At 47.0% G+C, this 72,089-nt stretch overlaps 1 long non-coding RNA gene across 1 annotated transcript; it reads right to left on the minus strand.

The window, feature by feature from the left end:
- Nucleotides 1–6,669: 6,669 nt before the first annotated feature.
- Nucleotides 6,670–34,949, minus strand: LOC146811776 (uncharacterized). The gene is made up of 3 exons (XR_014966777.1): nucleotides 34,847–34,949; nucleotides 18,875–19,014; nucleotides 6,670–7,660 (listed from the first exon to the last, which is right to left on the minus strand). It is a non-coding gene; the product is annotated as an uncharacterized LOC146811776 (long non-coding RNA).
- Nucleotides 34,950–72,089: the final 37,140 nt, after the last annotated feature.

The following is a 72,089-nucleotide window of genomic DNA, read 5'->3' on the forward strand; positions in this document are numbered from 1 at the left end:
CAGTACTTCTTCCCGGCACTCCATTGAAAACGACGGACGTTTCCGACACCACTTGACTCCTATGCACCCGGCTCATCTGGGATAGGTAACTCGGGTACCTTGGTATCCACAGGTGGGTGGCCTTAGAACCTCTTAAGTTCCAAAGGGTTTTATTGAAGTCCTCCTAGAAGTGTCTTCAAACATTATCTCTGCAACTGCGACTTTCTCATAGAGTTGTACGGAACACGCGGTCGTGTTTCCTCACTGCACCTGTCCTCCGTGGGCTCCCTGTGTCACTACCTTGGGTGGTTCCTTGGGGTACCAGCAATTCTACGTTCTTTAGGCACTGTGTATATTCAAGTTGTGATTGTTATACCATTTTTTTAGCATATGGTTCAGTCTCCCCCGGGAGCCCGCTGTGTATTGTGCTACTTACAACTGTTCTATTGACTCAGTATTGTGTGCTTTGTGTTCTATCCTCGTGTAGAGGATAGTAGAGAGTGTTATATTAATAAATAAATATTTTTATATAACTACTGTGTGGTTCTCCTTTTATTTAGTCATTCAGGAGGTGATATTCTGCTTAAACAAGCTGCTTTACATTCCTTCAAGACTAAGCCTGAAGGCTGATCTCCACAGCTACCATTAGGAAAGCTTTCTAAAGGATATCTTTGGTCTTGAACATCATAATGGTTATTTGGACTGGTGCACGGTGCCCACTTTAATTAGTGGACAGCATATACCAGGCCAACTTCTCACAGTGTGCGGTAACCAAGGTTGTTGGCGTTAATAATAATATTGTGCTCCGGACGAAGATGCTGCCACTTTCGGCCAAGCTTAGGGTCTTTCGTTTGTTGTACTCGTCTTCCCTCCTTTGGAGGCGGTGCGGGGTCTTGAGGGGGTACTCTTTCCTCCTCTAGGGGGTCTAACTAGTTCCAATTATATAGGGGCGACAGGCACACTGCAAGTTGGGGGGGCTGTCTGGGCTCATGCAGGGGTGCAGGGAGGGGGGAGTTTTGTTGGGGCGGTTGGGTTGGGGTGGGGTATTGTTCATTTGTACCACAAGGCAAAAGTATCGTTGTGCTATCCCTAAAGTGCTCTCGGGGGGACGATTGATTGCTTTCGGCTATGATGGGGGGTAGGGGACTGAGTCTTTTGTCCTGGAATGTTAATGGACTGGGGGACAGGATAAAACGGGGTGTGGTCCTGCAGTTCCTGAAACGAATTTCACCTGACATAGTTTTTCTGCAGAAGACACACCTCATTGGCAACTCCTTTCGTGCTATGAATCGACGGGGCTACCGCCTTCTGGCCCATTCGGGCTTCACATCTGGTTCAAGGGGTGTGGGCATCATGGCCAAGACCTCGCTCCCGTTGGAAGTTGATGAGGTGCTTCATGATGACAGGGGACGTTACACGGTTCTGGTGGGTAGAATGGAGGGCAGAGTGATTGTTTTTGTTTCTGTCTATGTCCCGCCAGGGTTGCAGACGACCACCTTTGCGGATCTGGGGCGCCTCCTCCTTGGCCTTCCGGAGGGGCTTCTAGTGGTTGGGGGGGATTTTAACGCTGTGGTTTCCGGAACTGAGGACCGTCACCCCCCTAGGGATCTCCCCCGTGCCCAAGCGTGGTTGTCTGGCCTCTTGGATACCTTGGGGCTGGTGGATTGTTGGCGTTTGAAACATCCTACGCAGATACAGTACACCTTTCATTCCGGGGCCCATGGCAGTCTCTCAAGGCTAGATTATGTCCTGGTGCTGGCGGCGCATGCGGGGAGGATCGGGGAGGTGCGCCATTTGGCGCGGGGTATTTCAGACCACTCCCCGCTCTTGTTGCACTTCGACATTCTCCCGAGGGGAGAGGGTAGGGTGGTCCCGATTAATCCCTGGTACCTGCGTGACCCCACCATTCGCGCAGAGTTGGTTAAGTCCCTTAAGCGATATTTTGACGATAATGTGGGGTCTGTGTCATCGGCGGTCTTTCTGTGGGAGGCGTTTAAGACGGTACTTCGGGGGGAGGCCCTGTCCCTTATTTCCCATTCCCGGAGGCGCGAGCGGGAGGAGGTGACCCGTGTTGAAACTGAGATAACCGAGTTGGAGGGTGACCTGGAATGTGGGGTGACGGACGACAAATTACATGTTCTCCGACTCAAGCATGCGGCCTATAAGGCCCTCGTCACGGAGGCGGCCAGGGGCCTCAGTAGAGAGCAACAGGGGAGACTGTATGATGTGGGTGATAAGGCTGGGAAATTGATTGCGTGGCTGGATAAAAAGGAGAGAGCGAGTCGAGTTGTCCCATCGATTGAGAAACTGGATGGTGTGTGTGTCACTGAACCGGAAGAAATTGTTGATTGCTTCGCAGAATATTTCCGTGGGGTGTATTCCCCGTGTCCTCCCGCTCGGAAGAGGATTCCCATGCCCTGCTTAGGGATATCGCGCTGCCTTCCCTTTCGGAGGAGGACAGAGTGTCGTTGGACGCCGCCCCAACCTCTGAGGAAATTGCCCTCGCCATACGTTCGGTCGCTTCCGGCAAGGCCATGGGTCCTAATGGTCTTCCCATCGAATTGTACAAGCTGCGACCGGATACGCTGGCGCCGCATCTCCGTGCTATGTTCCTCGCGGCCCGTTCGGCGGGTTCCCTCCCGCTAGACCAGCGTCTGGCTACTATCGTGGTTATTCATAAGGAGGGGAGGCCGCGGGACCGGGTCACGTCCTACCGGCCTATTTCGCTGCTGAATGCGGAACCCAAAATTCTCGCCAAGGTGTTGGCCAATCGGCTGGTTGGCGTGGTGTGCGATCTGATTCACCAGGATCAGTCCGGCTTTATCCCTCATCGCAACACTGCGCTTAACCTGCGGCGCTTGCATGGGGTGCTCGCGCGTGTCCCGTTCATACGGGAGCCGGCCATTTTGGCGTCCCTGGACGCCACTATGGCGTTTGACACACTTGAGTGGCCATATATTTGGGCGACGCTGGCGAAGTTTGGGTTTGGCCCGGGATTCATCGGTTGGGTGAAATTGTTGTATTCTGGACCGCTGGCGCAGGTGGCTGTGAACGGTAGAGTGTCGGCTCCGTTTGAGCTGGGCAGGGGCACGCGGCAGGGCTGTCCGTTATCACCGCTCCTCTTCGCGCTTGCCTTGGAGCCCCTGGCGGAGTGGCTGCGGTGGCATCCTTCTATCCGTGGTCTCCGATGGACCCCCGAGTATGAGGACCGCGTATCTCTTTACGCTGATGATATTCTTCTGTACCTGGCTTCCCCACGTAAATCACTGATAGTACTGGTTGATGTATTGCACTCATTTGGCCTCAACTCCGGCCTTGTCATCAATTGGGCTAAATCGTGTGTGTATGTCCTCTCTGGGGAGGTTCCTATCCTTCCGCGGGGTTGTCCTATCCAGATCGCCCCGCGGGGATTTAAGTACCTGGGTGTCTTCATTACCCTGGACGCGGAGGCCCGATATAAACAGAACTTGCGCCCCCCCCTCCAGCGCCTGAAGGAGGACATCGCGCGTTGGAGGCGCTTGCCGCTCTCGCCGCTCGGCCGGGCGGCATTGTTTAAGATGATGTCGCTGCCACGTTTCCTGTACGCTTTACAGAATACAATGGACGTTGTCCCGGCGCGCTACTTTCGCGAGGTGGAGAGTTTGCAGCGCCGCCTGTTCTGGGAGGGTAGACCGCGTATCGCCCTGGCGAAGCTGACGCTCCCGTGGTACGACGGGGGGGTTGCCCTCCCAGATATCAAGTGATATTACTGGGCCTCCCAGCTGGCTGCGATAAATCACGGCCTTTACGGGCCCGCTCTAAACCCGGCCTTTGAGATGGATAAAATGTTACTGCCGGGTGGTGACTATAATCGGGCGCTTTATTCTAGCTCGCATGACGCACGTCTGACGGGCCCCACGCGGGTCATGGTACGAGTGTGGCACGCGGCTAACGTGGCGATGGGGTGGAAGGATCGTTTGACCCGGGCGACGCCACTATACGCATCTGAGCGGCTGGGCTCCCTGTGGACCTCGAAGGGCTTTGAGAAGTGGGACATGATAGGCATCAGCAGGGTGGGCGATCTCTGGACGAGGGGGGGATTCAAAACGTTCGATGTGCTGCAGACGGAATTCCAGTTGCAGGACAGGGAGTACTTTCGATATATGCAGATCCGTCATGCGTTGTGCTCCGTATTTCCGGACGTTGCCTCCATCCCGGAGTACTCCCCTCTGGAGGATAGAGTGCTAGATGGGCATGTACCGGACGGCACGATTTCATTAATTTACAAAAAACTCATCAATGATCGCTCGGGACTGCTGACTAGCCTTCGTGAGGCGTGGGGGGCTGATGGATTGGAGCTGGATGACGAGGACTGGGTGTCTGCGGTGGCCTCCCCGAAAGAGGTGGCCATACCAGCTCGCCTTCGCTTCGTCCAGCTCAAGATACTCCATAGGGTCTATGTTACGGGGCCGAGTCTGATGCGTATGGGCTATGCTGTGGACGGGTTGTGTAAGCGTGGGTGTGGTTCTTTGGGGACCTTTCTCCATATTTTGTGGGAATGCCCGGAGGTGGCGCGATTCTGGCGTGGGGTGCATGAGGTTTTGCAGGCAGTTACGCATGTGCCGCTGCTGCCCGAGGCGAGGAGATGTCTTCTGAATGTGTGGGAGCCAACCGACTACTCAGTGCCGCAGACGTGGTGGGTGACTCTGGGATATATGGTGGCCAAACGTGACATTGCGCAACTGTGGGGTTCCCAGAGGTCACCGACTGTCTCGGCGTGGAAGGACAACATGGATTGGTGTATGTTTCGGGAAAAGGTGGTGTATGTTGTGAGAGGTAAGCCTGGGAAATGGGTGAAAGTGTGGGGCCCCTGGAACGCCTACCGTGGGGGAATCTGTACCCCGCCGCTGATGCCTGATCCGTCACCGGCCCCGTCTCCTTAGCCTGCTTGTCTTCCTGGTTCTGGGCACTGAGTCCACTTTGTCCCCGTCCCGGCCTATCCCCCCCCTCGATATTCCTATGGATCGGTAGCGTCCCCCCCCTAGGGGAGCACATGCTGTTGTTTCCGATTGTGGGTTGCCTTGTGGACTTGTTTTTTGTCGTTATTTATATAAAAATGAAACCGTTGTGTGGGGTCCGGATGGTGTGGCTGCCAACGCTTCTTTCAACTCCTGTGATCTCTCTCCTGCCGCAGCGTGTGTTCTACTGTTTGTATTATATGCTCCTTCTGTTTGCTAGCGGCCGGCCTGAAGGTTGTAGGCCCATCTTTGTATATCTTTTGGATTCTGTAATAAACGGTTTCAAAAAAAAAATAATAATAATAATAATAATAATATTGTGCTCTGCATGGTCGCCTGAACGTTGCGAGATGATACATTGAGCTTTATGTACTGGACCCACTGCTTGTTGTCAAATTAGTGTTTTTGCTGGAGGGCAGTTGTTCTCCTGGCCCCTTTCATGATCTACTATCCCATGTGGTGCTGTGCGCCCTCTCACCTGAAGCCACTGTTCTGCACTAGAACTCTTTCAGGGCTACAATTTCTTGGTCTGCAGAGGGCGCAGGTCCCTACTGCATAGACAAGTCAAGTACTCGTCCTGTAATTGTGCTCATTGAGTACTAACCAGTGAATAGGTGAAAAGTTGTGCATGTTAGCAAATCACACTTGGGTGTGCTGCCAATGGGGTCAGCCAGGGGCGTCTTCTGTTACATTGTGTTGGCATCTGGATGGAAGCAGCTCAGCTTTCTGTAGCCAAACAGTGCCCCTCTCCTTTACCGCTCTGCACTTGGATATCCAGTATATCTATCCATCTTGCAGATGAGCTCACACTGATCTATTCATGATGATTATCCTAACTCAACTGTGATAACTTTGTGACTCACTTCATGGGTGTACTCTATGCCAGCCTGTGTTGTCACATTGCATCTCAATTCACATGCACCACTACCCTTTTTAGGCCAAGCCTGGGCAACGCATCCGCTGCTGCGAGGCATGGAGTAGTGGAGTATGGCTTTGAAGCCCCGCCCACTTTCTGCCCATATTTGTCATCGACTTGTGTCATTATCCTTCTTAAACGCTGGCTTGTGAGTCGTTTTCAGGCTCGTAGTTCCTCCTTGGTATGGCTCTGTCTGCATTTGTAACCTCCCATGAGGACTGGCCCTTTTACTTCTGTTGCGACACAGTACGTCTTTTTTAGTCTGTAAGCACTCTTTTTTTTATGGGTTTCTCCTACTGCAGGCACGACGTGCTTTCCTTGCCATGCACGCTTTCACTTTCAAGCAGCCACGGACAACGAGGCAGCCGCTTCTTTGAAGTGAAATAGGTCTCGCATTTACAAGAGTATGAGCTAGTGGCATTGTAAATGACAACAGCTTAAACTCCCCTAAATGTGAGACCTATTGCATTGCAAATGCTTGTTTTGTTTGAGAGTGGCAGTGCTCCTGTGGACCACTGCCTACCCCCCAAAACCTTATTTCAATATTCACAAAGGGGAATGGGTTCCTTCCCATTTGCACCTCCTTTGAGGTATTGTGAAGTTTCAGTGTTTTGTGATCAGATGTGGGTGGCAGAACATTGATACATACCTTAACAAATTGCTATTTGGGAGGAATGCATTAAACACACCCCTTCTAAAATAGTGGTTTACATCAAGTCCCCTACTCATTTATTCATTCACTGTAGCCAAGGACAAACACAGTAACACCCAATGCAATGACTCTTACCCTCAGGCACATAAGACTTTAAACAATATTTAGGTGAAACTTCTGTGGCCTCACCAGAAACAACATTTGTTTTGAAGACGACCGAAACAAGGTTTATTCAAAATTTAAATTAGACTAGAAATCTACATAGTTAAAGAAGGGATACAAGCGAATTCATTGTGTGTGCGTGATCTAGGTTTTGCTTTGGGCATGGACATTGAGAGCAAAGGCCGCCCTGTGTAGGCTTGTGTAAGAACACCCGATTGAACCTGTGCCAGCCTTGTATATAGTACAATAGGTTGCCCGAATATGACTCTGTTTGGTTCATACACTGGGTATGTTTTTTGGTATAGGTGGTTGAGGGGCGACTGTTTTATTCTTTTATCTGTTTTCATTATTTGTATTTGTAACTTTACATTAGACTCATTTATTGTTTTGTGGATGAATTTGAAGTGGATGATTTATAGAAGTATTGATTATTATGTGCGAGATGTAGTTCTATGGCATTTTTTGCCGAAATAAAAATATTATGATAAAGAAGGAATATTAGGGGCTTAGCCAGGCCAGCTGAAGTAAAATGCAAGGACAGCACTCAGCATAACAAGGAGGGGGGCTTTATGGCCGACTGCCTCATTTGTTGTTTTCGTTGTCACAGTTGTCACAGTTGTCACAGTTGTCTTTGTTGTGGTTGAAGTGGTAGTTCCAGTGGATGACGTGCTGTTTGTACTGCCGTTAGTGGTTGTGGTGGAATTTACTGAAGCGATGGAGTTTGTTGAAGCGGGGATTGTTGAGGCGGTGGGGTTTGTTGAGGCGGTGGGGTTTGTTGAAGCGGTGGGGCTTGTTGAGGCGATGAGGCTTGTTGAGGCGATGGGGCTTGTTGAGGCGATGGAGTCTGTTAAAGCGGTAGTGTCAGTGGTGTTACTGTCCACGACTCTGACAAATGAGCCCAACAGCATCACAAGCACCGCACAGCACAACATCCTGCTGGACATCATGTGGTTCCTGAAAAAAACAAAAGGTAGATTTTGTTTCCCTTTTTTCCTGCAGGGTCTCGCAGCCAGAGTAGGCTCATGCTAAACAGTCATGTAAATTGATGTTGTACCAAGCATTCCCAAAAATATAACGGTTTTGTTTATTATGTCATTTATAGGGTGCACACAGCAAATTGTGAAATCACATTAAAATGCCGATGGTGCATTTAAACGGTCTCCCACAAGTACCTGCACCTGACATGCCTGTAGAACAGAGCTGAGGCGTTCACCCTGCTGCGTTTCCTGAGTGATCAATTTAGTGTTAGGGCGCCACCCACAGGCTTACAGTTGAATTAGTGACGGACAGCTTACATTAATGTAGCAGTGCTGTGTTGCCTAACCCAGAGTACTAGATTTCTGTAAACTAACCCCAGGCAGGGAACTCCGCTCCACCTGCGGAGTTTGCGGAGTTGTGCCAACTCTGCGCGCCGCTGAGAACGCTGAGTTTAGGCAAAACGTAGGCTCCGCAAAGGAGCGGAGTTAACCGGCCCCTGACCACACTCAAAGCAGTAAAAAAGGCATTTACCTGCTGTGGCGTCTCTGGGCTGCCCTCGTCCTCGCCGTAGTCTCTCTCTCCTTGTCCTCGCCTTCCTCGTCCCAGCAAACCTGTACGATGTACGTCTTTGGGCATGCGCAGTTCTCGCAAGACATACAACTAGGGGGTTTGCGAGGACGGCGAGGATGAAGAGGAGGAAGAGACCACGGCGAGGAGGAGGGCAGCCCGGAGACGCCACAGCATTTAAGAGATTTTTTTATTGCTTTTAATTTAAATTAGGGAGGGTGCGGGGAGCGAAGCAGAGCGGAGTCCCACTGAGTTTCCCCCCAACTCCGTGGAACTCCGCGTAGTGGCACTCTACCAACTCCGCCCGGGCTTACGAAGTGTAAATGTAATCTGTGGGGCATTAAGCAGTGTACTCTAAAGCCAGTTATTCTCTGTTGTGGTACAAGTAACAGCTATGAGCCACAGTGATAAATGTGGAAATTTGTTTTAAAAGTACTCTTGTTTAGAAGTAGCCACTGAAAGTTGGAGTAAGGCTTGAGACATATGTCTGTCTGGCTGTGGTTCTGCTGAAGGTCCTCTTGGATCCCCAACCACAAAAAGACCAGAGCTGTCATGTGGCTTCTTCCTGCCACCCACAATCTCACTTCATGCGCCTAGAATTCAATAAAACCGCATTGACATTTGAGGTAAAAAGGAGAGAAATCTATCTAGTGGCTGACTTGTACAACGAAAACCTGGAATCAACCCTATCTTCTCCCACTTGACCACATTGTGTGATCTTAAGCAAGTAAGTCACCGAGCCTCTTTTTTTCACGTTGTGCACTGCACAAAAATGCCTTGTGGTTAATAGTATATAATGTTGCTTCATTTATAATAAGAACCCAGGACATAATTTGGGCACACATACTGACTTGCTGCTTAGTTCATGGTCAAAATCTATCACCTGATAAATGCCTCTTGATAGAGCGAGATAATCTGATTTAAAAAAAAAAAACTTTTATTGAATTTTTCAGGTTCAGACAGAGTATCATCATTTGCGATTTTTTATCTTCTGGAACATTACATTGCCAGAATAAAGTACAGTTAAGTTGGATGAGTGTCTGGACGTGCATTGTCCGGCGCACTTAGCGTGCGTGTTTAAGAGTGGTCTGGGTCTTATAGTAAACTATTTGGTTTTTGATCTTCATTAGTGTATCTCTGCTGTTGCTGTGGCTCATCTGTAAATGTCTGTTTAATAAATAAACTAAGGGTGTAACTTGGGGGATGGAGTTAGGGGTCGCGTTTCTTTCAGGGCATATGGCACCAGGTATTTGTTGCTGGTCTGAGTATCACCAGGTATATCTCTACCACCAAGGCGCATGTGAAACTCAAGAAGGGGTGGGGGGGGGGGCAGGTCCAAATCGGGTGGCTGTTTGTGAGTTGTGAGACGCTGTGGGGTTTGGTGCCATCTGAGTGGCTGCCGGGGAGTCCATGAGGGTCATCTGTGTCTGTGTAAATCCGTGAAGGAACATCGTCCACTCCATGGATATAGGGTGACGCCGCGTTCCGCTTGCCTCCTCTAGTCTGATTGCGTCTTCTTCTGGGGCTCCCCATTTTGTGACTGCCCCCTCAATGCTTCTATTGGAGGACCTGTAGGTGAGCGCCAATGTAAGATGATGCTTTGTTTTGCTAGGAGCAGGGCCAGTACCCTGAATCGGGTCTCTATCTGTTTATTTTTCTGGCGTTTGAATATCCCAAGGGCCCTAGCCTCCCATGTATCGAGGCCCATCAGACCTGTGATTGTCTGTATCATGGTGTATGCTTCTGACTAGTAGGTCTGCAATGTGGGACAAGTCCATAGCAAATGCACATAAGTGGCATCGGGTAGATGACAGCGTGGACATTCAAACTGTGTTGTGGGATAAAAATGTTTGAGGCGTGCCGGTGTATGATACGCTCAATGTAGAATGTTGAACTGAATATTTTTGAAACGCTGGTTGCGTGAAACTTTCTTATGGTGCTCTAGGGCTGTTAGTCATTCTTTATCGCGCAGTTCCTCCTCCCATTTTGATCGGAGCCGTGTTAGCAGTGTGTTCATGAGGTCTATGATGGATCTATAGATCCATGTAATAAGGTGGCATTGTGCGCCCAGGTTCAGTATTGCGTGCAGTGTGGGGTACATTTTGGTTCTCTGTTCGTCAAGTCCCACATTTTCCTACAGTCGGATATGAGCTGTCTTTACAGGAGGAACTGACCAGTGGGGAGCCTGCTTCCTTCAGTCAGGCTTTCGAAGGAGGTCAGCTGTCCTTCCGTGAACAGAGATTCCACCTCCTTGAGTGCGTATTCTGTCCAGGTTTGCAAGTCCCTGGATGTATAATGATCGCGCCCCTTGGGGAGGCCCGACAGTGGCAGTAGTGGAGAGTATAGCGGTGTAGCAGGAGAGAGACGATGGAGTCTTAGCATTCAGGATCTGGCCACCTTCATCTGAATGGGATGGGTTGGATTCGGTTTGGTACCCGGGAGGAGGATTCGATGTATCGCTGGGATCGTCAGAGGCCCTGATTGTGTATCCGTTTCCTCCAGGTGTCGTCCGGCTGTCCAGCATGAGAGCCATTGCAGCTGCGCTGCAAGAAAGTTGGCTTCAAAGTAAGGGGTGCCTAGACTGCCCCGGTCCTGTGGGAGTTGCAGTGTCGCTAGAGCCACTCTTTTGTGTCCTCTCCCCCATATCAGCAATATGAGTATAACTCTCAGAAGAAGGCTTGTGGAGGGATCACTGGGACATTTACGAAGTAGTAGCGGAGACGGGGTACCACCACCATTTTTGATAGGGCCACCATCACTATGGGGGCTAAGGGTAACGTATGCCAGAAGTTAATCTGGGTTTTAATGCCTCCCAGGGCTCTGTAGTGGTTGCCCTCGAGGAGATTCTCAGGGTGTTGTATAGCCTAATTCCCAAGTATCTTGGGGCATCCCCGTTCCACGCCACTCAGGCCTCCCCCGCATTTATTTCCCGTAGGGGTGCATCCGGTTGAAGGGGTAGATAGTAAATTTTCCCCAATTTGCTTTCAGTCCTGCCTCCCTCCCAGAGTCATCCAGTGTGGCCCAGAGAAGAGTGAGGTCCATGGTGTCATCCCTAATATAGATTAGGAGGTCTATGGCATATAAAGATACGCTATGGGTAAGGCTCTTTAGTGGAATGCCCCAAAGTTTGTCACCCTACCGGAGCCTAATTGCTAGTGGCTCCATTGCAAGGGCGTATAGGAGAGGGGATAATGGGCACCCCTGATGTCTACTGAGGGTCAACCGGAGAGGAGGCGGGATGTGTCAGCCTATGCAGACCCGGGAAGCGAGGTCAGTATATAGCAGTTTGATGTACGCCATAAGGTGAGGGCCGAACCCCACCTGCCGCAAAACCGCAAATATGTACTGCCACGCCTGGGTTTTGAAGGCCTTCTCGAGGTTCAGCACTAGGCACGCAGTGTGTGGGAACCGGCCCGCACCCCTTCCTGGACATGGAAGAGACGGCGGATGTTCTGGGAGGTGCTTTCCCCAGGCACAAACCTGCATTGGTCGGGGTGTACTAGGTGGGGAAGCAGCCCCGTGAGTCTGTACGCCAAGATCCTACCCAATATTTTGCAGTCTGCTGTGACCAAAGTGATCGGCCAGTATGATGACTTGAGCAAGGGGTCTCGATCTGGTTTAGGGAATGTCACCAGTATAGATTCACGCATGGATTTAGGGAGCATCCCCATTTCTAAGGCAGCTTAATAGACTATGTCTAACTTCGAGGCTGGTTGGCTGGAGAATGTATTGTAATGGGAAGCCGTCATGGCCGGGGGCTTTGTTTTTGGCTACGTGATGGATCGAGCTTTTAATTTCTGTCAGCGTGAGGTGTGCATCTAGGGAGGATAAGTCGTCGTCTGTCACCTGTGTCATGGTGATGTATTGTAAAACTTTATGGATGTGTTCCTCCCTGTCAGGCATCGTCTCTCCATACAAGTGTTTGTACTACTCGTGGAAGGTTAGCATAATCTCCGCCTGCGTGTAGGTGACGGTGCCTGCCGCGTTTCTGATGCTGGTAATAGGTCGTGTGTCTAGGTTCTGCTGGATAAGCCAGGCTAGCCGGGTCCCAGCTCGGTTCCCCTCTTTGTGGGCTCTAGTGGCATTGGCGCGAAAGTTGTATCTTCGGAGGACTGCGGAGGCTTCTGCGTACTTGGTTTTGGCTTCTGCTATTTGTGTAGGAGGGATTGCGTGTTTGTCTGCATCTTTGGATAGTTGCGCTAAATGCTGCTCAGCTGTTTGTATCATCTGTTCTAGTGTTTTGCGCACTCCTGTGATTTGCCCTATGCAGGCCCCTCTCATGACCTCCTTGAAGGTGTCCCAATCTAGTGCCCTGGAGTCTGTGGTGTTTTCATTGTCAGAGAAATAGTTCTGTATGTTTTCCCTATGTTCGTGTTGGAACACCATGTCTTCAAGGCAGTCCCGTGGGAGCTGCCAGGTGGGGATTGGTGGCAATGGCGGGTGCCAGTTGAGGGTAATAATGTGTGCAACGTGGTCCAAAAGCACTCTGCCTAGGTAGTCAAAGTGTTGGATCATGGGGAGAATTGTGTGAGTACACAAGTACCAGTCCAACAGTACTCACAGGTCGTGGGAATGGAGTGGAAAGAATAGAGTTTAGTTGTCAGGTGCGCGTGCTGCCATGCATCTGTCAGCCACCAGTGGTTCGACCATGTTCGAAAGTAGGCCGTTTGCACGTGGGCTTGTGAGGTGGGGCCGGGAGGGTGGGTTCTGTCTAGATTGAGATCTAATGTGCAATTGTAGTCCCCTCCCAAGATCCACTGTGAGTTGGTAAATTGGGCCAAGCAGTTCGATAAGGTCTTCCAGAATACTGTTTGCTCTGTGTTTGGAGCAAAGATGCTGTCTATTAATATTGGTTGGCCATCCAATAGACCCTCTATCAGGGCGTATCTCCCTTTGGTGTCTATCTTCCTGCCGGTCTCTAAAACGAGAATCCCCGGCCTGAGCCAAATAAGGGCTGCCCGCGTGAAAGCTGAGTAGGTTGTGGTGCAGGATGTGCCCTCCATCACTTTTTGAGCTTTCTGGGTTCCCCCTTTGTAAGGTGTGTTTCCTGTAAACGTATGACCTGCGCTTGCTTTCATTTGATGTACGCATGGATAGTGTATTGCTTCCAAGCTGTGTGTATACCCCATGCGTTTAGAGTGAGAAATTAAATGTCTGTCAGGGGGGTCATGGAGGCATGTGAATTGCAAAATTGCAGGGGTGGGTCCAGGGGGCCCTGATTGGTGTTCCTTGGGTGGGGTCGGATTCACCTGGTGTGAGGCCTGGGTGTGCGGTAGCCCTTCATGTTGGGGTAGGTGTGGGGTCAGGGTGTGCCAAGGGGTTGAACCATAACTATTTAAGGTTGAAGACCCAATACTTGGGATCTGCTGCAACGGACAGCACATCCAAACTGGTACTAAAGTGTACCCTCTAGTGTTTCCTGGGGGGGTGGGCACGTCTGACTCGTGTGCACCTCCGAGAACTCCGCGTTGAGAGGATAATGGGTCCCATAGGTCTGCGTGTGTGGTTAGTAGGGGCCGTAGGTGCAAGTGGATTTGTGATGCAGCCGTCCCTGATGTGCACTATGTGTCAGTGGGCTAGGTGGTGTAGCCTTACTAGTGTGGAGGTTCAATGTGGGTATTGTTAGAAGTGGACTCTATATGAGTGTGTCCGCTCTTTGCAGGGTGACTGTTGGCAAAGTCCCTGAGTTCCCATTGGAATTGTTGGATTTGTTGGGTCTTCTTCGGGTGTGAAGATGAGCGGACTGTCTTCATTGTCAGGGGCAGCGAAGTTCGCCGCAAGCTCCGCACTGCATGGATAGCCTTTTGGCGCTTCAGATCCGGTCATTTCAGTGTCTTATTCTGCAGCTGCGGTCCTGGTTGACTTCGGACATTCTTTGCTCTGCTCTGCGCCTTGGGGGCCTGGACGCTTTTTGCTTAAGTGTTCGGGTGTTCCTTTGGTTTATGTTAATTTGTAGGTTCAGTTCCATCCAGTCCATAGCATCCTGCGGGTCCATAAAGAAGATTGTGACGTCATTATGAATAATTTTGAGCTGCGCCAGGAACAGTAGGGAGTATTGGACATTTTGGTTTCTCAGCAGCTTCTTCACTTCAAGGAATGACGGCCGTCTCCATTGCACTGCTTTGGAGTAGTCGGGGAAGAGCATGACTTGCTTGTCCTCCACTGTAATAGGGCTGTTCTGTCTGGCAGCTTGGAGTATGGCATCTCTGTCCTGAAAATGGAGGAGCTTTACTAGCATGGGTCGCAGGAGTGAGCCCGGGGGTGGACATCTTGCCAGCACACGGTGCTCCCTATCAACCATGAAGAAAGCGGTGAGTTCCTAATCTGGTGTGAAGGATCGGAGCCAGGTTTCTGCGTATTCGAAGGGATCTCTCCCTTCCACTCCCTTCGGCAGATTTAAAATGCGCAGGTTGCTTCGCCTGGAGCGCCCTTCCAGGTCATTTGTTTTTTCCTCTAATACCGCTACTCGGGCTTGCAAATCTTTCATGGAGTCCTGCTGTGCTTTGGCCTGGGGTTGCAGTGAGGATAAGGTTTTTTCACTGTCTGCTACCTTGTCTGCTAGTCTGCGAAGGTCATGCCGCAACATGTTGAGATTCATGGCTAAGGTGCCAAATCCCTCCTCCATGGTGATGCACAAGTGCTCTAAGGCCGCTAGAACCCTGTCAAGCTTGTCTGACATGGCCGCATTGGAGTCTGGGTTTGTGTCCTGGGCTTCTTGGGTTGGGGACTTCGATCTTGTCTGTTTGTGGCGCTGGGGTCCCCTGGTTGTTTTCTGTGGGCTGGTTATGTGGCCGCCGTTCCCCCCTTTGTTCTGCGGTCTTGGGGCACCTGTAGCCCTACTCAGGCGAAAGTGGGCTACTGAGATTCTCCAGTCAATTTTCTGGTTGGCTTGTGACCCCCAGGCTGCTCGTTCCAGCAACTGTGGGTGGGAAGGGCCTTCCTTCTCTGGCTCTTCCGTGGGCGCTCAGCCGAGCTACCTTTGTGTCTTCACTTGCCCTACTTGTGTTCTTCCCTCCGTCTAGTGCAAGTGTAAATTGTTCCCCTTCTTAGTGTGGGCACTGTTATTTTTGAGGAGGGGAGGGAGGCGAGAGGGAGGAAAGGTTTAGTGCCTGTTCTGAGCCCCCTTCAGTTTGTGCCCCATTCAAGGGCTCTGTGCGTCTGGGCCGGCTCAATTCTGTGGCTGGGCACTTTGATCATGATCGGTTGGTTGAAGACTCTTGCTACTCGCCCTATTGGCCTGTTCCCAGCAGCACCACATTCGGGTCTTCCCCCAACTCGGCACCTGTTGTTGTGTGGTCCTTGCCAGGGGGGTTCTGTTGGCTCTAGTGTGGCCCAGCGCTTAAGGTTGAGAACTCTGGTTGTGGTCTTATGTCTGAGGGCACATTCCTTTTGTTGCACCAATCGACCTCGATGCTCGTAGCTACCCGGTGTTTCCAGAGTATATGGCTCCCATCCCTTTCACACTTTCCAAGTGCTGGTGGTTGTGGTCCTGCCTCCCGGGGCAGATTGTGGGTGCCAGAAATGAAGAGCCGGGGGCTTGCTCTCCGCCTCTTACTTCACCCCATCCACGTGTCCATGGCCCGCCCCTGAGGCTCCCCCATATCTATTCATTTCTGGGCTTCAAGTCCTTCCGACGTCCAGAGTTGTGAGGAGGGTTAGGGGGGGTTGTTGCAGGGCCCACCGGAGAGGTGGCTGGAGAAGTGTTGGGGCTCCCCAGCAGCTTGCTGGTTGAGCAGTTCTGCCGCTCCCTTGTCCTGGAGCCCCCATTTGCCAGGTTCAGTGTCCATTCAGGACCACCAAGCTACTTGGAGCCATGAGAGGCCTCCCCTCCGCAGCCTACTCCTCCGTGCCCCTCTCGGCGAGCAGCGTGGTCTATTCTGGCCGGTGCACGGTATCAGGGGTGTGTTACCGCTAGTAGTCTTTTATTGGCGCATTGCTCGCCCTTCAAAGTGGTTCCTCGGCGGCCGCACCCCTCCCCCTTGAAGTCTCCCACCTGTCTATTTATTACTGGGTCTCAAGTCCAGGGGGGATGTTGATGTAGGGCCCATCGGAGGGTCGACTGGAGGAGTGTTGTGGCTCTCCGGCAGCTTGCTAGTTGAGTCGTCTCGCCGCACCCTTGACCCGGATAACGGAGGAACCCCTCTTTGCCTGGTACAGTGACTGTTCGGGGCCTCCAGGCTGCTCAGCACTACTGGGGTGCTCCCCCTTCACTACCTGTACTCCCGGGTCCCTCTCAGCGAGCAGTGCAACATATTCTGGCCGGTGCGCAGGATCTGGGGAGTGTTGCCACTAAAGTCTGTTCGCGCATTGCTCTTGCTTACCGGTACCTCAGCGGCAGAGTCTCTGTCTTCTGGCCCTCCCCTCCTCTCCTGGGGGTCGTACGAACACTGCCTGCTCCCTGCTATTGACAGGCCATGTCTGTTGGGCGGCCGCCATTTTGGGGTCAGGCGCTTCGACCTCGCGGTTGCCCGAGTGTGCTTTACCACCTTGCTTCTTCACTTCACTACTGCACCGTTCAGCGCCCACTCGATTCAGGGACTCTGCGTGAGCCCCCTGGTCCTTTTCAAGACACCCACAGCTGCGGATGGATGATGCTTGTCGGGCCCATGAGCGGATCCTCAGAGAAACGTGTCCGCCATCGTGGCTCGTTGAGCCACGCCCCCAGAACAAAATAATCTGATGTAGGTGAAAAACTTCTGCATGCTAAAAAAATACACTTTTTGAAGCACTTCTGAATGTTAAAGAAATACACTTATTCGAATTTTCGAAGAGTCTGTTTGTCATGTTATGTGCATGACTTTCCTGCCACATATTTATCGAGTTGGCTCGTGTATGCCTTTAAAGCCAACCCAGACCCCTGAATCAGCTCTGGCTCAGCTCTCCCTGTTAATCTTCTCACTCACCCGCAGTTACTCTTGTTTCATTATTTAGCTCCTATTTTTATATATTACAAAGCCACTTAGTAATATATTCATATCACATTATCATATCACACGCACCTAGGGTCAGTGTGGGGAAAGCCCACAACCTGGCGGACCATAATCATGTGTCTCCCACAACATACAACACAATACCCAGACATGTAGTGCCTCATTGACCACTTTTGTAATGAAGGGGAACATCAACCATTTTGTACACATACAAGGCAGGGGCGGGTGAAGCCCAGGCCATGGCTGGCCTTAACTACATGTGATGTACAACCTCTTACCTGGAAGAAAAGTGTTCCACATAGCAACATTATAATTAATTTCACAATAAGCATGTACCCCATACTCGAGGTCAGTGTGTACAAATCTGGCGCTCTCGCAGTCCCTAATCAAATACCCCACAAGACAGCCAATGCTTTCCCTGGACAAGACAGCCAATGCTTTCCCTGGACATGCAGCAACATTTGATTGATTGTACATATCAAACATATCACATGCATCCAAAGGGGTCATTAGACACCAATGAAGTGAGACCTGCTTCGGTTTGGCTCTGCTGCTGACTGTCCTTTGAATTTCAATTCTCCTGTTTTAATGCTGATGTCAGGGCTGGCTTTAGGGTAGTGCGACTGGTGCGGCCGCACTGGGCGCTGACCTGTGGAGGGGGAGCTGACCTCAGGTGGGCGTGCTGTGTTTAGCAATATCTTATGATTGGAGAGATGAGGGGTACTTTTGCCCGGTGGTAGTGAGAGACTCAAGGGAGGCGGTCATGAGGTGTGGGCGCCAAAAATGATTGTCGCACTGGGTGCCACAAGCACTAAAGCCGGCCCTGGCTCAGTCCTTACACATGAAGCCACCCTCAGTGACCTGGGTGCCTACAGAAGCAGGTGGGAACCAAAGGCAGTGTGCGACATACAGTGACAGGCAAGGAGGAGAAGCTGAGCCTGGATCCACATGATGGAACCTAGTCAGACAAGTAAGCATGATCTGAGGAGATGGAGAACAGTGGAAAAGGTGAGCATCATGTCATTGCAGTGGTCAGACCCTCAGCCCTCGGTGTACCTACTGATGGAGCATGCCCTTGGGGGGTGAGCTCCGCAGGGGGTCTCTGCACCTGTTTAGGGAGGGAAGTTTGGATAAGGAAGTATTTTTTAACAAATGTGCATCTAATGTTATAAAAGTCCACAGGTTTTTAAAAAAAAATATGTGCACAAAATTGTACACATTAATGTACTGAATTAGTATTCATAAATTGTAAAGTTTGTACATGTTAATGACAAACAATGCCCAGTAAAACATTTGAAAGGTTAATTTGCATAGCCAGATGATCTGCATAACAGCTAAGTACACACAAACACAAACACTAAAATCGAACTCACAGCAGACCCCTCACATTAACGTGCACAAACTAACACCATACATAACAAGTTACATTCAGAAATGCACACACGGCACATGCCACACACCACTTCACACAATACACATTAATAAACACAAGGACACCACTCACTCACATAAACACAGATCACACACACAGTCAGACACATACACATTTCACCACAAAACAGTGTATTGCTCTCTCTCTCACCCTCACGCTCTCTCTCACACACAACAAAGACACACACTGCACTGCCCAGACCACACACACACACACACACACACACATACTCTGAACCACACATCCAGGCTTTGCTTTTACCTGTTGATCTTCACCTGTGATGAACTTGTGCCCTCCTGTATTCATAAAACCCAAATTGGCCAAGTTAAATTTTCATGGGTTGAAAGATTTGACCTCGTGAGAGGGACTCTGTCTCCAGCATTGAATTCCCAAGGTGTGTACTGTACAGAAGAGAGAGGAATGTGTATTTAAATTCCAGCAAGCATGTCATTAGGCCTGGCATTAAAAGAATGTTGTATGGTAATATAAAGCATTACAATTACATAGCATGGACATGAATATGTATTTCTGTGGAAGCAAAGAAATGTATAATTATATTGGTGTAGGTTAAAATTCAAGCTGACAGTTGCACTGCCAAGCCGGACCCAAAAAGTCATCCAGATAAATGCCTGCCCACCTCCCACCCGTGCTGCTGCCAGAGAAAAACAACACAAATTATCTAGTTATAGAAGACACTTTAATAACATTCCAATGCCATGTGTGCTCCTGCATAATAAAGCTGATGCAGCTGGATAAATAAACAAAATGGTCATAGCTGTGTGGAGGGCAAAGCTCTCTTCTTGTGGAAGCACACCATTTCTGATCAATTAAAACATGTACCCTGCTCCCAATATGTAGGCAGAGTAGAAGCCCCTCTTTAGTAATGCTCTCATAATTGTCTAGTAACAGCTGCACTGTCAAGCCAGATTTATAAAAGTCACATTTTTGACTGGCAAACATTCACAACATTCTGTTTCCTGGTAAGCTATGAAGGGTTGACCTGTGTCTACACAGTATGGTCCTCTTTCACTCACATAAAACAGAGCAATCACAGATCATGTCTATCACCCAGTACTATACCATTCCACAGCAACAAATCACCTATCATCATTCGAACAGTCATGAAAAAAAAAAGTGAAGAGATATGCAACACTGGCCACTAGAGGACTCTAACTTGCTCAACACTGCAGATCCTGGCTAACTACATGCTATGACTGCTTTTTTACATCTCATAGTAATGCCCATGTGTTAGATGATCATCTCTCCTTCTAGCCTATGCCTGCTCGTGACTATAAACATAAAGACACATTTCAGGATAGACAACCCTGTGCAGTAACCAGCTTAGTGGGCTGTGATCATAAGAAATACCATGAAGGGACCTGCATAGCTGATCAAAGTTGCAAGCTTACTTAAATACTGTAACTTTTGAGCCTCTCCCTCTCACTTCTTCACCAACCACACTGCTATGTACTGCATTTCACAACACGATAACTGCACCTCGTGGTCAACAGGTAAAATATGGAAGCACTTCACATATAGAATAAAAACACAGACAACACTCTTCCAACAACACCCGACACAGTGTAGCATGCTACCCATGCAGGCAAGCATTTCAACGTCCGATTTAAGAATGGTAAGCACTAAATTAATGCTAAAATATATTACAATTCTATTTTATTACTCAACAAGTATAGGGAAACATCTTTTCAAGTTTCTACATAGACAAATATTTGGAGATTTTTCTTTGTGTGGTATACCTGCACACAAATAAGAAACAAAATGCCCCGGGTCATTTCAAAGGTATCTTTTTTTCAGCTCGGATCCAATTAACAATGAGGATTTCTGGAAAGTTCCCCTTTTTTAATGTTACCCCCCACATTTTGCCTGACATCTGATGCAACCTGACTTGATGTGCCCTGGGTCCCTGCCAATCAGGTTCCCAGGGCCTATGTTCTTTCCCAACTGTACCTTTGTAACCAGAATTGGAACATCTCTGACCACAGATAAGCCCAGTGCAAAAGGTACCATGGGCACCAAGGGAACTGTGACCAGGGAAGTTCTCTAAGGGCTGCAGCACCTATTTTTCCACCCTTAGTGGCCCTGTACCTCAGCACTCACATACTGCCATTGCAGGCTGCGTGTTTTTGTGTAGAGAAAAGTGAAGAGTCGACATGGCACACCTCCCTTTGTAGAATCCGTAAACCTTTCAATAAAGTTCAACCACTTTTGACCATGTTCAACTCATTTTATTTCTTCCATGATCTTCAAATCATCCATGGTTTTGAAAACATCACTCATTCCATTTTTCACTTCAGTTCAACAAGTACCTGCCAGGTTTTACTCATGAGACACTCGGAGATTCAAAATGTCACATAATCAAACATGGGTGCTTAACCCAAAGCATTTCAGGCAATTGTTGCCCTTCTTAAGGGGTAACTACAACAAAACCAGAGACATACCAAATGTTATTGATGTATGCTATTTTCACATTGATAAGAATCCTGCCCCATGGTGCTGTGATACAACGTGAATAGCCTCTGCGCAACATAACTTGATTTGCGTGCTACGTACTGCCTGTGCCCAATCTTTCGTTCCTACAACACAATTAAACGTGCCCATGTGCCAAAAACTGCATGCAACCCAGAACGGTGTACATGATCAAATAATTTAAAACTATTTAAACATGCCTCAGTGTCAAAACTGAAACAATTTGTTTCCTCCACCCGAGAGTGAGTACTGACGTGTGTCTATCCTCCATGCGAACACGGTTAAAAAATCATCTTAAGTGTGTTGTGTATTTGTTGAAAGAGTCATTTGATATTAAAACCATGTGACCCGACCTTACGTATAGAGATAAAAGAACACAACCCCAAAAGTGCTCCCTTCAATTCCAATATACCAATAATATAATCTACATAAAACTAACAATATTTCAATCTGTGTAATTAATAAATAACAGAATAAAATTAAATCTAAATGTGTGACAACTGATCAAGAAGACATATTCAAAATTAATCATAAACCAGATATTCAAATACAATAGTACACTCTGCTAATGTATACGTCAGATTATGATGTAATGATGAACATCCGGTGTCCAATAGCTTTAGATGGTATTTTGATGTTCAAAACCATTGTGTCCATTCAACATTTTATCCATTGGGGCAAACTACACAGAAGACGGACAAATATATCTCTCACGCATAAACAATGGTAGAATACACACCGTCCTAAGTATGTTTGGTATTGCTATTTCACTCTGGGCAATGTTAAATGAGTGCTATCCTGGTTTAGCGCGCTCCGTCCATGCGCGTTGTAATATCCCAAAGAAGAAGGGGCCTCATCAGGCACCCTATCCCAGGATGCACTGTGGTACTATCCATAATCTTTATTGAAAATTACATGGACGGAGGGCGCTAAAGCAGGCAACTGGCTCCCACTGGTTCTGCCCCCCCACTTTGGGTGGGAGAATCGGTTAGAAAACCAACCTAGCAAGAGAGGTGTGCCCACCTTTGCAAACCCCACCCCTCAGGTGGGGGAGGCGAGGTGAAGCCCACATCTCAGTCCCCTCCATCTTGAAGATGAGGGGACTCAGCCAATTACGGAGAGGCTCATGCTCCCTCCCACTGGATGGTGGCACAATAGAGGGTGTACCCACCACAAGGAAGTGGCCCATTGGTCCCGACCTGCACACCCCTTTCATGCCCATAAATTTAGTATTTAGTGGCAACCCTTAACCTTGCCTCCTCAGGTTCGAGGAAGAAAGAAGAAGGACCGAAGAGCTGTGCAGCTTCTGTGCTGATCGTTGGCCCCTGCAGTGCTGACCTCAACCCCAGGAGCTTTACTCCCACACCTGAGTGGCCTGCTTAAAAGCAGCCCCTAACCAAAGGCCCCATTAGCCACATTGGCTAACATTGGGCCTCTGCAATCTGCACCCGCCCGCCCCAGTGCTTCTGGTGGTGCAAATTGAGTGCCTACCTAGACCTTGAAAAACCTTGGCCCTAACCCCAAAAACTGTCACTCATAAGTTGAATACTTACCTGTGAAACCCATAACCATTTTTCTCCCATAGGGATCAATTTTATGTGTTTTTGACCCGAAACATGTTCTGCTTTGAAAAGTTTCTATGGAGAAAGAGTAACTAGACTGCAAAGCTTTAAAAGTCTTACTTACCTTGTATTGTGAGATCCCTCTGTGTGATATCTAGGCATACCACCCCAAGTAGTCGATGTAATCTAAAATTAATCTAAAACTTTCCTAAAAGTAATTACTGTGCAATTTAAACTGCTTTTTCAAAACATATAAACATGTAACAACTGCAAAGTCATTCCCAATTGCATTTCTGTGTCAAGGTTTACAATTGAAAGTACATTTGACCTAATTGTACTAAATCCTGCTTGGTTCCAGAAATAAAATATAAGTATACCTTGGTGTATAGTTACCCAATTGGCCTGGATTCTGTCTCTGACTAAGTGCCATCAGTCTTGATTGAGTGAATGCAATAAACATTTAACACACCCTCTAGATAAGCCCAGGGCCGGTCTGGCCGTAGTGAGCACCGGTCGTTTCCCCGGTGCGCCACCAGAGTGGGGGTCGGTTTTGGACCCCTGTGGGCTGTTTTCGTCACCGGAGCTGGCTGGCAATATCAGCCCCCTGTAACAAAATCGGCTGAAACCGGCCCTTGCAAACAGCTCAGCGAACCTCCTGCCCCCCACGGGGGCCAGCCGAGCAGTTTGCCAGGGCCGATTTTGGTTCACAATCCGGCCCTGGATAAGCCTAACTGCTTGCCCACACTACCACAAAGAGAGCTGTTGGTACTTATCTAATTTAGCCTCTGTTATAACTCTGGGGACTCCCTGGACTCTCTGCACACTATACTTTACTTAGGTATATTATATACAGAGCCAGCTTCCTACAGGATTGAGGTGCATTGGCAGAGCTGTGTGTGGGCTGCTATAGCAGAGGGAGGGAGTGGCTGGAATTATATGATTTTTTTTGTCAATTTATCGAATTAGAATTTTAATATAAATATGGTTTTGTAATTGATGGTGCATATCTGACAAGTTAGCACTGACATGTGTTCTCTGTAGAACGCCCACCGGCAGTGAGAGAGGGTGGTTCAGGTGGGCAGAAACGAGCTGCTGAAGAGAGCATGATGTTGCTTACTTCTCTGTCTCATGGGGTACAATGACTGCAGAGACCAAAGAATTAGTGCTCAATCACCTCACCTGCCTGTGTGTCAGCGTTTACCAAGGCAATGCAGCGAAAAAGGCCAATACTGTGCTCTCTCCTACAGCTATTTGTCATGTATAATGTTAACAATTAAAAAAACACCAATAAAATGACTCTATGTTTTTTTAAAATATTTTTTATTGAATAGTTAAAATAGTATCTTACATTACAAATAACATAAGGCAGAGAAATAACAATATGACAAATATGATAAAATAGAGAGAGATACGACCTTATGCAATAAAATGGAAAGAACAATAAGGTACCTATAAATCAATAATTAGAAGTCTATATTTAGATTATTTAAAAAGGAGGGAGAAAGGATAGAGGGAAGGGGAAGGAGGAGGAAAAGCGGAGGAGAAAAAGTGAGAGCGAGTAAAGAAAAAGAGGTAGAATTTATGGTTAGTTTAAAGAGGAGTGTGTAGACAGGAAAGAAGTAAAGGGTAACCAGAGTAAGTCAGATTTAATTTTTTGAGGTATTGAAAGAGAAGAAACAGTAGAAATCCTATGTTCGGCACATATAAAGTTCCACCAGGTTAATATACATCGTTTTGAGTTGTCTTTCCAACATGCAAGGATAACCTTGAACACCATAGGAATAAAAAGATCTCGAAGGATCAACTTCAATGAAATAGTATGAAAATCATCAGACAAGGAGCCAAGAAATACATTTTGAATAGATAATGGAATACACAATTGAAAAATCTTAGAAGATTTTAACCATACAGATTCCCAAAATTTAAAAACATTAGGACAATAGTATAATAAATGAAGTAAAGTACCATTAGAGGATAAACAAGACCAGCAGAGAAGAGAGTAAGATGAGTTAATTTTGTGTAGAAAAATAGGTGTATGATAAGTTCTATTATATAGAAAAAACAACGAGTATGTGATATTAGCAGCTTTAGAAGTGGTAACAATTTTGTGCCATAGCAAATCCCACTCTTTAATAGAAAGTGTAAGCAAGAGATCAAGTTCCCAAGCCAATTCAGTCGATCTTTTTGGTCTCTCTGAATTGGACGAAGTAAGGAGTTTATATATAAGAGAGGCTTTCACATTTAATTCAGGAGAAACTCTATTTTTTTAACACACCAGAACAGGAAAACCTTAGAAAATAATCCAGAAACCCTATACTACCCCAATTGCAGTACAAACAAACATCACCAATGCCTTTAGATTTGGCTTCAGTAGAATGAATGCGAGCCACACAACACACAGGCCCACATTAACAAATACAACATGGATGCAGGTCCACACCACTGTGAGAATTTTTTGTCAGAGAATGCAACAAATATACTGCTGCTCTGCTTTACTTCCTCCCAATGGACTGTCAAAGAACAGATACACCTGTGGCTCGATTCACAAAGTAATGTGTGCCTGTATGTCTCATTTTCCCTGTCCTAACATCGAGTTACACATCACTATTTACATTTTTTACCCTCTCTAATCCGTCCTCTCTCCCATCCCGTCTTTCCTAACAATAGCCATCAGGACTCTCTTTCATGCAGACATAACCTGAGTTTGCATCAAGTGAAGACAGCAACACCTGAGACTTCATGTTGCCTCCATCAAATGCTCCTGCAGGTGTTGTATGTAGACAAGGCCATTAAAGTTGCCTCTACTCTAAAAAATGCCCCTGCAGGTATTGTATGTTGGCAAGACCATTTGTGTTTCCTCTGCTCTATCAAATGCCCCTGCAGGTGTTGTATGTAGGCAAGGCTATTCGAGTTGCCTCTACTCTATCAAATGCCCCTGTAGATGTTGTATGTAGCCAAGACCATTTGTGTTTCCTCTACTCTATCAAATCCCCCTGCAGTTGTTATATGTAGGCAAGGCCATTTGTGTGGCTTCTACTCTATCAAATCCCCGTGCAGTTGTTATATGTAGGCAAGGCCATTTGTGGGGCTTCTACTCTATCTAATGCCCCTGTAGGTGTTGTATGTAGAGAAGGCCATTAAAGTTGCCTCTACTCTAAAAAATGCCCCTGCAGGTATTGTATGTTGGCAAGACCATTTGTGTTTCCTCTGCTCTATCAAATGCCCCTGCAGGTGTTGTATGTAGGCAAGGCTATTCGAGTTGCCTCTACTCTATCAAATGCCCCTGTAGATGTTGTATGTAGCCAAGACCATTTGTGTTTCCTCTACTCTATCAAATCCCCCTGCAGTTGTTATATGTAGGCAAGGCCATTTGTGTGGCTTCTACTCTATCAAATCCCCGTGCAGTTGTTATATGTAGGCAAGGCCATTTGTGGGGCTTCTACTCTATCTAATGCCCCTGTAGGTGTTGTATGTAGAGAAGGCCATTAAAGTTGCCTCTACTCTAAAAAATGCCCCTGCAGGTATTGTATGTTGGCAAGACCATTTGTGTTTCCTCTGCTCTATCAAATGCCCCTGCAGGTGTTGTATGTAGGCAAGGCTATTCGAGTTGCCTCTACTCTATCAAATGCCCCTGTAGATGTTGTATGTAGCCAAGACCATTTGTGTTTCCTCTACTCTATCAAATCCCCCTGCAGTTGTTATATGTAGGCAAGGCCATTTGTGTGGCTTCTACTCTATCAAATCCCCGTGCAGTTGTTATATGTAGGCAAGGCCATTTGTGGGGCTTCTACTCTATCTAATGCCCCTGTAGGTGTTGTATGTAGAGAAGGCCATTAAAGTTGCCTCTACTCTAAAAAATGCCCCTGCAGGTATTGTATGTTGGCAAGGCCATTTGAATGGCTTCTTCTCTATCAAATCCCCCTGCAGTTGTTATATGTTTTCAAGGCCATTTGTGTGACTTCTACTCTATCGGATGCCCCTGCAAGTGTTGTATGTAGGCAAAGCCATTTGTATGACTTCTACTCTATCAAATGCCCCTGCATGTGTTGTATGTAGGCAAGACCATTTGTGTTTCCTCTTCTCTATTGAATGCCCCTGCAGGTGTTGTATGTAGGCAAGGCCATTTGTATAGCTTATACTCTATCAAATCCCCCTGCAGTTGTTATATGTAGGCAAGGTCATTCGTGTGGCTTCTACTCTATCGAATGCCCTTGCAGATGTTGTATGTAGGCAAAGCCATTCATATGGCTTCTGCTCTATCAAATGCCCCTGCAGGTGTCATATGTAGGCAAGGCCATTCATATGGCTTCTGCTCTATCAAATGCCCCTGCAGGTGTCATATGTAGGCAAGGCCATTCATATGGCTTCTGCTCTATCAAATGCCCCTGCAGGTATTGTATGTAGGCAAGGCCATTCATATGGCTTCTGCTCTATCAAATGCCCCTGCAGGTGTCATATGTAGACAAGGCCATTCATATGGCTTCTGCTCTATCAAATGCCCCTGCAGGTATTGTATGTAGGCAAGGCCATTCATATGGCTTCTGCTCTATCAAATGCCCCTGCAGGTGTCATATGTAGACAAGGCCATTCATATGGCTTCTGCTCTATCAAATGCCCCTGCAGGTATTGTATGTAGGCAAGGCCATTCATATGGCTTCTGCTCTATCAAATGCCCCTGCAGGTATTGTATGTAGGCAAGGCCATTCATATGGCTTCTGCTCTATCAAATGCCCCTGCAGGTGTCATATGTAGGCAAGGCCATTCATACGGCTTCTGCTCTATCAAATGCCCCTGCAGGTATTGTATGTAGGCAAGGCCATTCATATGACTTCTGCTCTATCAAATGCCCCTGCAGGTGTCATATGTAGGCAAGGCCATTCATACGGCTTCTGCTCTATCAAATGCCCCTGCAGGTGTCATATGTAGGCAAGGCCATTCATACGGCTTCTGCTCTATCAAATGCCCCTGCAGGTATTGTATGTAGGCAAGGCCATTCATATGGCTTCTGCTCTATCAAATGCCCCTGCAGGTATTGTATGTAGGCAAGGCCATTCATATGGCTTCTGCTCTATCAAATGCCCCTGCAGGTGTCATATGTAGGCAAGGCCATTCATATGGCTTCTGCTCTATCAAATGCCCCTGCAGGTATTTATGTAGACAAGGCCATTAAAGTTGCCTCTACTCTAAAAAATGCCCCTGCAGGTATTGTATGTTGGCAAGACCATTTGTGTTTCCTCTGCTCTATCAAATGCCCCTGCAGGTGTTGTATGTAGGCAAGGCTATTCGAGTTGCCTCTACTCTATCAAATGCCCCTGTAGATGTTGTATGTAGCCAAGACCATTTGTGTTTCCTCTACTCTATCAAATCCCCCTGCAGTTGTTATATGTAGGCAAGGCCATTTGTGTGGCTTCTACTCTATCAAATCCCCGTGCAGTTGTTATATGTAGGCAAGGCCATTTGTGGGGCTTCTACTCTATCTAATGCCCCTGTAGGTGTTGTATGTAGAGAAGGCCATTAAAGTTGCCTCTACTCTAAAAAATGCCCCTGCAGGTATTGTATGTTGGCAAGACCATTTGTGTTTCCTCTGCTCTATCAAATGCCCCTGCAGGTGTTGTATGTAGGCAAGGCTATTCGAGTTGCCTCTACTCTATCAAATGCCCCTGTAGATGTTGTATGTAGCCAAGACCATTTGTGTTTCCTCTACTCTATCAAATCCCCCTGCAGTTGTTATATGTAGGCAAGGCCATTTGTGTGGCTTCTACTCTATCAAATCCCCGTGCAGTTGTTATATGTAGGCAAGGCCATTTGTGGGGCTTCTACTCTATCTAATGCCCCTGTAGGTGTTGTATGTAGAGAAGGCCATTAAAGTTGCCTCTACTCTAAAAAATGCCCCTGCAGGTATTGTATGTTGGCAAGGCCATTTGAATGGCTTCTTCTCTATCAAATCCCCCTGCAGTTGTTATATGTTTTCAAGGCCATTTGTGTGACTTCTACTCTATCGGATGCCCCTGCAAGTGTTGTATGTAGGCAAAGCCATTTGTATGACTTCTACTCTATCAAATGCCCCTGCATGTGTTGTATGTAGGCAAGACCATTTGTGTTTCCTCTTCTCTATTGAATGCCCCTGCAGGTGTTGTATGTAGGCAAGGCCATTTGTATAGCTTATACTCTATCAAATCCCCCTGCAGTTGTTATATGTAGGCAAGGCCATTTGTGTGGCTTCTACTCTATCAAATCCCCGTGCAGTTGTTATATGTAGGCAAGGCCATTTGTGGGGCTTCTACTCTATCTAATGCCCCTGTAGGTGTTGTATGTAGAGAAGGCCATTAAAGTTGCCTCTACTCTAAAAAATGCCCCTGCAGGTATTGTATGTTGGCAAGACCATTTGTGTTTCCTCTGCTCTATCAAATGCCCCTGCAGGTGTTGTATGTAGGCAAGGCTATTCGAGTTGCCTCTACTCTATCAAATGCCCCTGTAGATGTTGTATGTAGCCAAGACCATTTGTGTTTCCTCTACTCTATCAAATCCCCCTGCAGTTGTTATATGTAGGCAAGGCCATTTGTGTGGCTTCTACTCTATCAAATCCCCGTGCAGTTGTTATATGTAGGCAAGGCCATTTGTGGGGCTTCTACTCTATCTAATGCCCCTGTAGGTGTTGTATGTAGAGAAGGCCATTAAAGTTGCCTCTACTCTAAAAAATGCCCCTGCAGGTATTGTATGTTGGCAAGACCATTTGTGTTTCCTCTGCTCTATCAAATGCCCCTGCAGGTGTTGTATGTAGGCAAGGCTATTCGAGTTGCCTCTACTCTATCAAATGCCCCTGTAGATGTTGTATGTAGCCAAGACCATTTGTGTTTCCTCTACTCTATCAAATCCCCCTGCAGTTGTTATATGTAGGCAAGGCCATTTGTGTGGCTTCTACTCTATCAAATCCCCGTGCAGTTGTTATATGTAGGCAAGGCCATTTGTGGGGCTTCTACTCTATCTAATGCCCCTGTAGGTGTTGTATGTAGAGAAGGCCATTAAAGTTGCCTCTACTCTAAAAAATGCCCCTGCAGGTATTGTATGTTGGCAAGGCCATTTGAATGGCTTCTTCTCTATCAAATCCCCCTGCAGTTGTTATATGTTTTCAAGGCCATTTGTGTGACTTCTACTCTATCGGATGCCCCTGCAAGTGTTGTATGTAGGCAAAGCCATTTGTATGACTTCTACTCTATCAAATGCCCCTGCATGTGTTGTATGTAGGCAAGACCATTTGTGTTTCCTCTTCTCTATTGAATGCCCCTGCAGGTGTTGTATGTAGGCAAGGCCATTTGTATAGCTTATACTCTATCAAATCCCCCTGCAGTTGTTATATGTAGGCAAGGTCATTCGTGTGGCTTCTACTCTATCGAATGCCCTTGCAGATGTTGTATGTAGGCAAAGCCATTCATATGGCTTCTGCTCTATCAAATGCCCCTGCAGGTGTCATATGTAGGCAAGGCCATTCATATGGCTTCTGCTCTATCAAATGCCCCTGCAGGTGTCATATGTAGGCAAGGCCATTCATATGGCTTCTGCTCTATCAAATGCCCCTGCAGGTATTGTATGTAGGCAAGGCCATTCATATGGCTTCTGCTCTATCAAATGCCCCTGCAGGTGTCATATGTAGACAAGGCCATTCATATGGCTTCTGCTCTATCAAATGCCCCTGCAGGTATTGTATGTAGGCAAGGCCATTCATATGGCTTCTGCTCTATCAAATGCCCCTGCAGGTATTGTATGTAGGCAAGGCCATTCATATGGCTTCTGCTCTATCAAATGCCCCTGCAGGTGTCATATGTAGGCAAGGCCATTCATATGGCTTCTGCTCTATCAAATGCCCCTGCAGGTGTCATATGTAGGCAAGGCCATTCATACGGCTTCTGCTCTATCAAATGCCCCTGCAGGTATTGTATGTAGGCAAGGCCATTTATATGGCTTCTGCTCTATCAAATGCCCCTGCAGGTGTCATATGTAGGCAAGGCCATTCATATGGCTTCTGCTCTATCAAATGCCCCTGCAGGTATTGTATGTAGACAAGGCCATTCAAGTTGCCTCTACTCTATCACTGGATTCCGCGTTAGGAGATGGTGCTGCGGGACCGAGGTGCACTCGAAGAGCTGTTGGTGGGTCACAATACTGCTCTGTTAGAGCGTGATACAGGGTAAGCTTGGGTCCCTGTGCCGCATTACAGTAGAGTGCTACAGGACATGATTGGAATGCAGCGGAAGAGCTGTTTGAGGGTTATAGTTCTGGATTAGTTCAGTAGCCAACAGAGCAGAGTCATATTGAGATCTGTGTGGTCCCAGTACCATAGTAGAAAAGGGTGCTGAAGGGCTGAGATGCATTGGCACAGCTGTGTGTAAGCCCAGTATGAAGGACATAACAGGCAGGCCCACAGGAATTATGCGGTTCTGCGGTTGCAGCGTTTTTCACATAGTTGTAGATTTGCTGCATATACTACATAATCCATCATCTGCTGCATAATCTGCAGATTTTAATTCAAAAAAATGTTTCTAGCTCAAACAGTTGAAAAGTTACTAAGAACGCAGAAACATGTGTTGCTGCACAGTGGAAACCGTTTACAATGCTTGACTGGTCAGTTTTCTGATGCTCATAGCTATATTTGGGTGTTAAATTGATGCTATTGAGGTGGGACCAATGCCCAGACAGTGGTAATGTGTTAAAATGACCAAATCATTGTATTGTATTTTATTTGTGTTGTATACCTTATTGTTTAAGGTTTACATAATACTATGGGCAATAAATATTTTCCATGAAACACATCACAAAATATGAAGTAAAAAGCATATTAAAGATCGGTGCTTATTAAAATAAATGCACAGTTACATAAAGCTATGTGCAACAATTATTTTTAATAAATCTCATAACAAAATATTAATTAAAAAGCATGTTAAAAATCGGTGCTTATTAAAATAAAGGCTGAGTTATGTCTGAGCTTAGTTGCCTGTCTCAAGAATGTTAAAGGTTACCCACCACTTTTACATACCCAGCTTTGAAGGCATTAATACTGCCTCTGATATTGTTCCTATGCCCTCTGCATTAAACATTAGTTTTAAATATTTGTTATGCATCACGTAGAGCTGAACATAGGTACATTCTATGTTCAGTGGACTCTTTGGCACTCATCCTACACAACTTGTCAACCCTTTAATTTCCACGCACCGTTAAAAACCTTAAAAGGTAAATAATAAAACCTAAAATGCATAAACACAATCTTTTCCTGGGCCGCGGATTAAAATTGAAATAGGTCTGCCACAATCTAAATATGGTTTCTATAGTGTATCTAATATGCTTATATCGGGAGGCTGTGCCAATGTCCCTACTCAAGATTAGGCTTTTCACTCCCTTTGTTACCACTAGTCTGCTTGCTGCTTTAGACATAAATGTTAGCGCTTGCGGAGTTGCACTACGTGGAATTTTGCGGAGTTGCATAAAAACTAGGCCTGGGCTAAAATTCCGTTCAGCTCGCGGAAATTGCGATAATTTGACATTTTCCCGTTCCGCAGAGAGCACGAAAATGTCAAAATTTCCGCAATCCGCATTTTACCAGAAATGTTTTGCTTGCTCGCGCTGTAAAATAATACATTCTCACGTGCGCACGATTGCCTTACCTGAATCCCCGCGTTCGCCGACAAGTTTTCCCGATCCGGTCGCGTTCTCCACGAGATGTTGGATTGTTTGTAGCCATTTGCGCTGTCTCGCGACAGTTCGCGCCCGCAGTAACGTCATTCGTCGCGCGATCACGTCTTTCTTCTCGCGATCATGCACCGCGAGACAAGTGAAAACAAGATGGACGCACCCGCGAGCAACCACATGGGTAAGTTGGCGAGCCGCAACCACGCAGAAAATACCGAGAACGGGCGGGAAAAAAACTTCCGCATCTTCGCGATATTTCCGTGTGTTTGCGGAGATTTTTAACATTTTCGCGATAATTTGCGAAAGTGAATTTCGCAAATTCCGCCCACCCCTAATAAAAACTCAGAGGAATTGCAGAGAGTTCCTCTCTGTCCTTCGAGTTTTGAAGTCACTCGGACATCAAGGCTGGACATATAACTGAAGCCGCTTTGCGACCTCTTAATACATCAAAAGGTGAAACCTTTCTAACCAAATAGGAAGTGGTGCAATAGAAGCACAGCATTAAACAGACAGCTTACAGGCCCCTGTGCGCTCTCCAGACCTACACACGCAGCCCTCTCTGCGCTCACACAGCCTGCCTTCACACTTACACACTCTGCCCTGGGAGGTTGGGAGGGTGGAAGGTTTGGGTGTTCTGTGTATGCAATCAGAGATGGGGGTGCAGAAAAAAGTTGGAGAGAGGATGTGCAGTGGCATACAGGTACCATTGCAGATATTAAACATGCTCTTACATGATAAATAACAATGAACGTATTTATAGGACTTTTAGTAAGGTTGCATTAGGTTGTGCGGTGGGAATCTTTGTCCATTACAAATTTAGGGTTGGGCGGCTGGATCCAACTCTCCCACGAGGCGGAATCTGTTTTTTTTTGCCAAACTCCACGATCTCTTAGCGAAACTCTGCAAACTCCGCTGGCAGAGCGGAGTTCTCCGCCCACCCCTAGTTGGTGCTGCCATCGAGGGGAGCTTTTATTCTTCTAGCAGGTCTTCGATTTGCCTTTCTAAAGGGAATGCTCCTCCTCAGCATGAGGTAAGTGCTTCACGGATAAGTGATCTAAAAGTGCTGGTTCTTGCCTCCTTCGCCTCTAAGAAATATGTGATCCAATTGATGTCAACCAGAGCAGATAGCGGCTTCGAACTTAGTTCTAGCCTCATGCAGCCTGAGGGTCGACAGCCTTAAGTGAAATAACTTTTTAATACAATTCATGAACATGCGATGCGATCCAGGCTTTGCACAAATGACCTAGTCTCCATATAAAAGTACTGGGATAACCTCTGTCTTTATAACATCCAATAACAGACCTAACTCTCCCACACCCCATAGAGAGTGGGAAACCTTTTTAGAGCTTTGCAGTTACTAGTAGTTCGATGTTTTCAATTCTTCACATGGCAAATCCCAGAAAGATGTTCGTCTAAATCGAAACCTACATACTGGTATTCTCTGACTGCCTCTATTTTAATGGGACTAGGCTATCTTCCACACTTTGAACTATTTCGGCCAAGGGACATTACTTTGGTTTTGTTCATAATTACAAAAAGATTGTTTCTAGATTATATGCTTCAATTCGGTTGAGTTGCCTTTGAAGGTTAATCTGGGTTGTCGCCAGAATAACTGAATGATCAGCGTAAGCTAAAAAAGGGACTTTTGCTTTCCCTAGCTTCAGAGCATTGTCTAGGCTGTGAATGAGTACATCTGCTAAATCTGATATATACAGGTTAAAGAGAAGCGGGGCTAAGATGCAACCTTCCTTTAGACCATTGAGGGTGGGAATTTTGGGTGAAAGACCGTGACCATCTGACATCTTCACCCTACCTCATGTGTTGCTATGGAGTTGTACTATCAGATGGAATATCCCTTGGGAGGTACCGCACCCCTAAAGCTTCCTCCATGACTTAGTTCTATTCACCTTGTCGAAGGCTGTTGAAAGATCTATGAAACAAGCGAACATTTTGTTTTTGTGGGTACAGGCTTTGTGCCCGATCATGGTCAGGACTAGGATATTGTCTGATGTACTGCACTTAGGGAGGAAGCCTGGCTGATGGAAGGGTAATCTTTTTGATTTGTCTACCTATAGCTATATATGAGAAAATAGATGTATGGCAAATAATTTCCCCTCTGCATCAAGCAAGGCAATGCGGCTATAGCTGCTTGGCAAATGTTTGGGGGCTTCTATTATATGTGAGATATAAGATTGCTCCTTTTAATGGGGTAGCACCAGGCCCGAGTATTGAACAAAATAATGAAGTAATACTATCATGAAAGTGACGCATTACGACACATGATTTACCTTTTCTTGCCGCATAATTTATTCAACTCTGCCGCATAATTCCAGTGGCCCTGATCACAAGGCAGGGCTTTAGTGCATTGGTAGTGGTGTTTGTGGACCACGACTTTGCACCATCAGAGGTTCACTGTCCGAGCTTCATGTTGGTCCCAGGACTCTATAAGACTAGGGTGCTTAGCATATGATTGTGATAGCCCCCCCCCCCCCCCCAAACTTACCCAGCTGCCCTCTTCTGTGCTTCGTCTGTCTCCAAGGCTCGCGCTCTTTGCACAGGTGCAGTTGTGGCACCCACGAATGCATTTTATAGCCTTTAGCCTTTTCAAAGGACACTGGGAAATTCCAGGCCTTGCCCCCTCACACACTCCGTGGGGGGGGGGGGGGGGTTGGTGGGGAGTCTAGCGTTGACATGTTTCTGCCTCCATGGTAACCCCTCCTCTCAGGAGTACACTAGGGACTCGTCTGTCGTCGGAGAGACAGAACAAAAGGAATCGCGGAGGGCGGTGGGTGGCGGCTGGGGGGTGGAGGGGGGGGGGGGTCACGAGCATCTCTCGCTGACAGAGAGGTGTTGTCCTGCGGGCATCAGCATCTTGAAGAGACAGGGAACGGGCGGACGCGCAGCCACCCGCTCCTCTGCCCTGACTCTGACAACTCTCACTGGAACGTACTGTCTGTTATCCGAAAACAGGGGGAGAGTATGGCGGGCGTTTTCAGAAGCATCATGAAGGCAGTGCAGTGAGCGAATTAGGTCACCATCCGAGCTATCCTGTAAAGGGAGCTCCCAAAGTCAGGTTCCAAAACTGAATGTTTTGAATTTGCCAATGTTTAACACAAATATATTTAAGAACGTTTTGAACATTTCTCTTGTTTGGTGTATAGGAAAAAGTACCTTGGAAAATTCAGGACTCACTTAAACCTTAATAGATTTATTTAGGAGCGAAAATTCAGATTATGAAATTGTATCATATCAAAAATGTGCACAGCTCCGGGGGATGCCGCAGGACAGGACAGGCTAGAGGTGCACTGGCGGAGCTGTGAGGGGGTCTTAGTACTGCAGCTCTGGGGGATGCCGCAGGATAGAGGTGCACTGGAGGAGCTGTGAGGGGGTCTTAGTACTGAAGCTCTGGGGGATGCCGCAGGATAGAGGTGCACTGGAGGAGCTGTGAGGGGGTCTTAGTACTGAAGCTGCGGGGATGCCACAGGCCAGGATAGAGGTGCACTGGCGGAGCTGTGAGGGGGTCTTAGTACTGCAGCTCTGGGGGATGCCGCAGAATAGAGGTGCACTGGAGGAGCTGTGAGGGGGTCTTAGTACTGAAGCTGCGGGGATGCCACAGGCCAGGATAGAGGTGCACTGGCGGAGCTGTGAGGGGGTCTTGGTACTGAAGCTGCGGGGGATGCTGCAGGATAGAGGTGCACTGGAGGAGCTGTGAGGGGGTCTTCGTACTGAAGCTGCGGGGGATGCCACAGGCCAGGATAGAGGTGCACTGGCGGAGCTGTGGGGGGGGGGTCCTAGTACTGAAGCTGTGGGGGATGCTGCAGCATAGAGGTGCACTGGAGGAGCTGTGAGGGGGTCTTGGTACTGAAGCTGCGGAGGATGCCGCAGGATAGAGGTGCACTGGAGGAGCTATGAGGGGGTCTTCGTACTGAAGCTGCGGGGGATGCCACAGGCCAGGATAGAGGTGCACTGGCGGAGCTGTGAGGGGCCTTCAGAATTCTGAACTTGCGGGGAGCGATGCCGGCGAGGGAAGCGCTCACAGAGCTTGTTCTTTACCCTTGTGCTCAAAGTCCAGGGGGTGCAGAAATGAGGTGTGCTGGAGGAGCATTTCTAGCCTTCTGCATTCCCAATTCTTCACTGCACCTCCCTCCTTCTCTCCTTCACTGATCCTCTCACCACACACCTTTCTTTGTATTAACCCCCTGTTCAGACCGCCACCTTTCCTTCTTGCTTCCTGTCCAACCACCTTCGAACAGGGAATGCCAGCGGGTAGCTTCACACTTGACACCTCCACATACCTTCACGAGAGAGGAGAAAGTGACACATGTAATCACTGCAGAGAGGCCAATGAATGAATGTGAGCTGTAGATGGTGAACTTTTCCCAAGCAAAAGAATCAGAACACAGCCAATTACATTTTTGGAGCTTTGCTCTTGTTTGTTAAAGGGAACGACCTTCGTTCATCAAGTGGTCGAAAAATGTCAGATGTGAAAGTAGTTATTCATGATTTGTTTGTAGTACGTTTTTTGTTAGCAATCCAAAATTAAAGAAATGTATCCGGAGTATTTTCATTCCACTCAATTGCGACACCAATGTTTCTATTGTTTTATACAATCCACTTTTCCCTGAAATAGAAAGTAATACAATGAAATGAATTTATATATGTCTGCAAGGAACTCGATTATTTTTCAAACAAGGTATACAGAGGCCCCTAAATACTTCTTCCATAAATGCCTTTTTGGTGTTTGCTCCACCCCAGTTAAACCTCACACACTTGTCTCTTAGCCCACTAGGTGGCACTGTTCTCACCTCTACACCAACCTCTTCCCCATGACAACGCCAATAGCTGTCATCCTTAACACAATGGCTGACAACACACACCTATCATGGCTTCATTACTGTCCTCTCACATACTTCTTGTAATACTCACAGATACTACGATTACTACCCGCAGGTCGCAGTTATCAACAATATTAATTTTCATTTGGTATTTGGGACTTTTGAGGCCCTTGTGTAGGCATGAAAGTAGCACGAAAATTAAAACATCTACCCACTTTCAACCTTGTCGAAAGTCGACAGTTGTCCAGGAAATTGCTTACTCCGAAAAAATACTGACATTTACGTCATCCCTTCTCTCAATCCATCATTCTTTTGTCCTTCCTCCTCTTTTTCCAGCTTGCTTTCTTCCCTTTTTCGATTCTTTTTGCACCTTTTCATCTATCCATTCAACTTCCCATCCTTCCATCGGTGTCTTTTCCATCCACACCTTCCTTCTCTCCATCTTTCTTTATTATCCTTCCTTTACCCTTTTTTTCTTCCTTTATCATCCATCAATTCTTCTTTCCTTCTTCCAACCCATTCGTCACTCTATCTATTCTTTCCATCCACTCACCCCTCTCTCAATTCATCCTTTATTTTCTTCATTTTTAATCAACCGAAAATGTTGTCTGATATAAATTTGCAATTCGCTGCCTTTAACTTTTGTATACTTTTAAAAGCAATGTTTTCAATCACTTCGCTTGAAGTAATAAATTTGAATCCCGTCATCGATCCAGCATCTATTCCTTTCCCTGAGTATCCATGCATCCGTCCCTCCATCATTCTCTAATTCCATCCCACCCTCAACTTCTCCATTCATCCTTCTCTGCTTCCACCTATCTATGTATTCATCCTTCTCTGCTTCCACCTATTTCTCCATTCATCCTTCTCTGCTTCCACCTATCTTTCCATTCATCCTTCTCTGCTTCCACCTATCTCCCCACCCATCCTTCTCGGCTTCCACCTATCTCTTCACCCATCCTTCTCTGCTTCCACCTATCTCTCCATCCACTCATCTCTGCCTTCACCTAGCTCTCTATTCATCCTTCTCTGCTTCCACCTATCTCTCAATTCATCCTTCTCTGCTTCCACCTATCTCTCCATCCACTCATCTCTGCCTTCACCTAGCTCTCTATTCATCCTTCTCTGCTTCCACCTATCTCCCCACCCATCCTTCTCTGCTTCCACCTATCTTTCCATTCATCCTTCTCTGCTTCCACATATCTCTCCATTCATCCTTCTATGCTTCCACCTATCTCTCCATTCATCCTTCTCTGCTTCCACCTATCTCCCCACCCATCCTTCTCTGCTTCCACCTATCTCTCCATTCATTCTTCTCTGCTTCCACCTATCTCTCCATTCATCCTTCTATGCTTCCACCTATCTCTCCATTCATCCTTCTCTGCTTCCACCTATCTCCCCACCCATCCTTCTCTGCTTCCACCTATCTCTCCATTCATTCTTCTCTGCTTCCACCTAGCTCTCCATTCATCCTTCTATGCTTCCACCTATCTCTCCATTCATCCTTCTCTGCTTCCACCTATCTCTCCACTCATCCTTCTCTGCTTCCACCTATCTCTCCATTCATTCTTCTCTGCTTCCACCTATCTCTCCATTCATTCTTCTCTACTTCCACCTATCTCTCCATTCATCCTTCTCTGCTTCCTCCTATCTCTTCATCCATCCATCTCTGCGTCCATCTATTCATCCAGCCATCCCCCTCGTCCTCTCTTCATCTGTGTCCTTATCTCTACTCCTCCCTCCCTTGGATGGAATTAGAGTGGATCAGAGCTGAAGGAGCCACAATTAACAACGTGAATACTTCATGTTACACACAACTGCTGCCACCGCGACCGCTCAAGCTGCTAAAGCGTGGAGGAGGGGGGGGGGGGGGGGGGGGGGAGGGGAGGAGGGTATGTGTTAACAACGCCCCAGCTTGTAGGTCGTTATGAGAAAAGTTTAGTTTTCCTCCTCATCATTTCGATTGCTGTGTTACTATTTCTGTGTTTCCATGCCGATAGCCGCCAATGTGTGTGATCGTGCACACAACAAAAAACACAAGACCTTGTCTCCGGGAACTCACCAAGCACTTCAACGAAACCCGCGTGGTGAGGAAAACGACAGGATCCCTACCTGAAGACAAGAGTCTATGGCGACCGCGAAGTTGTAGATAATAATCGTTTTGCTCTGTTTCCATTGCGTAAACAGTACAATGAAGAACAATGCAAGAATGTTGCTCAGAAGTAGCCGAACACTCCTCCGAGATGGCCTGTTCTCACGAGAAACCTGCATTGGGAGCAGCAGGGGCGAAACCCCCCCCCCCCCCCCCCCCCCGCCGGCTGCAGGGTTGTTTACCCAGCAAGGCATGGGACTGCTCTGTCACTTAACAACATTTACTGCTACTGCGCCTGGATGTTATGTTACGTGTATTTGTATTTCGCAGAATGATTGAGTAGGGAACACTACCCCAAATTTGGCAGGGAGAAGGATCTTGGTCTAGAAAGCACACTTTTGTTTATTTGGTGTAAATCCGTTCAGTAGTTTTTGAGAAATATCGAAATTTACAGATATCGATATTTGGGAATTCTGCCATCTGATTGGCTGAGGCGTTACGAGTACGAGCTTGCTGCTTATTGGCTGCGAGCGCTGCAAGCGGTTGCAACTAGGAAGTGTTGGCCTCCATTTTGTGATTCCGTCAAAGCGAGTAAGGGGAAAAAAGGGCGAAAAAAGTGGGAAAGAGGAGGGTAGGAGCACTGTAACCTCTGTGGGGTGTTTAAGGTGTGTTATAGACGGGGTGTGAAGCGAAGTATTCACCCCTAGCGGTGTGAGAGTGCTGGGCTACAGAAATTAAGTGAGGTATTGCCTAGAGTCTGATGCTGCTAAGGTGAGCTAGTGCGGAAGTCGGGGATGAAAGCGTGAGCCCAAATTGTGTGTCTTATGCTGTGAAGTCATGTGCTGTGGCCACTGCACTACACCTGTGGAAGTAGTTTCAGCATGTGTTTATACCTACTAGGACAAACTACTGACCTGTACTGGTCTGAAAGTGCTGGCTACGGAAACTATGTGAGGTATTGTTTACAGTCTCATGGTGCTAGGCAGAGCTGCTGCCGGACTCGGGAATGAAAGCGTGAGTCCAGTGTGTCATATGCTGTGAAGTCATGTGCTCTGGCCGCTGTGCCACATCTGCCCAAGTAGTGTCAGTATGTAGTTATACCTACTCGGAGGAACTTTTGTTTCGAACATTGTAACTTGTGTATGGTGCTTAGGGAGTGTTATACAGGGAGTGCGAAGGGTAAATTTGCGCGTATCAAATCATTTGGTATTTGTAAAGTGCAAACTACTCACTCTAACGGGTCTGATGGCGCTGGGGGTGTAAGCTGAGCTGCTGACGGACTCGGGGTAAAGCCGGTGAACTGTACGGATCCCTACTGGTCTGAAAGTGCTGGGTACGGAAATTAAGTGAGGTATTGCCTAGAGTGTCATGCTGCTTAATGGAGCTGCTGCTGGACTCAGGTATGAAACCGTGAGCCTGTGTTTGCTATGCTGTGAAGTCATGTGCTCTGGGCGCTGTGCCACACTTGTCCAACTTGTATATGGTGCTTAGGTGGTGTTGTACAGGGAGTGCGAAGGTAAATCAATACGGTATTTGTAAAGCGCAAACTTCTCACCCCTATGGGGTAGTAGAGGTGGTGATCAAAGCGAGAGCTCTGTGCTGCAAAGTCAGATGGTCTGGCCGCTGCGTCACAGCTATGTGGAGAATACATTTTGGCTAGGGTCCGGGGGTTGCCGTTACCTGCCCCTAAAATAGTGGGCCTAAATTGTCAGTTATATAGATTATCAGTAAGCAATTCATACTCACTCACACACACTAACCTATCCTCTCAATCATTACCTCATGTGCTCATATACAGGACATCAGAAATATTGTTTTCAAAATCTTTGACAGTGGGGTAAATGATACAATTAATTCTTGAACACATTGACTTGTTATGTTATATTATGTGAATGTGTGATGAGTTGAACACTGTAGTGCCTGAGAAGATATCCAATTAACAACATATTCTCTTGTGTAATGGTTATCTGTTATATACCCTTAGGTAGAACACTGGTTGAACCTTCATAATTACAACACATTTTTTGGGGGAGGTGCTTCTAGCCTGAATGACAGAGGGAGAGAGTGATGGTTGTAAAAGGCAGGGGGCGGTATGTTTCAAATTTCGCCTAGGGTGGCAAAACACCTAGAAACGGCTCTGCTTGCTTCCTGTCCAACCACCTTCGAACAGGGAATGCCAGCGGGTAGCTTCACACTTGACACGTCCACATACCTTCATGAGAGAGGAGAAAGTGACACATGTAATCACTGCAGAGAGGCCAATGAATGAATGTGAGCTGTAGATGGTGAACTTTTCCCCAACAGAAGAATCAGAACACAGCCGATTACATTTTTGGAGCTTTGCCCTTGTTTGTTAAAGGGAACGACCTTCGTTCATCAAGTGGTCGAAAAATGTCAGATGTGAAAGTAGTTATTCATGATTTGTTTGTAGTACGTTTTTTGTTAGCAATCCAAAATTAAAGAAATGTATCCAGAGTATTTTCATTCCACTCAATTGCGACACCAATGTTTCTATTGTTTTATACAATCCACTTTTTGCCCTGAAATAGAAAGTAATACAATGAAATGAATTTATATATGTCTGCAAGGAACTCGATTATTTTTCAAACAAGGTATACAGAGGCCCCTAAATACTTCTTCCATAAATGCCTTTTTGGTGTTTGCTCCACCCCAGTTAAACCTCACACACTTGTCGCTTAGCCCACTAGGTGGCACTGTTCTCACCTCTACACCAACCTCTTCCCCATGAGAACGCCAATAGCTGTCATCCTTAACACAATGGCTGACAACACACACCTGTCATGGCTTCATTACTGTCCTCTCACATACTTCTTGTAATACTCACAGATACTACGATTACTACCCGCAGGTCGCAGTTATCAACAATATTAATTTTCATTTGGTATTTGGGACTTTTGAGGCCCTTGTGTAGGCAAGAAAGTAGCACGAAAATTAAAACATCTACCCACTTTGAACCTTGTCGAAAGTCGACAGTTGTCCAGGAAATTGCTTACCCCGAAAAAATACTGACATTTCCGTCATCCCTTCTCTCAATCCATCATTCTTTTGTCCTTCCTCCTCTTTTTCCAGCTTGCTTTCTTCCCTTTTTCGATTCTTTTTGCACTTTTTCATCTATCCATTCAACTTCCCATCCTTCCATCGGTGTCTTTTCCATCCACACCTTCCTTCTCTCCATCTTTCTTTATTATCCTTCCTTTACCCTTTTTTCTTCCTTCATCATCCATCAATTCTTCTTTCCTTCTTCCAACCCATTCGTCACTCTATCTATTCTTTCCATCCACTCACCCCTCTCTCAATTCATCCTTTATTCTCTTCATTTTTAATCAACCGAAAATGTTGTCTGATATAAATTCGCAATTCGCTGCCTTTAACTTTTGTATACTTTTAAAAGCAATGTTTTCAATCACTTCGCTTGAAGAAATAAATTTGAATCCCATCATCGATCCAGCATCTATTCCTTTCCCTGAGTATCCAGGCATCCGTCCCTCCATCATTCTCTAATTCCATCCCACCCTCAACTTCTCCATTCATCCTTCTCTGCTTCCACCTATCTATGTATTCATCCTTCTCTGCTTCCACCTATCTCTCCACCCATCCTTCTCTGCTTCCACCTATCTCTCCATCCACTCATCTCTGCCTTCACCTAGCTCTCTATTCATCCTTCTCTGCTTCCACCTATCTCTCAATTCATCCTTCTCTGCTTCCACCTATCTCTCCATCCACTCATCTCTGCCTTCACCTAGCTCTCTATTCATCCTTCTCTGCTTCCACCTATCTCTCAATTCATCCTTCTCTGCTTCCACCTATCTCTCCATCCACTCATCTCCCTTCACCTAACTCTCTATTCATCCTTCTCTGCTTCCACCTATCTCTCAATTCATCCTTCTCTGCTTCCACCTATCTCTATATTCATCCTTCTCTGCTTCCACCTATCTCCCCACCCATCCTTCTCTGCTTCCACCTATCTTTCAATTCATCCTTCTCTGCTTCCACCTATCTTTCCATTCATCCTTCTCTGCTTCCACCTATCTCTCCATTCATCCTTCTCTGCTTCCACCTATCTCCCCACCCATCCTTCTCTGATTCCACCTATCTCTCCATTCATTCTTCTCTGCTTCCACCTATCTCTCCATTCATTCTTCTCTACTTCCACCTATCTCTCCATTCATCCTTCTCTGCTTCCTCCTATCTCTTCATCCATCCATCTCTGCGTCCATCTATTCATCCAGCCATCCCCCTCGTCCTCTCTTCATCTGTGTCCTTCTCTCTACTCCTCCCTCCCTTGGATGGAATTAGAGTGGATCAGAGCTGAAGGAGCCACAATTAACAACGTGAATACTTCATGTTACACACAACTGCTGCCACCGCGACCGCTCAAGCTGCTAAAGCGTGGAGGAGGGGGGGGGGGGGGTGGGGGGGGAGGGGAGGAGGGTATGTGTTAACAACGCCCCAGCTTGTAGGTCGTTATGAGAAAAGTTTAGTTTTCCTCCTCATCATTTCAATTGCTGTGTTACTATTTCTGTGTTTCCATGCCGATAGCCGCCAATGTGTGTGATCGTGCACACAACAAAAAACACAAGACCTTGTCTCCGGGAACTCACCAAGCACTTCAACGAAACCCGCGTGGTGAGGAAAACGACATGGATCCCTACCTGAAGACAAGAGTCTATGGCGACCGCGAAGTTGTAGATAATAATCGTTTTGCTCTGTTTCCATTGCGTAAACAGTACAAAGAAGAACAATGCAAGAATGTTGCTCAGAAGTAGCCGAACACTCCTCCGAGATGGCCTGTTCTCACGAGAAACCTGCATTGGGTGCAGAAGGCGCGAAACCCACTGAGCTGGAAGTGATATAGCACCCGCACCCGCACCCCCCCCCCCCCCCCACCCGCCCACGCCGGCTGCAGGTTGTTTACTCAGCAAGGCATGGGACCGCTCTGTCACTTAACAACATTTACTGCTACCTGCGCCCTGGATGTTATGTTACGTGTATTTGTATTTCGCAGAATGAGTGAGTAGGGTACACTACCCCAAATTTGGCAGGGAGAAGGGTCTTGGTCTAGAAAGCACGCTTTTGTTTGTTTGGTGTACATCCGTTCAGTAGTTTTTGAGAAATATCGAAATTTACAGATATCGATATTTGGGTATTCTGCCATCTGATTGGCTGAGGCGTTACGAGTACGAGCTTGCTGCTTATTGGCTGCGTGCGCTGCAAGCGGTTTCAACTAGGAAGTGTTGGCCTCCATTTTGTGATTCCGTCAAAGCGAGTAAGGGGAAAAAAGAGCGAAAAAAGTGGGAGAGAGGAGGGTAGGAGCACTGTGGGGTGTTTAAGGTGTGTTGTAGACGGGGTGTGAAGTGAAGTATTCACCCCTAGCGGTGTGAGAGTGCTGGGCTACAGAAATTAAGTGAGGTATTGCCTAGAGTCTGATGCTGCTAAGGTGAGCTAGTGCGGAAGTCGGGGATGAAAGCGTGAGCCCAAATTGTGTGTCTTATGCTGTGAAGTCATGTGCCGTGGCCGCTGCACTACACCTGTGGAAGTAGTTTCAGCATGTGTTTATACCTACTAGGACAAACTACTGACCTGTACTGGTCTGAAAGTGCTGGGCTACGGAAACTATGTGAGGTATTGTTTACAGTCTCATGGTGCTAGGCAGAGCTGCTGCCGGACTCGGGAATGAAAGCGTGAGTCCAGTGTGTCATATGCTGTGAAGTCATGTGCTCTGGCCGCTGTGCCACATCTGCCCAAGTAGTGTCAGTATGTAGTTATACCTACTCGGAGGAACTTTTGTTTCGAACATTGTAACTTGTGTATGGTGCTTAGGGAGTGTTATAAAGGGAGTGCGAAGGTAAATTTGCGCGTATCAAATCAATTTGGTATTTGTAAAGTGCAAACTACTCACTCTAACGGGTCTGATGGCGAAGGGGGTGTAAGCTGAGCTGCTGACGGACTCGGGGTAAAGCCGGTGAACTGTACTGATCCCTACTGGTCTGAAAGTGCTGGGTACGGAAATTAAGTGAGGTATTGCCTAGAGTGTCATGCTGCTTAATGGAGCTGCTGCTGGACTCAGGTATTGAGCCTGTGTTTGCTATGCTGTGAAGTCATGTGCTCTGGGCGGTGTGCCACACTTGTCCAACTTGTATATGGTGCTTAGGTGGTGTTGTACAGGGAGTGCGAAGGTAAATCAATACGGTATTTGTAAAGCGCAAACTTCTCACCCCTATGGGGTAGTAGAGGTGGTGATCAAAGCGAGAGCTCTGTGCTGCAAAGTCAGATGGTCTGGCCGCTGCGTCACAGCTATGTGGAGAATACATTTTGGCTAGGGTCCGGGGGTTGCCGTTACCTGCCCCTAAAATAGTGGGCCTAAGTTGTCAGTTATAGGGTGGCTCTAAAAAGAGCCCTTGTGTTGATTAGTTGGAGCTACATATAAGTGCGGATGCACAACTTCAAGTTATTCAGGAAAACTCGATTTCCGTGATCTGTGAAGTGTACTCCGTCACTTCTATAGATTTCAGCCATATCAAAACATATGTTGTTGTTGTAGAAGGACCCCATTTTGTGGTCTCTGAGGTATGCAGACACAGCTTTGTTGAGTTTCTTCCTAGATTTTTCAATCTGAGGACAAAATTGTTTTGACCATTTCCACTTCTGTCTTTGGCATATATTGGAATATACAAAGGCAGTTTGAGGGAAAAGTGACATCAATTGTCTAAAGGTGTCCCTCATAAGCATTTCCAAACCTACCCCAGTCAATGTGCCTAGGTCGTTTCCGCCACAGTGCACAATCATGAGGTCAGGGTGTTGGAGATGCAAACAGGTTTTAACCAAAGGCAACAATTGGTGCCACTTCAATCCTCTCTGTGCAAACCATTTAATATCCACATTTTGTAAACCTAGGTCTAAGTCAATACGTCTCTGTTCTGCATACCTCTTGCACCAGAAAATATAGCTATGTCCTGCGATCCACACTAGCATTTTGAACGTATGGCTGGAAGGTATGGAAAGATGTCTGTAGCTCATGCAGTTCCTTGGTAGAATAAGAGATATGTTTAAAGATGGGGAACTACTTTTTATTGCCATACAAAATGATACGTGATTGATAGACGAAAAGCATTCTATTTTAAAAGTAGGGTGCACATTCGTTTTGTGGAAAAGCATCTTTGTGATTAGTTAAGAAAAAGCAGTGTCAACGTGGAGTACATATCATACGATAAAAGTTGTCAACTCAACCACACCTGCTACTTGCATTTGGAAGGCAGTATTCGAACTTCAAACAATCGTGAACTTTTAACCTGCACGTGCCGTTAAATGTTCGAGAAAATGTTGCAAAAAAATATGGTAAAGTTTAAAAAGATTGATGAACTTGTAACCTGCACGTGTTGTAAAATGTTCTAGAATGTGTGAAGCAACAAAATTCTAGACAGAACAGCACCAGGAAGAGGAAGAAGCAGGGAGTGGGGGGACGGGGGGAGATGGGCAGAATGGCAGACATGCACAATTAAGTATAGCACAAGTATAGACAAACAATGGCCAAAATGAAATACACCAACAAGGAGCACAAGTCACACAACTCGCCTACATCACACCAGTGAATGAACATAGAAGTGAAAACCATGCTGCATTCATAGAGGATGTATACAAAGGTGGGTCGTTGGTGTTGTGGGATGTCTGTGACCATGGTCATCATGGATGAGATGCCCAGCACGTGGCACATGGGTGAGTTCACTGTCTGTAACGTTGCAAACAGCTGCTCCTCCCTCCCACGAGCTCCCACACTTTTGTACGGTGCACTGTTGTATCTCGTGCACTCGTACGGCACACCATTGTAATGCCTATTTGTGCATGTGCTGCTGCATTCCAACTACACCATCACAGTGCCGTTTGGAGGTGGTGCATGCCACTTTACAACATCGACTGCTGCGGCCCTTGTGGCAGGCCACACCAGAACACAGAGACACGCTTACCAAACTTCCTGTACACGGAGATGTCCGAGACACCCCGTTCCTGTTGTCGGCTAGGCACACCCCTGCGCTGACCTGTGTATTCTGGACCAGCACACGCCGGTTGTGCATGCAGGAGGATGCGTGTATAGCTACATGTCCAGGCTCACTGCCAACGCTGAGGTGATAGCACACTGTGATGTTGCAGGGCTAGTGCCTATCATGCTAACACAATGACCAGAGGGACACACTTGCTCAGATGCAGGTTTGGGGGGCGTTGGCGGTCCCAGAGTTGTTCTGAAGAGTCTTGTGGCCCTCATGGGTATCCCTGTATCATGCTCATTTATTCTATGGCACCTGTGGGTGTTCTGGTGTGGCTCTTGGCTGTGTTCTCTTTCATGGTGCAGGTAGTCATCCTGCTTAACACCATCAGAAAGCAGGTGTAAAATCCCTGGTGCTAACGTGGCTTATCGCCGGAATTTGTTTTGCATTGCAGTTGGTGTGAAAGTTGTGATGTGATTTTTTGCGTGTGCAGGACAATATACGAACTGGGCAGTGTATCTCGTCAAGATCCAGCACCTGACGCCCGATTCCCAATCAATATAAATACAATGAGGTTTCGTAAATGATTTTGTGTGTACACTGTGAGTGCAGCCACTACGTCAGTGCAATTCAATACAGGATTTTAGTATTTAGAATAAATCGCAAAGGTGCACCTCGTGTCTTTTTGCACGGGAACGGCTAGTCGGCATTTCATTATCAGCACTTTAATGGAAGTAAAGTTGAGATAAATCTAACACACTATTCAGAAGTTGGTGGAAACTGCAGACATCACCAGTATTCCCGCGATAAGTCTTCCAAAATTTCATTCCATGGTGGACTTCATCAAATAACAGTAATAAGAACAAGAAAGAGTTACACAGCAGTTAAGAAAACAACCAGAAATGTTATTAATTTTTTTATTCAAAGTTTATTTATTTATTAACATACATCAACGATATAGTAATAAACAAAATTTATCAAAAAATAACAAGGTAGAACACTGCTGTGGGGACCATGGATGTGGACAACAGAGCCTGGAAAAAAAAGCACAAAATAAGGACGGGTGTAATGCGCATATCAAAGGAGAGAGATATAGAGAAAAAGACAAGGAAAAAAAAGCTAGAGAGAAAAAGAGAGGGAAGGAAAGAAAGGGAGTGAGAAAGGGGGAAGAGAGAGAGTTAGAGAGAGAGAAAGAGGGAGAGGGAGAGGGAGAGAGGGGGAGAGGGGGAGAGAGAGAGAGAGAGAGAGAGAGAGAGAGAGACACTGCTGCCCCTGCGCATCCATGAGCAAATAATTACCTGGTGCCACCGGAGTGTGCAGCAGTGGGCACTGCACGTGCCCGTCAAAACTCCGCGCATCCCACATATGTCTCTGAGTCCTGAGTCATGAATGGCGGAGACCACATCATCTTCTCCATGGCCCGGCAGATCTCACACATGTCGATGAGTCCTGAGTCATGAATGACGGAGACTACATCAGCTTCTCCGCGGCCCGGCAGATCTCACACATGTTGCTGAGTCCTGAGTCATCAATGGCGGAGACCACATCAGCTTTTGGGGCCACTAAGCCTGTGGAAGTTAAGTTCATGCCACGTGGTGGTAGGCCCCTGTTGGCCATATCAGCTTCGGGTGGCACTAACCCTGTGCATCTGAAGTCTGCGCCAAGGGGGTGGAAGGCCCCTGAGGGCTGTACAGATTAGGGTGTGAGTAACCTTCTGCGCAAGTTTTGAAAGACTTTTTATGGTTGAGACACATGGAGCGTCCGGCATCTAATCAGCACCGGCAATAAAGGATGTGACGTTGTCGATCTATAATATTTGCGTGGTCACATGGCCTGTGACGCATGTGCCGGATGGGTGTGGTGTGTGTGCAAACATGCTCTCAGGGAGTGGGTGGGAGATGTGGAGAACTAGACCTGCACACCAACAACGAGTACGCCTGCGACAGGTAGCTATGTGGGGCCATCGTCGGAACGTAATCTGAGTGGCGCGGCGTACGACTGAACAGGGCAGGGAGAGCTACAATGGCGCAGACAGCTCGTAGTACTGCGTCTGTGAGTGGACTGGATGGGCCGCAGCTGTCGAGCCTGTGTGCGAACTGTTCATAACTCACACTACATAAGTATTGAAAAATCATTTTGTGATTCAGTCTGTCAGCTAGCATTTGTCTGAGGTATTTGTGAAAACATATCGAAATTCTTTATTTATTTATTAATTTAAAGTTTTGTATAGCGCGAACATGACCCAGGTGGGTATCAGAGTGCTTTACATATGTTTAGGTAGACAAAGGAAAGCAGCAAGGTGATAGAAATCATGGAAAAGGTGGGACAATAAACAACGGAAGCAGGATGAATTTGGGGAGTGCAGAGGAAGCAGGATGGGTGAAAGCAACAAGTAGGGAAATATAGATCAACAGTATATCAGATAAAAACGGTCACTTAGAGCCAATAGGAGAAAGCATCAGGTTCAGCGCAGGTTCAGGTTCTTTCTGTGATAGATACCCCTTTGACGCTGCCTCTCCCCACATCAGCAGGTAACGCACCCTCTTCCCACATTACCATCATACCCCCAACAACCTTCTTGGGCCCGGAAGTGTCCCTGTGCGGTTGGACAAAGAAGAGTCTTAGACATGTATAGATTTACATATAAAACCATTTATTTAAAGAAAAGAACAACAAATAAGACTGAAGGGAGTCTGGTGCTGTGGTCGCTGCCACAAAGTTGGGGTGACTGCCATTCAGGATTCAGGACACAGTTACACATGTGGGATCGGTTTGTGTTAAAGAGGGTTAGTGGAACTAGGTGTCGCCGGCCTTGCATATCGAAATATGCCTCACAAATCGAAGGGAGTATGTTGTGTGGTGGTCATCAGGTAGGTCGCTCCCCTCACCGCCACGCAGCCCCCTGTGTGTCCTGCAGCCCGCCGTCTACCGCCCGCATCTGCCGCTTGCACTGGTTCCTGATTGCCACCTCTCTGCCTGTGCTAACTTTTGATTTCTGTACCCCTCGCCCATCACTCTGCATTGTACCCCTATTTTTATTTCTGTATCCACTGCCTGTACTGACTTTTGCCTTCTGTACCCCTGCCCGTTAATTTCACTCGCACCCTTTTCCATTCTGTACCGTTGCCCCCGCCGCTCCTTTCCCGCCGCTGCATCCCTGCGGCCCCGCCCCCTTGAATCCCATTGGCCGCCCGCTCCCGCCTCCCAGCTGCTCCTCCCTCCCTCTCCCATTCATATGGAGGCCGCGCAGCGGGCGCGCCGTTGGCACGCCTAAGGCGCGCCTAAGGCAAGCCCGTCTGCGCCCGTCCGCGCCTGGCCCGCGCCCAGCGCCAGGACCCCTGGCCCCCGTCGTCACCAGACCATGCGACGGACCTATGATGCCGCAACCCTCAACGCACTCAAACCCGTCCGGAACCCCGCCTGCTACCATGCCACCCCGAAACACACCCACGGACCCTTCACCTGCAAAGCCTGCAACTTCACCTGCCTCCGGACCTGCACCGCACCCGCCAAGCCGAACACCAGCAACAACCACCTCAAGTGCATCCTGCTCAACTCCCGCTCCATCCACAGACACGCCGTCGAACTCTGGAAACTCCTCGACACAACATCGCCAGACGTCGCCTTCCTCACAGAAACCTGGATGAACGCCTCCTCAGCACCCGACATCGCCACAGCCATCTCGGACGGATACAAGATCTCCCGGAGGGACCGCGTCAACCAGACTGGAGGAGGCATCGCCATCGTACACAAGAACACCATCCACATCACGACCAACTCCGACGACACCTTCACCGCCGCCGAACACCTCCACTTCCAGATACACCCCGACCCCAAGACGACCCTCAGAGGCACCCTCATCTACAGACCCCCGGGACCACGCGCACAATTCAGCGAAGACATCGCAGACTTCATCAGCCCGCACGCCATCCCCTCCGCTGTCTACATCCTCCTAGGGGACCTCAATTTCCACCTGGAGAACAGCAAGGACTGCAACACCACCACCCTGCTGGACAACCTCGCCAACCTCGGACTCAAGCAACTGTTGAACACCCCCACCCACTACGCCAGCCACACGCTGGACCCCGTCTTCTCATCCAGCAAATACATCTCCGTCAGCCACTCCACCGGACTTCATTGGACTGACCACAGCTGCGTCCACTTCAGCTTAAAAAAAACCACGACCCACCACCACCCGCAACAGGTCCCTCGCTGGAGCTGGACCAAGATCACCGCCGAACAGCTCACCACCTCCCTCAGCCGGAACCCTCCCGCCAGCACAACGGACCCTAACAAAGCAGCCAGCAACCTCACTCAGTGGCTGACCACCTGCGCCGACGACCTCGCACCACTGAAGAACCCTCCCAGCAGACCCGGCAGCAAGAAAGCCCCCTGGTTCACCGACGAACTCAAGGACTCCAAGAAGAACTGCTGCACCCTCGAGAAAGCCTGGCACCACGACCAGACCACAGACAACATGACCGCCCTCAAGCATGCCACCTGCAGGCACCACCAGCTGATCCACACCACCAAGATGACAGCATACAAAGAAAGACTGGACAACAATGCCCACAACAGCAAAGAACTATTCAGGATCGTCAAAGAACTCTCCAACCCCAGCGCCAGAAACAACGACATCACCCCCTCACAAGAACTCTGTGACTCTCTCGCCTCGTTCTTCCACCGCAAGATCGCCGACATACACAACAGCTTCGGCGCGCCAACCACGCACCCAACCGCCGAACCAACGCCCCCCACCACCACCCTCTGCACCTGGACCCCGGTCAGCACCGAAGACACCACCCGCACGATGAACACCATCCACTCCGGATCACCTGCCGACCCCTGCCCCCACCAAGTCTTCAACAAGGCCGACTCCATCATCGCACCCCAACCCCGGAACATCATCAACACCTCCTTCCACACCGCCACCTTTCCGGAGAGCTGGAAGCACGCCGAGCTCAGCGCCCTCCTGAAGAAACCTACAGCCGACCCCACCGATCTCAAGAACTTCCGCCCCATCTCGCTCCTCCCTTTTCCTGCCAAAGTCATCGAGAAGACCGTCAACAGACAGCTCGCCGCCTTCATCAAGACGAACGGATCCCTCGACCCCTCGCAGTCCGGCTTCCGAGCCAACCACAGCACCGAGACCGCACTGATCGCAGCCACCAATGACATCAGAGCCCTCCTCGACAACGGAGAAACTGCGGCCCTCATCCTCTTGGATCTCTCCGCAGCATTCGACACTGTCTGCCACCGCACCCTAGCGCAGCGCCTCAGCAACATCGGGATCCAGGAGAAGGCATTGAAGTGGATCATCTCGTTCCTCGCCGGAAGAACTCAGAGAGTCCGTCTCCCCCCATTCAGATCCGAGGCCACCGAAGTCATCTGCGGCGTACCATCAGGATCATCCCTCAGCCCAACCCTCTTCAACGTCTACATGAGCCCCCTCGCAGCCATCGCACGCCAACACAACCTCAACATCCTCTCCTACGCCGACGACACCCAGCTGATCCTCTCCCTCACCAACGACCCCACCACCGCCAGAACCAGCCTCCAGGAAGGGATGAAAGACGTAGCCGAATGGATGAAGAACAGCCGCCTGAAACTGAACTCAGACAAGACGGAAGTCCTCATCCTGGGATCTTCGCCCTCCGCCTGGGACGACTCCTGGTGGCCCCCTGCCCTGGGCACCACTCCTAAGCCAACAGACCACGCACGCAACCTGGGCTTCATCCTGGACTCCTCCCTCTCGATGACCAGACAAGTCAACGCCGTCTCATCATCATGCTTCAACATCCTACGCATGCTCCGTAAGATCTTCCGATGGATCCCCACGGAAACCAGGAAGACGGTCACCCAGGCACTCGTCACCAGCCGACTGGACTACGGGAACACCCTCTATGCCGGGACCACAGCCAAACTTCAGAAAAGACTCCAACGCATCCATAACGCCTCCGCACGACTCGTCCTGGACATCCCCTGACACAGCCACATCTCCAGCCACCTGAGAGACCTGCACTGGCTCCCTGTCAGCAAGAGGATCACGTTCAGACTCCTCATCCACGCACACAAGGCTCTCCACGACCTGGGCCCCAAGTACCTCAACAACCGCCTGACCTTCTACACGCCCACCCGCAAGCTACGATCGACCAGCCTCGCCCTCGCCGCCGTACCACTCATCCGCAGAGCCACCACCGGAGGAAGATCCTTCTCCTACCTGGCAGCCAAGACCTGGAACTCCCTCCCCATCCACCTTCGGCTGACCACGGACCATCTCTCCTTCAGGAAGCAACTCAAGACCTGGCATTTCGAGCAGTAACGGACCACTTCCCCCCCAGCGCCTTGAGACCCTCCGGGTGAGTAGCGCGCTATACAAATGCCATGATTGATTGATTGATTGATTGTGGTTCCTGCGTCGGACTTGGGGTCCCTGCCATTCAGGACTCAGGACACAGTTACGCATGTGGGATTGGCTTCTGTTAAAGAGGGTTAGTGGCACCAGAAGTATTGAGAGTGTATGAGCCTGTGAAGATGCTTGGTGTGGACGGGCCGCACTGGGAGCATTGTGTCTTGGCTATAGGACTGCATCATGTGGAATCACGACTCTATCTGAATTGTGAGGCCTGCTGATCGTAGTGTAGACCAGAGATTGCGGTGAGCAAGGGCCCACAGCCACGTGCATACGTTGGTGGTGTCACCGGCCTGCGTAGTGCAGGTTCGGTGGCACCACTTGTTGCCAGCCTTCAATATGAAAATGCTCCTCACTAATCGAAGGGAGTGTGGTGCTGTGGTCGCTGCCATGGAGTTTTGGGTCACTGCATATGGAAATATGTCTAACTGATCAAATGAGTTTGCTGCTGTGGTGGCTGCCATGGACTTGGGGTCACAGCAATTCAGGACTCAGAACACAGTTATACATGTGGGATCGGCTTGTGTTGGACAGTGTTAGTTGGCACCACGTGTCCAAAATTCAAATTGCGAGGTCTGCTGCCCGCAGTGTAGACTGCTGAGTGTTCGTTTGTACTTGAAAATGAATTTGGTGATTGTACTAATGATATAAAAAATGTTCAAGAAGAAAGGATACTAAAAGGATATTATGTAGATTTGATGCCTATAATAGTTACTTGCGTAGTGGACTCTGTAGTTAATGAATGAAGAAATAATTTCCATTGGGAGCCCTAGTGAGTGAAGTGAAGGCGTATGATGAAAAGATGAAATAAGTATAGAATACACTGACAAAGTGTTTTCTTTTCTGAGTACAATCTTGTTGTTAGAAATTAGCATTTGAAAATGGAATTGTGAGCTGTACTGCCTGCAGTGTAGACTGCTATTCCATTTTAGTTTTCATTTGAAGATTAATTTGGTCATTGTAGTAAAGCTATAACTGATATAAAAAAAGTTCTTGAAGCAAGGATACTAAAAGGATAATATGTAGGGTGTAGGACTGTGATACTTACTTGCCTACTGGAGTCTGTAGTTGCATATGGAAATACCCGTCACTGATCAAAGGGAGTGTGGTGGTACGTAGTAGTGGTCACTGCCATTCAAGACTCAGGACACAGTTACACATGTGGGATCGGCTTATTTTGAACAGAGTTATTGGCACCACGTGTCACCGCCCGTGCATATGGAAATATGTCTAAGTGATCAAAGAGAGTATGCTGCTGTGGTTGCTGCCATGGACTTGGGGGTCACTGCCATTCAGGACACAGTTACACATACGGGATCGGCTTGTGTTAAAGAGAGTTAGTGAGACTACATGTCGCTGGCCTTCCATATCGAAATATGCCTCAGTGATCAAAAGGAGTGTGGTGCTGTAGTAGCTGCCACGGACTTGGGGTGACTGCCATTCAGGACTCAGGACACAGTTACACATGTGGGATCGACTTGTGTTGAACAGGGTTAGTGGTAGTACATCTACATTCCTAGTTTGAATTTTATAACGAGAATGTTGGCAATAAATATAAATATAGTTGGGATTTTCACCAGAAACTACTTTAAACTTTATTTCTTTTTCAAACTTCAAAACAGTATTATCTTCCATTTGTTGATCAACACCTAGACATATCCAACTGTTATTTTCTGTACAGTTCTCTTGACTAGCAAAGAAACGTAAGTCTATATCATCACAAATTTGTTTTATAAAATTTATATTAAAACTCGATTTCGTGCCGCAGGAAAACCTACACTTATCCAGATGGTTCCTGTTGACTTTGAATATAAACTTGCAGATGTCTATCGATCCGAACATTGGTAGGATCCAAATTCTCGATGTGAAAGTATCTTCAAACTGAAGTTGTACATTTTTTTCCTAAGTGTCTTCTCTTTTGAAATTTCTTCCCACATTTCTTTCAATTCTGTCTTCTCAGAGTTGGTAATATATGACGTGACATAGTGAGAAACAGCAATTGAGTTATGTGCATCATATTGTATGTTCATATTTGCATTTCACATCATCAAAATCTCCGTATTGTAATCATTATTGTACTTCGATGCTTCTGTTCTTTTTAAATTATAAGTATTTTTGGGTGATTTTCGAGTGATGGCATGTCTCATTGGTGATATAAAACTGTTCACTCTTCCTTTGGAAATTACTGGACGTGGAAAGGGAAATCGACAGTTTGTGTAAAATGTATCTTTTGCGTTATCTTTTCGTTGGCAATACTTTCCACATTGATGACTTCGATATGCAAATACGCCACACTAATCGAAGGGAGTCTGGTGCTGTGATCGCTGGCAAGAAGTTGGGGTCACTGCCATTCAGGACTCAGGACACAGTTCCACATGTGGGATCGGCTTGTGTTGAAGACGGTTAGTAGTACCATTTGTCGCCGGTCGACCATAGTGTAGGGCAGAGGTAGCGGTGAGCTAGGGTCTACGGCCACGTGCATATGTTGGTGACCCAAACAAACCTTGCGTAGTACCGGTTCAGTGGCACCACGTGTTGCCGGTCTTCCATGTGGAAACACCCCTCGGTGATCGAAGGGAGTCTGGTGCTGTGGTTGCTGCCATTGAGGACATGGGCCACAGTTACAAATGTGGGATCAGCTTGTGTTGAAGACGGTTAGTGGTACCATTTGTCGCCGGTCGCCCACAGTGTAGGGCAAAGGTAGCAGTGAGCTAGGGTCCACAGCTACGTGCATACGTTGGTGACCCAAACAAACCTTGTGTAGTACAGGTTCAATGGCACCACGTGTCACCGGTCTTCCATGTGGAAATACCCCTCGGTGATCGAAGGGAGTCTGGTGCTGTGGTCGCTGCCATTGAGGACTAAGGACACAGTTACACATGTGAGATCGGCTTATGTTGAACAGGGTTAGTTAGCACCACATGTCACCTGTCTTCCACAGTGTAGGCCGGAAGCAGCGGTTAGCAAAGGCCCACAGGCAGGTGATGTTGACTTGAGCTGCACAGATTGGGAGCATTTGGTCTTCTTAAGCCATTATAGTCTCTTACACAATTTGCGTCGCTACTAATGTTGAATTGTGAACCATGTAACTCCAGTGTAGGGCGAAGGCAGCGGTCAGGATGGGCGCACAGCCACGTGGCGTTGAGTTGAGCTGCACAGTTAGTGGCACCTGGAGTACTCAGCGTGTGCGCACCCTGCGATGAGACGTGGTCCCGGCGGGCCGCACTGGGAGCAATGTGTTTTATGTAATGAATTCTGTGGTGATAAGGCCACGTGGGGATGACTTATGGTGCAGTGAGTTAGTAGCACCTGAAGCACACAGCATGTGCGCAGCCTGCGATCATGCGTGGTCTGTGCGGGCCGCACTGGGAGCAACGTGTCTTGCGAACTGGACTGCGACATCTGCAATCTCCACTGCATCTGAATTGTGAGCCGTGCTGTCCGTAGGGTGGATCAAAGGCAGTAGTCGATACAGACATAAGTCTGCGGTGCTGTGCCGCTGGGTTCACAGGGGCCCTGTGTCGAGGAGGCCCGCGGTTATGGCTGGTACCACATGCCAGGGTGAGGTCTGCCGTTCTGACAGACTTGTTAGTCTTCCCACAAGTGAACCACGCCTAGGGCCTGGTCTATTTATTCATACTCCTATGCTGGAGTGGTGTACGTTGGAGCAGCCCACTCTGCTTCTGCTTCCAGGGGGGGACAACACAGCTACATGACTGAGATCTTCCCCACTGCCTGAGGTAACATGGTTGCGTCCACTTTGCACTACACTACAAGTATCAATAGTATATCTCCACATGGAGAGGTTTGTGCTTTGCATAGTGAGGTCTGTGCAGCACATGAGCGTTACACTTGGCATTGTGTGCTTTATCAGTGATGGGTGACTTGCCTCCTTCATATATAGTTGGTTGCTCATATCCCAACATTCAGCTATTGTGTGGCTGAGGGGCATGGCGTTTTGGGAAGGTCCGTTGTTCTGTTTTGCGCTGCCTCCATGGTAGTAGGGGGGGTGGTCCGGGGGGGAGGTTCTGGTGGTGGTGGGGCTGGGTGTTGTGGCATTGTTGGGTGTCAGAGCTGCATGATCAGTAGCTGTATCACATGCTGGTCTTTAGATGTGGCTGTGAGTTGGGTCGAAATAATGGAGTAGATAGTCGACCTCCTTACACCAGTTAAAGGTTGATGTTAATTTTTTACTGCTAACTCGGCTTATCGCCTGGTTTTTGGATCGCATTGCAGATTTGGCTGGTCGTTGAAAATAAGGGGAAGGGGTGTTCTTGTGGGGTTTTTTGCACGGGAAAGCCTACTTTGCATTTCATTAGCATTAGATGTGGCTCATGTTTGTGGCGATTTGGTTGGTGTAAGGTATTGATGGAAGAGTGGTGAGGTTTACAGTTTTCACCAAGTTGAGAATGGGATGATAGTTAAAAAACACAGAAAAAAGATTTAATGGACATTATAAATAGGAATTAGCATTTAAAAAACCTTTAAAATTCACTGAAAAAACCATAGGTTTCAGGCATGTTATAGTTAGAAATTAGCATTTAAAAAACCTTTGAAATTTACTGAAAAAACATAGGTTTCAGGCACATTATAGTTAGAAATTAGCATTTAAAAAACCTTTGAAAGTCACTGAAAAAAAATAGGTTTCAGGGACGTTATAGTTAGGAATTAGCATTTAAAAAAACCTTAGGAATTCACTGAAAAAACATAGGTTTCAGGACACGTTATAGTTAGTTGGACATTTGACTCATATAAAACCAGAGAAATTCGCCTGTTATAGTTAGTTGAGCTAACTATAGCTCGCGCCCCCGCAATGCACTGCTGATTACGTCACATATCACATCACTCATGACATGGTCAGTGACATCACTGATGATAACATCACTGATGACATCATCCACGTGAAAATCAGATGCACCTGATCAGACCCTAATATAACACTTGGTACACCCAGTCTAAAATACAGACTATAATTTTAGAAACCGTGAACACACCAATACCAGTTAGTGCATATACACTCCTATTTTGTAGGTCTACACACATCCATTCATTCACCTATACACTCACTCATACATACAGTCAGCCATCAATACAGCATTATCATATCCAGTCACATATCTATACAGACACTCACTCACTGCCTCTCATTCTTAGAGTTATTCACACACCTAGTCAGCAATGGAAACAATCAATAACACTTTCATTTACTCACCTGTACAGTTATACACATACCACATCACTTATTTAAACATATACTAACACATACTTACACTCTAATGCAATAACTCATACATGGACACACTGATCCATACAGGCACTCTCACAATCATTCATTCTCACATGTAGTCATTTATATAGTCCAACACTCATATATACTGCCTTTCACATATGGAGCTACTCACATGTACCACTGAGGCATCCATTCCCTCACCGAGACACTCATACACACACTCACTCAGCCATACAGACCTTCACAGATACAGACTTGAACACATAAATCTAGTGAATTAGCCACTCACATATCTATGCAGAGTGTCACACCCCCCCACCCACCCACCCACGCAGACACTCAGGTATTCATACAGGTACTCAGACAAGCAATGAATAGCTCATATACATCCTCATTTAGTTGCTAAGCAAACCATGGAACAGCTTACACACCAACTAACAACCTAAACTATGTGAATGTCTATATCAGTCGCTAACACATGCATTAAGCAAGACACAATTAATTAGTCACTTATATAGTTAGTCACACACCTACTTAATCATCCATCCTGAGTCTTATACACTCATTCATTCTTCAATACACCTTGGCATATATATATTTATAAAACATATTTAAACTTTACAGAAACACACATTCACTGGATGATGTCATCAGGGATGTCATCAGTGATGTCATTTGAGATGTCATCAGTGATGTCACTGACCATGTCATGAGTGATGTAATATGTGATTTCCTCAGCAGTGCATTGTGGGGGCGCAAGTTAAAGTTAGCTCAACTAACTATAACAGGCAAATTTCTCTGGTTTTATATAAGTCAAATGTCCAACTAACTATAACGTCCCTGAAACATATAGTTATTTCAGTGAATTTCTAAGGTCTTTTTAAATGCTAATTCCTAACTATAACGTCCCTGAAACCTATGTTTTTTTCAGTGAATATATATATATATATATATATATATATATATATATATATATATATATATATATATATATATATTACATACTGGCGGTAGCCAGTAGGTAGATATAGTTAAGACCTATTTTCCATAGGAAATCCGCAACATTCTATTTGGAATAACGTTGGCGCCGATTGACGAATCTTCGTGAAATTTTTCAAACTTTTGTCCAGCTCCGTTCCGCTCCTATCCTGAAAATTTCACGGTGATTCATCAAGCGGGGGCCGAGATAAAAGGGGGGTCCCAAAAAGCATTTTCCCATAGGACCTGTTGACGCAGCTACAGCCCGAACTGCTGGACGGAATTACACCAATTTTGGCAAAGAGGTAGTCCTCAGTTCAGACTCGTACCTTTCGCTTAAATGGTGTAAATCCGTTCAGTAGTTCCTGAGAAAATGAGAGTTTAAAAAGATAGATATATCTATGGCCTCGGAGGATCTGCGCACCCTCCCCGCACCCAGCGCGCACCCTGCCATGCACGAGCTGTATTCTAATTGGCTGTCAACACTCCAGATCAGGAAGTGTTGGCAGCCATCTTGTGCCTCGGTAGAACCGAAGCACAAGAAACCTATAAAACAAACGCGAAAAACGCCACAAGGGGGCAGGGTAGAAACACCCTGACCCCCTGGCTCCTCTAAATGGGTAAAAGTGAGAATGTGGATTTGTTGACGGCTGTTCCCGGTCATGGAGGAGCCCAGCCACGTAGAAGTGGACCGAGCTGTAGTCACCAGACAAGCGGCGCAAAGGGCAGGAAGGTCGTGTTGCAAGGTGTTATTGGCAGCCCAGATGGAGCGTGACATTTTCCAGACCCACTGGGGTTTTAACATTTTTCACATTTTTACTGTGAGTAGGCAGCTCACTGCAGCAAAATTAACGGCACTACCGATACCAGCAGGCTCTGGGAGAGCCAACGCCCACTGAGGCAGGTGTAAAGGATTACAAAAGATGCCGGTGCCTCACACAGTGTTTGAATCTGAAGCCTCTGAAGAAATGCTAATGCAGCATGAAACGCGTCAGGCACATGAATGAATTTGGACTTTGTTCTCCTTCCACTGCGCTGTTTCCTTGCAAAATAAATGAAGATTTACCTACCTGAATGATGGCTCCTCTAAATGGGTAAAAGTGAGAATGTGGATTTGTTGACGGCTGTTACCGGTCGTGGAGGAGCCCAGCCACGTAGAAGTGGACCGAGCTGTAGTCACCAGACAAGCGGCGCAAAGGGCAGGAAGGTCGTGTTGCAAGGTGTTATTGGCAGCCCAGATGGAGCGTGACATTTTCCAGACCCACTGGGGTTTTAACATTTTTCACATTTTTACTGTGAGTAGGCAGCTCACTGCAGCAAAATTAACGGCACTACCGATACCAGCAGGCTCTGGGAGAGCCAACGCCCACTGAGGCAGGTGTAAAGGATTACAAAAGATGCCGGTGCCTCACACAGTGTTTGAATCTGAAGCCTCTGAAGAAATGCTAATGCAGCATTAAACGCGTCAGGCACATGAATGAATTTGGACTTTGTTCTCCTTCCACTGCGCTGTTTCCTTGCAAAATAAAGGAAGATTTCCCTACCTGAATGATGGCTCCTCTAAATGGGTAAAAGTGAGAATGTGGATTTGTTGACGGCTGTTCCCGGTCGTGGAGGAGCCCAGCCACGTAGAAGTGGATCGAGCTGTAGTCACCAGACAAGCGGCGCAAAGGGCAGGAAGGTCGTGTTGCAAGGTGTTATTGGCAGCCCAGATGGAGCGTGACATTTTCCAGACCCACTGGGGTTTTAACATTTTTCACATTTTTACTGTGAGTAGGCAGCTCACTGCAGCAAAATTAACGGCACTACCGATACCAGCAGGATCTGGGAGAGCCAACGCCCACTGAGGCAGGTGTAAAGGATTACAAAAGATGCCGGTGCCTCACACAGTGTTTGAATCTGAAGCCTCTGAAGAAATGCTAATGCAGCATGAAACGCGTCAGGCACATGAATGAATTTGGACTTTGTTCTCCTTCCACTGCGCTGTTTCCTTGCAAAATAAACGAAGATTTACCTACCTGAATGATGGCTCCTCTAAATGGGTAAAAGTGAGAATGTGGATATATATATATATATATATATATATATATTACCTACTGGCGAGTTATAGTTAGGACCACGTTTCCATAGGAAATCCGCAACATTCTATTTTGAATAACTTTGGCGCCGGTCGACGAATCCTCACGAATTTTTCAAAATAGGTGGGGCGCTACGCTCTGCTCCTACCCTGAAAGTCTCGGGGGGATTCGTCAAGCGGGGGCTGAGATAAAAGGGGGGTCACAAAACGCGTTTTTCCCATGCATTTTTCCATAAGACCTTTAGACACAGCTACAGCCCGAACGGCTGAACAGAATTACTTGAAATTTGGCAGAGAGGTAGTCCTCAGGTCGAGGAAGTGCCTTTTGTAGGTTTGGTGTAAATCTGTTCAGTAGATTCTGTGAAAATAGCCTTTAAATCAATATATATATCTGTGGCAGCTTACGGTGCGCTTACGGTGCGCTTACCGTAAGCTTACCGTACGCGTACGGTGGCATGCGCGAGCGCGATTTTCATTGCCTCTTAGATCTTAGTAAACATTCGAATCGGTCGAAACCAGGAAGCGGCGGCCGCCATTTTTTCTCTCGCTCTCTGAGTTGGGCAGCAAAAACGAAGCCCAAAAATGTCTAAAGAGGCAGTTTCTTGAGATCCTAACCACCCAGCATTGATATAGGGGTCCCCAAACAACCCCTAAGCCCAAAAAAAAAAATTTGTTTTTTTTCGGAAAATCGCCGATTACGCTTACCGTACGCGTACGGTAAAAATTAAAAAAAAAAAAAATTATCCACATTCTCCCCACCCCGTGTGCAAATGGTGCCCGAAGGGCACCATTTGTGCATGGCATATAAGAGTTATGAAATTAACAAATGTGCGCACGGTGCGCGAAGCGCATCGTGCGTATATGGCCCATCCCGCATAACGTGGGCACGCGTTGCGCGCAGCGCACCGCGTGACCACCGTGCGTGCACGGCACTAACTGCGTAAAGTGGGCGCGCGGTGCGCGAAGCGCACCGCGTGCTCACTGTGCGCGCACGGTGCGCGAAGCGCACTGTGCGCGCACGGAACGAACTGCGTTAACTGGGCGCGCACGCCACGAATGGCGTAAAGTAACTTAGCATTTAAAAAACCGTACAAATTCACTGAAAAAACCATAGGTTTCACACACGTTATAGTTAGGAATTAGCATTTAAAAAACCTTGCAAATTCACTGAAAAAACCATAGGTTTCACACATGTTATAGTTAGCTGTACATTTCACTCGTAAAAAACCAATGAAATTCCCCCGTTATAGCTAGTGCAGGCAACTATAACTCACGCGACCGCAATCTTCTGCTGATGACATATGTGTCTTTATGAAAAAAAAATATTTGTAATATATGTATAGCTAAAATTTAATGGAAGAAGACATGGGCAAATAAGTGTCTAAATACAGTATTAGCATCAGCAGAGATTGAGGTCGCGTGAGTTATAGTTGCCTGCACTAACTATAATGGGGGAATTTCATTGTTTTTTTACGAGTGAAATGTACAGCTAACTATAACATGTGTGAAACCTATGGTTTTTTCAGTGAATATATATATATATATATATATATATATTACATACTGGCGGTAGCCAGTAGGTAGATATAGTTAGGACCTATTTTCCATAGGAAATCCGCAACATTCTATTTGGAATAACGTTGGCGCCGATTGACGAATCTTCGTGAAATTTTTCAAACTTTTGTCCAGCTCCGGTCCGCTCCTATCCTGAAAATTTCACGGTAATTCATCAAGCAGGGGCCGAGATAAAAGGGGGGTCCCAAAAAGCATTTTCCCATAGGACCTGTTGACGCAGCTACAGCCCGAACTGCTGGACGGAATTACACCAATTTTGGCAAAGAGGTAGTCCTCAGTTCAGACTCGTACCTTTTGCTTAAATGGTGTAAATCCGTTCAGTAGTTTCTGAGAAAATGAGAGTTTAAAAAGATAGATATATCTATGGCCTCGGAGGATCTGCGCACCCTCCCCGCACCCAGCGCGCACCCTGCCATGCACGAGCTGTATTCTAATTGGCTGTCAACACTCCAGATCAGGAAGTGTTGGCTGCCATCTTGTGCCTCGGTAGAACCGAAGCACAAGAAACCTATAAAACAAACACGAAAAACGCCACAAGGGGGCAGGGTAGAAACACCCTGACCCCCTGGCTCCTCTAAATGGGTAAAAGTGAGAATGTGGATTTGTTGACGGCTGTTCCCGGTCGTGGAGGAGCCCAGCCACGTAGAAGTGGACCGAGCTGTAGTCACCAGACAAGCGGCGCAAAGGGCAGGAAGGTCGTGTTGCAAGGTGTTATTGGCAGCCCAGATGGAGCGTGACATTTTCCAGACCCACTGGGGTTTTAACATTTTTCACATTTTTACTGTGAGTAGGCAGCTCACTGCAGCAAAATTAACGGCACTACCGATACCAGCAGGCTCTGGGAGAGCCAACGCCCACTGAGGCAGGTGTAAAGGATTACAAAAGATGCCGGTGCCTCACACAGTGTTTGAATCTGAAGCCTCTGAAGAAATGCTAATGCAGCATGAAACGCGTCAGGCACATGAATGAATTTGGACTTTGTTCTCCTTCCACTGCGCTGTTTCCTTGCAAAATAAACGAAGATTTACCTACCTGAATGATGGCTCCTCTAAATGGGTAAAAGTGAGAATGTGGATTTGTTGACGGCTGTTCCCGGTCGTGGAGGAGCCCAGCCACGTAGAAGTGGACCGAGCTGTAGTCACCAGACAAGCGGCGCAAAGGGCAGGAAGGTCGTGTTGCAAGGTGTTATTGGCAGCCCAGATGGAGCGTGACATTTTCCAGACCCACTGGGGTTTTAACATTTTTCACATTTTTACTGTGAGTAGGCAGCTCACTGCAGCAAAATTAACGGCACTACCGATACCAGCAGGCTCTGGGAGAGCCAACACCCACTGAGGCAGGTGTAAAGGATTACAAAAGATGCCGGTGCCTCACACAGTGTTTGAATCTGAAGCCTCTGAAGAAATGCTAATGCAGCATGAAACGCGTCAGGCACATGAATGAATTTGGACTTTGTTCTCCTTCCACTGCGCTGTTTCCTTGCAAAATAAACGAAGATTTACCTACCTGAATGATGGCTCCTCTAAATGGGTAAAAGTGAGAATGTGGATTTGTTGACGGCTGTTCCCGGTCGTGGAGGAGCCCAGCCACGTAGAAGTGGACCGAGCTGTAGTCACCAGACAAGCGGCGCAAAGGGCAGGAAGGTCGTGTTGCAAGGTGTTATTGGCAGCCCAGATGGAGCGTGACATTTTCCAGACCCACTGGGGTTTTAACATTTTTCACATTTTTACTGTGAGTAGGCAGCTCACTGCAGCAAAATTAACGGCACTACCGATACCAGCAGGCTCTGGGAGAGCCAACGCCCACTGAGGCAGGTGTAAAGGATTACAAAAGATGCCGGTGCCTCACACAGTGTTTGAATCTGAAGCCTCTGAAGAAATGCTAATGCAGCATGAAACGCGTCAGGCACATGAATGAATTTGGACTTTGTTCTCCTTCCACTGCGCTGTTTCCTTGCAAAATAAACGAAGATTTACCTACCTGAATGATGGCTCCTCTAAATGGGTAAAAGTGAGAATGTGGATTTGTTGACGGCTGTTCCCGGTCGTGGAGGAGCCCAGCCACGTAGAAGTGGACCGAGCTGTAGTCACCAGACAAGCGGCGCAAAGGGCAGGAAGGTTGTGTTGCAAGGTGTTATTGGCAGCCCAGATGGAGCGTGACATTTTCCAGACCCACTGGGGTTTTAACATTTTTCACATTTTTACTGTGAGTAGGCAGCTCACTGCAGCAAAATTAACGGCACTACCGATACCAGCAGGCTCTGGGAGAGCCAACGCCCACTGAGGCAGGTGTAAAGGATTACAAAAGATGCCGGTGCCTCACACAGTGTTTGAATCTGAAGCCTCTGAAGAAATGCTAATGCAGCATGAAACGCGTCAGGCACATGAATGAATTTGGACTTTGTTCTCCTTCCACTGCGCTGTTTCCTTGCAAAATAAACGAAGATTTACCTACCTGAATGATGGCTCCTCTAAATGGGTAAAAGTGAGAATGTGGATTTGTTGACGGCTGTTCCCGGTCGTGGAGGAGCCCAGCCACGTAGAAGTGGACCGAGCTGTAGTCACCAGACAAGCGGCGCAAAGGGCAGGAAGGTCGTGTTGCAAGGTGTTATTGGCAGCCCAGATGGAGCGTGACATTTTCCAGACCCACTGGGGTTTTAACATTTTTCACATTTTTACTGTGAGTAGGCAGCTCACTGCAGCAAAATTAACGGCACTACCGATACCAGCAGGCTCTGGGAGAGCCAACGCCCACTGAGGCAGGTGTAAAGGATTACAAAAGATGCCGGTGCCTCACACAGTGTTTGAATCTGAAGCCTCTGAAGAAATGCTAATGCAGCATGAAACGCGTCAGGCACATGAATGAATTTGGACTTTGTTCTCCTTCCACTGCGCTGTTTCCTTGCAAAATAAACGAAGATTTACCTACCTGAATGATGGCTCCTCTAAATGGGTAAATGTGAGAATGTGGATATATCTATATATATATATATATATATATATATATATATATATATATATATATATTACCTACTGGCGGTCGCCAGTAGGTAGTTATAGTTAGGACCACGTTTCCATAGGAAATCCGCAACATTCTATTTTGAATAACTTTGGCGCCGGTCGACGAATCCTCACGAACTTTTCAAAATAGTTGGGGCGCTACGCTCTGCTCCTACCCTGAAAGTCTCGGGGGGATTCGTCAAGCGGGGGCTGAGATAAAAGGGGGGTCCCAAAACACGTTTTTCCCATGCATTTTTCCATAGGACCTTTAGACACAGCTACAGCCCGAACGGCTGAACAGAATTACTTGAAATTTGGCAGAGAGGTAGTCCTCAGGTCAAGGAAGTGCCTTTTGTAGGTTTGGTGTAAATCTGTTCAGTAGATTCTGAGAAAATAGCCTTTAAATCAATACATATATCTGTGGCAGCTTACGGTGCGCTTACGGTGCGCTTACCGTAAGCTTACCGTACGCGTACGGTGGTGTGCGCGAGCGCGATTTTGATTGGCTCTTAGATCTTAGTAAACATTCGAATCGGTCGAAACCAGGAAGCGGTGGCCGCCATTTTCTCTCTCGCTCTCTGAGTTGGGCAGCAAAAACGAAGCCCAAAAATGTCTAAAGAGGCAGTTTCTTGAGATCCTAACCACCCAGCATTGATATAGGGGTCCCCAAACAACCCCCAAGCCCAAAAAAAAAAATTTGTTTTTTTTCGGAAAATCGCCGATTACGCTTACCGTACGCGTACGGTAAAAAAAATTTTTTAAAAAAAATTATCCACATTCTCCCCACCCCGTGTGCAAATGGTGCCCGAAGGGCACCACTTGTGCATGGCATATAAGAGTTATGAAATTAACAAATGTGCGCACGGTGCGCGAAGCGCATCGTGCGTATATGGCCCATCCCGCATAACGTGGGCACGCGGTGCGAGCAGCGCACCGCGTGACCACCGTGCGTGCACGGCACTAACTGCGTAAAGTGGGCGCGTGGTGCGCGAAGCGCACCGCGTGCTCACTGTGCGCGCACGGTGCGCGAAGCGCACCGTGCGCGCACGGAACGAACTGCGTTAACTGGGCGCGCACGCCACGAATGGCGTAAAGTAACTTAGCATTTAAAAAAACGTACAAATTCACTGAAAAAACCATAGGTTTCACACACGTTATAGTTAGGAATTAGCATTTAAAAAACCTTGCAAATTCACTGAAAAAACCATAGGTTTCACACATGTTATAGTTAGCTGTACATTTCACTCGTAAAAAACCAATGAAATTCCCCCGTTATAGTTAGTGCAGGCAACTATAACTCACGCGACCGCAATCTTCTGCTGATGACATATGTGTCTTTATGAAAAAAAAATATTTGTAATATATGTACAGCTAAAATTTAATGGAAGAAGACATGGGCAAATAAGTGTCTAAATACAGTATTAGCATCAGCAGAGGATTGAGGTCGCGTGAGTTATAGTTGCCTGCACTAACTATAACGGGGGAATTTCATTGGTTTTTTACGAGTGAAATGTACAGCTAACTATAACCTGTGTGAAACCTATGGTTTTTTCAGTGAATATATATATTTATATATATATATATATTACATACTGGCGGTAGCTAGTAGGTAGATATAGTTAGGACCTATTTTCCATAGGAAATCCGCAACATTCTATTTGGAATAACGTTGGCGCCGATTGACGAATCTTCGTGAAATTTTTCAAACTTTTGTCCAGCTCCGGTCCGCTCCTATCCTGAAAATTTCACGGTGATTCATCAAGCGGGGGCCGAGATAAAAGGGGGGTCCCAAAAAGCATTTTCCCATAGGACCTGTTGACGCAGCTACAGCCCGAACTGCTGGACGGAATTACACCAATTTTGGCAAAGAGGTAGTCCTCAGTTCAGACTCGTACCTTTTGCTTAAATGGTGTAAATCCGTTCAGTAGTTCCTGAGAAAATGAGAGTTTAAAAAGATAGATATATCTATGGCCTCGGAGGATCTGCGCACCCTCCCCGCACCCAGCGCGCACCCTGCCATGCACGAGCTGTATTCTAATTGGCTGTCAACACTCCAGATCAGGAAGTGTTGGCAGCCATCTTGTGCCTCGGTAGAACCGAAGCACAAGAAACCTATAAAACAAACGCGAAAAACGCCACAAGGGGGCAGGGTAGAAACACCCTGACCCCCTGGCTCCTCTAAATGGGTAAAAGTGAGAATGTGGATTTGTTGACGGCTGTTCCCGGTCGTGGAGGAGCCCAGCCACGTAGAAGTGGACCGAGCTTTAGTCACCAGACAAGCGGCGCAAAGGGCAGGAAGGTCGTGTTGCAAGGTGTTATTGGCAGCCCAGATGGAGCGTGACATTTTCCAGACCCACTGGGGTTTTAACATTTTTCACATTTTTACTGTGAGTAGGCAGCTCACTGCAGCAAAATTAACGGCACTACCGATACCAGCAGGCTCTGGGAGAGCCAACGCCCACTGAGGCAGGTGTAAAGGATTACAAAAGATGCCGGTGCCTCACACAGTGTTTGAATCTGAAGCCTCTGAAGAAATGCTAATGCAGCATGAAACGCGTCAGGCACATGAATGAATTTGGACTTTGTTCTCCTTCCACTGCGCTGTTTCCTTGCAAAATAAACGAAGATTTACCTACCTGAATGATGGCTCCTCTAAATGGGTAAAAGTGAGAATGTGGATTTGTTGACGGCTGTTCCCGGTCGTGGAGGAGCCCAGCCACGTAGAAGTGGACCGAGCTGTAGTCACCAGACAAGCGGCGCAAAGGGCAGGAAGGTTGTGTTGCAAGGTGTTATTGGCAGCCCAGATGGAGCGTGACATTTTCCAGACCCACTGGGGTTTTAACATTTTTCACATTTTTACTGTGAGTAGGCAGCTCACTGCAACAAAATTAACGGCACTACCGATACCAGCAGGCTCTGGGAGAGCCAACGCCCACTGAGGCAGGTGTAAAGGATTACAAAAGATGCCGGTGCCTCACACACTGTTTGAATCTGAAGCCTCTGAAGAAATGCTAATGCAGCATGAAACGCGTCAGGCACATGAATGAATTTGGACTTTGTTCTCCTTCCACTGCGCTGTTTCCTTGCAAAATAAACGAAGATTTACCTACCTGAATGATGGCTCCTCTAAATGGGTAAAAGTGAGAATGTGGATTTGTTGACGGCTGTTCCCGGTCGTGGAGGAGCCCAGCCACGTAGAAGTGGACCGAGCTGTAGTCACCAGACAAGCGGCGCAAAGGGCAGGAAGGTCGTGTTGCAAGGTGTTATTGGCAGCCCAGATGGAGCGTGACATTTTCCAGACCCACTGGGGTTTTAACATTTTTCACATTTTTACTGTGAGTAGGCAGCTCACTGCAACAAAATTAACGGCACTACCGATACCAGCAGGCTCTGGGAGAGCCAACGCCCACTGAGGCAGGTGTAAAGGATTACAAAAGATGCCGGTGCCTCACACACTGTTTGAATCTGAAGCCTCTGAAGAAATGCTAATGCAGCATGAAACGCGTCAGGCACATGAATGAATTTGGACTTTGTTCTCCTTCCACTGCGCTGTTTCCTTGCAAAATAAACGAAGATTTACCTACCTGAATGATGGCTCCTCTAAATGGGTAAAAGTGAGAATGTGGATATATATATATATATATATATATATATATATATATATATATATATATATATATATATATATATATATATATATATATATATATATATATATTACCTACTGGCGGTCGCCAGTAGGTAGTTATAGTTAGGACCCTGTTTCCATAGGAAATCCGCAACATTCTATTTGGAATAACTTTGGCGCCGGTCGACGAATCCTCGCGAAATTTTCAAAATAGGTGGGGCACTACGCTCCGCTCCTACCCTGAAAGTCTCGGGGGGATTCGTCAAGCAGGGGCCGAGAAAAAAGGGGGGTCCCAAAACGCGTTTTCCCCATGCATTTTTCCATAGGACCTTTAGACACAGCTACAGCCCGAACGGCTGAACAGAATTACTTGAAATTTGGCAGAGAGGAAGCCATAAGGTCAAGGAAGTGCCTTTTGCAGGTCTGGTGTAAATCTGTTCAGTATTTCCTGAGAAAATAGCATTTAAAAGCATATATATATGTGGGCGGAGCCTAACCACACATCTCATCCTGAGATCTGATTGGCTGTCAGCACTTCATCCAAGAAGTGTTGGCAGCCATCTTGGGACCAATATACATGATAGCACCTCATTAAAAAGCATTGCAGTTAATAGAAGGTTTTAAGACTTTAGTTACATTATAAATCATTTGTTGATGGTACCATACTCAGTTTAGGAATTGTGGTATGTTCTAAAGTGATTTCACCATGTGAAAAAGCCTTCTGCTGGGATATCATGATTGAGAGAAAAATATTTTCTCATGCTTTTACCACAGAGGTTTGGAAGGTGATCTATAGGCTAAACTGAGAGCTTATTTTCTGTAAATTCACATTATCTTTCTCAGTCATGTGAGAATGAAGTCTGACATTCTCAGTAAAACATGTACATCCAACAAGGGCAGAGACTGTCAGTTGATTCCTTTGTGTTCTACTGCAGCTTCCCAGAGTGTTCCAAAGAACTACTAGAGCGCTAACAGTCCTACTTATGATAAACGTATGGCACACCTGAAGTCATCTTGCTTGGATTAAAGTGGTAACTCTTAAAACATTTAATTTAAAAAGGAACAAAATGAGGGGGTTCATTTTTCCATAAAAAGTATGATTAGTGCTGCAGAAAGAAAAATTAGGGCACATTTTGAGTGACTTCTCAAATCCTCTTCTATTTCAATAAAAAATTCTGACATGCAGACTGAAACATGCACTTTCAATACCAGCAGCAGTTTTCCCTGGTGAGCAGTAGCTTTACTACAGTGATCTAATGAGCAAAAAGAGTGCTAACATTCTGAATTTATGGCAAATGTGTGACACATCTGAATGCCTTCTTGATGGAATCAAAGTAAAAAACTGAAAGTATTTCCTACTGAGGAGACTGCAGTAAATGAGGAAATTAGGAAACTTCATAACAAATAAGTCTCCCAAGATGGCCACCAGAGACAAAAGAGCCCAAATGTAGCCCAAATATCACCCAGATGTAGCCCAAGTATAGCCCAATGACAGAATGTCCCAGAATGTTCTTAAAAACAACTAGAGCGCTTACTGTCTTCATTATGACAAAAGTATGGCACACCTGAAGCCATCTTGATTGGAATAAACTGGTAACACTTAAAACATTTAATTTAAAAAGGAACACAATGAGGAGGTTCATTTTGCCATAGAAATTATGATTAATGCTGAAGAAAGAAAATGAGGGCACATTTTGAGTGACTTCTCAAATCCTCTTCTATTTCATTAAAAAATTCTGACATGCAGACTGAAACATGCACTTTTAATACCAGGAGCAGACTTCCATGGTGCAGTAGTTTTACTACAGTGATCTAATGAGCAACTAGAGTGCTAACATTCAGAATTTATGGCAAATGTGTGACATATCTGAATACCTTCATGATGGAATCAAAGTAAAAAACTGAAAGCATTTCCTACTG

Source organism: Triturus cristatus, chromosome 7, assembly GCF_964204655.1.
Source record: "Triturus cristatus chromosome 7, aTriCri1.1, whole genome shotgun sequence".
Taxonomy (NCBI): domain Eukaryota; kingdom Metazoa; phylum Chordata; class Amphibia; order Caudata; family Salamandridae; genus Triturus; species Triturus cristatus.